Source organism: Salvelinus fontinalis, chromosome 7 (genome assembly GCF_029448725.1).
Source record: "Salvelinus fontinalis isolate EN_2023a chromosome 7, ASM2944872v1, whole genome shotgun sequence".
In the NCBI taxonomy this organism is placed as follows: Eukaryota; Metazoa; Chordata; class Actinopteri; order Salmoniformes; family Salmonidae; genus Salvelinus; species Salvelinus fontinalis.
In genome coordinates, this window is record NC_074671.1 from 14,545,234 (window position 1) to 14,616,830 (window position 71,597).

The 71,597-nt window shown below is 44.1% G+C and overlaps 3 protein-coding genes across 6 annotated transcripts; 2 read left to right on the forward strand and 1 right to left on the reverse strand.

Moving 5' to 3' along the window:
• Positions 1-14,676: 14,676 nt before the first annotated feature.
• On the forward strand, positions 14,677-21,451 carry LOC129859024 (protein disulfide-isomerase A4-like). The gene is made up of 10 exons (XM_055928334.1): positions 14,677-14,969; positions 15,277-15,448; positions 15,661-15,866; positions 16,082-16,220; positions 18,331-18,536; positions 18,672-18,830; positions 19,003-19,154; positions 19,796-19,952; positions 20,164-20,397; positions 20,639-21,451. Exons 1-10 carry the CDS (start codon positions 14,891-14,893, stop codon positions 21,052-21,054), a joined length of 1,920 nt encoding a protein of 639 aa, XP_055784309.1. The 5' UTR covers positions 14,677-14,890; the 3' UTR covers positions 21,055-21,451.
• A 2,359-nt stretch (positions 21,452-23,810) lies between these two features.
• Positions 23,811-41,250, forward strand: LOC129859023 (histone-lysine N-methyltransferase EZH2-like). Of its 4 annotated transcripts, none has more exons than XM_055928330.1 (20): positions 23,811-24,078; positions 32,739-32,850; positions 32,947-33,075; positions 33,253-33,372; positions 33,723-33,843; positions 33,920-34,099; positions 34,306-34,411; positions 34,497-34,666; positions 34,767-34,864; positions 34,946-35,150; positions 35,250-35,416; positions 35,573-35,670; positions 36,487-36,527; positions 36,692-36,817; positions 36,914-37,092; positions 37,196-37,291; positions 37,422-37,503; positions 37,598-37,678; positions 37,918-38,002; positions 40,881-41,250. In XM_055928330.1, the coding sequence occupies exons 1-20, from the start codon at positions 23,984-23,986 to the stop codon at positions 40,939-40,941; spliced, it is 2,352 nt and encodes a 783-aa protein (XP_055784305.1). In that variant the 5' UTR covers positions 23,811-23,983; the 3' UTR covers positions 40,942-41,250. The 4 variants fall into 4 exon arrangements, with proteins under 4 accessions (XP_055784305.1, XP_055784306.1, XP_055784308.1 ...); XM_055928331.1 differs by having other exon boundaries at positions 34,497-34,660; XM_055928333.1 differs by having other exon boundaries at positions 23,815-24,078; positions 32,739-32,806.
• Positions 41,251-54,435: 13,185 nt separating this feature from the next.
• LOC129859025 (zinc-binding protein A33-like) lies at positions 54,436-57,767 on the reverse strand. Its single transcript, XM_055928335.1, has 6 exons — positions 57,292-57,767; positions 56,952-57,047; positions 56,393-56,623; positions 56,262-56,286; positions 55,996-56,112; positions 54,436-55,781 (listed from the first exon to the last, which is right to left on the reverse strand). Exons 1-6 carry the CDS (start codon positions 57,697-57,699, stop codon positions 55,246-55,248), a joined length of 1,413 nt encoding a protein of 470 aa, XP_055784310.1. The 5' UTR covers positions 57,700-57,767; the 3' UTR covers positions 54,436-55,245.
• Between the last annotated feature and the right edge of the window lie 13,830 nt (positions 57,768-71,597).

The following is a 71,597-nucleotide window of genomic DNA, read 5'->3' on the forward strand; positions in this document are numbered from 1 at the left end:
CTCAGCTAACAGTTCTAACCCTCAGTTAACAGTTCTAACCCTCAGCTAACAGTTCTATCGCTCAGCTAACAGTTCCAACTCTCAGTTAACAGATCTAACCCTCAGCTAACAGTTCTATCCCTCACATAAGAGTTCTATCATTCAGCTAACAGTTCTATCATTCAGCTAACAGTTCTATCCCTCAGCTAACAGTTCTATCCCTCAGCTAACAGTTCTATCCCTCAGCTAACAGTTATAACCTTCAGCTAACAGTTATATCCCTCAGCTAACAGTTATAACCTTCAGCTAATAGCTCTAACCCTCAGCTAACAGTTCTATCCCTCAGCTAACAGTTCTATCCCTGAGCTAACAACCCTCAGCGAACAGTTCTATCCCTCAGCTGACAGTTCTATCCCTCAGCTAACAGTTATAACCCTCAGCTAACAGTTCTAACCCTCAGCTAACAGTTCTAACCCTCAGCTAACAGTTATAACCCTCAGCTAACAGTTATAACACTCAGCTAACAGTTCTAACCCTCAGTTAACAGTTCTATCCCTCAGCTAACAGTTCTATCCCTCAGCTAACAGTTCTAACACTCAGCGAACAGTTCTAACCCTCAGCTAACAGTTCTAACCCTCAGCTAACAGTTCTAACCCTCAGCTAACAGTTATATCCCTCAGCTAACAGTTATATCCCTCAGCTAACAGTTCTAACCCTCAGCGAACAGTTCTAACCCTCAGCTAACAGTTCTAACCCTCAGCGAACAGTTCTAACCCTCAGCTAACAGTTCTAACCCTCAGCTAACAGTTCTCTCCCTCAGCTAACAGTTCTATCCCTCAGCTAACAGTTCTATCCCTCAGCTAACAGTTCTATCCCTCAGCTAACAGTTCTAACCCTCAGCGAACAGTTCTAACCCTCAGCTAACAGTTCTAACCCTCAGCTAACAGTTCTAACCCTCAGCTAACAGTTATATCCCTCAGCTAACAGTTATATCCCTCAGCTAACAGTTCTAACCCTCAGCTAACAGTTCTAACCCTCAGCTAACAGTTCTAACCCTCAGCTAACAGTTGTATCCCTCAGCTAACAGTTATAACCTTCAGCTAATAGTTCTAAACCTCAGGGAACAGTTCTATCCCTCAGCTAACAACCCTCAGCGAACAGTTCTATCCCTCAGCTAACAGTTCTAACCCTCAGCTAACAGTTCTAACCCTCAGCTAACAGTTCTAACCCACAGCTAACAGTTCTAACCCCCAGCTAACAGGTCTAACCCCCAGCTAACAGTTCTAACCCCCAGCTAACAGTTCTATCCCTCAGCTAACAGTTCTATCCCTCAGCTAACAACCCTCAGCGAACAGTTCTATCCCTCAGCTGACAGTTCTATCCCTCAGCTAACTGTTATAACCCTCAGCTAACAGTTATAACCCTCAGCTAACAGTTATAACCCTCAGCTAACAGCTCTAACCCTCAGCTAACAGTTATAACCCTCAGTTAACAGATCTAAACTTCAGCTAACAGTTCTATCCCTCAGCTAACAGTTCTATCCCTCAGCTGACAGTTCTATCCCTCAGCTAACTGTTATAACCCTCAGCTAACAGTTCTAACCCTCAGCTAACAGTTCTAACTCTCAGCTAACAGTTCTAACCCTCAGCTAACAGTTCTAAACTTCAGCTAACAGTTCTAACCCTCAGTTAACAGTTCTAACCCTCAGCTAACAGTTCTAACCCTCAGCTAACAGTTCTAACCCTCAGCTAACAGTTCTAACCCTCAGTTAACAGTTCTAACCCTCAGCTAACAGTTCTATCGCTCAGCTAACAGTTCCAACTCTCAGTTAACAGATCTAACCCTCAGCTAACAGTTCTATCCCTCACATAAGAGTTCTATCATTCAGCTAACAGTTCTATCATTCAGCTAACAGTTCTATCCCTCAGCTAACAGTTCTATCCCTCAGCTAACAGTTCTATCCCTCAGCTAACAGTTATAACCTTCAGCTAACAGTTATATCCCTCAGCTAACAGTTATAACCTTCAGCTAATAGCTCTAACCCTCAGCTAACAGTTCTATCCCTCAGCTAACAGTTCTATCCCTGAGCTAACAACCCTCAGCGAACAGTTCTATCCCTCAGCTGACAGTTCTATCCCTCAGCTAACAGTTATAACCCTCAGCTAACAGTTCTAACCCTCAGCTAACAGTTCTAACCCTCAGCTAACAGTTATAACCCTCAGCTAACAGTTATAACACTCAGCTAACAGTTCTAACCCTCAGTTAACAGTTCTATCCCTCAGCTAACAGTTCTATCCCTCAGCTAACAGTTCTAACACTCAGCGAACAGTTCTAACCCTCAGCTAACAGTTCTAACCCTCAGCTAACAGTTCTAACCCTCAGCTAACAGTTATATCCCTCAGCTAACAGTTATATCCCTCAGCTAACAGTTCTAACCCTCAGCTAACAGTTCTAACCCTCAGCTAACAGTTCTAACCCTCAGCTAACAGTTATATCCCTCAGCTAACAGTTCTAAACCTCAGGGAACAGTTCTATCCCTCAGCTAACAACCCTCAGCGAACAGTTCTATCCCTCAGCTAACAGTTCTAACCCTCAGCTAACAGTTCTAACCCTCAGCTAACAGTTCTAACCCACAGCTAACAGTTCTAACCCCCAGCTAACAGTTCTAACCCCCAGCTAACAGTTCTAACCCCCAGCTAACAGTTATATCCCTCAGGGGATAGAACTGTTAGCTGAGGGATAGAACTGTTAGCTGAGGGTTAGAACAACAGTTCTATCCCTCAGCTAACAGTTCTATCCCTCAGCTAACAGTTCTATCCCTCAGCTAACAGTTCTAACCCTCAGCTAACAGTTCTAACCCTCAGCTAACAGTTCTAACCCTCAGCTAACAGTTCTAACCCTCAGCTAACAGTTCTAACCCTCAGCTAACAGTTCTAACCCTCAGCTAACAGTTATAACCCTCAGCTAACAGTTATAACACTCAGCTAACAGTTCTAACCCTCAGTTAACAGTTCTATCCCTCAGCTAACAGTTCTAAACTACAGCTAACAGTTCTATCCCTCAGCTGACAGTTCTATCCCTCAGCTAACAGTTCTATCCCTCAGGGAACAGTTCTATCCCTCAGCTAACAACCCTCAGCGAACAGTTCTATCCCTCAGCTAACAGTTCTAACCCTCAGCTAACAGTTCTAACCCTCAGCTAACAGTTCTAACCCACAGCTAACAGTTATAACCCCCAGCTAACAGTTCTAACCCCCAGCTAACAGTTCTAACCCCCAGCTAACAGTTATATCCCTCAGCTAACAGTTCTATCCCTCAGCTAACAACCCTCAGCGAACAGTTCTATCCCTCAGCTGACAGTTCTATCCCTAAGCTAACAGTTCTAACCCTCAGCTAACAGTTCTAACCCTCAGCTAACAGTTCTAACCCTCAGCTAACAGCTCGAACCCTCAGCTAACAGTTATAACCCTCAGCTAACAGTGCTAACCCTCAGCTAACATTTCCAACCTTCAGATAACATTTCCAGCCCTCAGCTAACAGTTCTATCCCTCAGCTAACAGTTCTAAACTTCAGCTAACAGTTCTAAACTTCAGCTAACAGTTCTATCCCTCAGCTAACAGTTCTAACCATCACCTAACAGTTCTAACCCTCAGCTAACAGTTCTAACCCTCAGCTAACAGTTCTAACCCTCAGTTAACAGTTCTAACCCTCAGCTAACAGTTCTATCGCTCAGCTAACAGTTCCAACTCTCAGTTAACAGATCTAACCCTCAGCTAACAGTTCTATCCCTCAGATAAGAGTTCTATCATTCAGCTAACAGTTCTATCATTCAGCTAACAGTTCTATCCCTCAGCTAACAGTTCTATCCCTCAGCTAACAGTTCTATCCCTCAGCTAACAGTTATAACCTTCAGCTAACAGTTATATCCCTCAGCTAACAGTTATAACCTTCAGCTAATAGCTCTAACCCTCAGCTAACAGTTCTATCCCTCAGCTAACAGTTCTATCCCTGAGCTAACAACCCTCAGCGAACAGTTCTATCCCTCAGCTGACAGTTCTATCCCTCAGCTAACAGTTATAACCCTCAGCTAACAGTTCTAACCCTCAGCTAACAGTTCTAACCCTCAGCTAACAGTTCTAACCCTCAGCTAACAGTTATAACACTCAGCTAACAGTTCTAACCCTCAGTTAACAGTTCTATCCCTCAGCTAACAGTTCTAAACTTCAGCTAACAGTTCTCTCCCTCAGCTAACAGTTCTATCCCTCAGCTAACAGTTCTATCCCTCAGCTAACAGTTCTATCCCTCAGCTAACAGTTCTAACCCTCAGCGAACAGTTCTAACCCTCAGCTAACAGTTCTAACCCTCAGCTAACAGTTCTAACCCTCAGCTAACAGTTATATCCCTCAGCTAACAGTTATATCCCTCAGCTAACAGTTCTAACCCTCAGCTAACAGTTCTAACCCTCAGCTAACAGTTCTAACCCTCAGCTAACAGTTTTATCCCTCAGCTAACAGTTATAACCTTCAGCTAATAGTTCTAAACCTCAGGGAACAGTTCTATCCCTCAGCTAACAACCCTCAGCGAACAGTTCTATCCCTCAGCTAACAGTTCTAACCCTCAGCTAACAGTTCTAACCCTCAGCTAACAGTTCTAACCCACAGCTAACAGTTCTAACCCCCAGCTAACAGGTCTAACCCCCAGCTAACAGTTCTAACCCCCAGCTAACAGTTATATCCCTCAGCTAACAGTTCTATCCCTCAGCTAACAACCCTCAGCGAACAGTTCTATCCCTCAGCTGACAGTTCTATCCCTCAGCTAACTGTTATAACCCTCAGCTAACAGTTATAACCCTCAGCTAACAGTTATAACCCTCAGCTAACAGCTCTAACCCTCAGCTAACAGTTCTATCCCTCAGTTAACAGATCTAAACTTCAGCTAACAGTTCTATCCCTCAGCTAACAGTTCTATCCCTCAGCTGACAGTTCTATCCCTCAGCTAATTGTTATAACCCTCAGCTAACAGTTCTAACCCTCAGCTAACAGTTCTAACTCTCAGCTAACAGTTCTAACCCTCAGCTAACAGTTCTAAACTTCAGCTAACAGGTATATCCCTCAGCTAACAGTTATATCCCTCAGCTAACAGTTCTAACCCTCAGCTAACAGTTCTAACCCTAAGCTAACAGTTATAACCCTCAGCTAACAGTTATAACACTCAGCTAACAGTTCTAACCGCCAGTTAACAGTTCTATCCCTCAGCTAACAGTTCTAAACTTCAGCTAACAGTTCTATCCCTCAGCTAACAGTTCCAACTCTCAGTTAACAGATCTAACCCTCAGCTAACGGTTCTATCCCACAGCTAAGAGTTCTATCATTCAGGTAACAGTTCTATCATTCAGCTAACAGTTCTATCATTCAGCTAACAGTTCTATCCCTCAGCTAACAGTTCTATCCCTCAGCTAACAGTTCTATCCATCAGCTAACAGTTCTATCCCTCAGCTAACAGTTCTATCCCTCAGCAGACAGTTCTATCCCTCAGCTAACAGTTCTATCCCTCAGCTAACAGTTATAACCTTCAGGTAACAGTTATATCCCTCAGCTAACAGTTATAACCTTCAGCTAATAGTTCTAACCCTCAGCTAACAGTTCTATCCCTCAGCTAACAACCCTCAGCGAACAGTTCTATCCATCAGCTAACAACCGTCAGCGAACAGTTCTATCCCTCAGCTGACAGTTCTATCCCTCAGCTGACAGTTTTATCCCTCAGCTGACAGTTCTATCCCTCAGCGAACAGTTCTATCCATCAGCTAACAACCGTCAGCGAACAGTTCTATCCCTCAGCTGACAGTTCTATCCCTCAGCTGACAGTTCTATCCCTCAGCTGACAGTTCTATCCCTCAGCTGACAGTTCTATCCCTCAGCTGACAGTTCTATCCCTCAGCTAACAGTTCTATCCCTCAGCTGACAGTTGTATCCCTCAGCTGACAGTTCTATCCCTCAGCTAACAGTTCTATCCCTCAGGGAACAGTTCTATCCCTCAGCTAACAACCCTCAGCGAACAGTTCTATCCCTCAGCTAACAGTTCTAACCCTCAGCTAACAGTTCTAACCCTCAGCTAACAGTTCTAACCCACAGCTAACAGTTATAACCCCCAGCTAACAGTTATAACCCCCAGCTAACAGTTCTAACCCCCAGCTAACAGTTCTAACCCCCAGCTAACAGTTATATCCCTCAGCTAACAGTTCTATCCCTCAGCTAACAACCCTCAGCGAACAGTTCTATCCCTCAGCTGACAGTTCTATCCCTCAGCTAACTGTTATAACCCTCAGCTAACAGTTCTAACCCTCAGCTAACAGTTCTAACCCTCAGCTAACAGCTCTAACCCTCAGCTAACAGTTATAACCCTCAGCTAACAGTGCTAACCCTCAGCTAACATTTCCAACCTTCAGATAACATTTCCAGCCCTCAGCTAACAGTTCTATCCCTCAGCTAACAGTTCTAAACTTCAGCTAACAGTTCTAAACTTCAGCTAACAGTTCTATCCCTCAGCTAACAGTTCTAACCATCACCTAACAGTTCTAACCCTCAGCTAACAGTTCTAACCCTCAGCTAACAGTTCTAACCCTCAGTTAACAGTTCTAACCCTCAGCTAACAGTTCTATCGCTCAGCTAACAGTTCCAACTCTCAGTTAACAGATCTAACCCTCAGCTAACAGTTCTATCCCTCAGCTAACAGTTCCAACCTTCAGATAACATTTCCAGCCCTCAGCTAACAGTTCTATCCCTCAGCTAACAGTTCTAAACTTCAGCTAACAGTTCTATCCCTCAGCTAACAGTTCTATCCCTCAGCTAACAGTTCTATCCCTCAGCTAACAGTTCTATCCCTCAACTAACAGTTCTATCCCTCAGCTAACAGTTATAACCTTCAGCTAACAGTTATATCCCTCAGCTAACAGTTATAACCTTCAGCTAATAGCTCTAACCCTCAGCTAACAGTTCTATCCCTCAGCTAACAGTTCTATCCCTGAGCTAACAACCCTCAGCGAACAGTTCTATCCCTCAGCTGACAGTTCTATCCCTCAGCTAACAGTTATAACCCTCAGCTAACAGTTCTAACCCTCAGCTAACAGTTCTAACCCTCAGCTAACAGTTCTAACCCTCAGCTAACAGTTATAACACTCAGCTAACAGTTCTAACCCTCAGTTAACAGTTCTATCCCTCAGCTAACAGTTCTAAACTTCAGCTAACAGTTCTCTCCCTCAGCTAACAGTTCTATCCCTCAGCTAACAGTTCTATCCCTCAGCTAACAGTTCTATCCCTCAGCTAACAGTTCTAACCCTCAGCGAACAGTTCTAACCCTCAGCTAACAGTTCTAACCCTCAGCTAACAGTTATAACCCTCAGCTAACAGTTATATCCCTCAGCTAACAGTTATATCCCTCAGCTAACAGTTCTAACCCTCAGCTAACAGTTCTAACCCTCAGCTAACAGTTCTAACCCTCAGCTAACAGTTATATCCCTCAGCTAACAGTTATAACCTTCAGCTAATAGTTCTAAACCTCAGGGAACAGTTCTATCCCTCAGCTAACAACCCTCAGCGAACAGTTCTATCCCTCAGCTAACAGTTCTAACCCTCAGCTAACAGTTCTAACCCTCAGCTAACAGTTCTAACCCACAGCTAACAGTTCTAACCCCCAGCTAACAGTTCTAACCCCCAGCTAACAGTTCTAACACCCAGCTAACAGTTATATCCCTCAGCTAACAGTTCTATCCCTCAGCTAACAACCCTCAGCGAACAGTTCTATCCCTCAGCTGACAGTTCTATCCCTCAGCTAACTGTTATAACCCTCAGCTAACAGTTATAACCCTCAGCTAACAGTTATAACCCTCAGCTAACAGCTCTAACCCTCAGCTAACAGTTCTAACCCTCAGCTAACAGTTCCAACCTTCAGATAACATTTCCAGCCCTCAGCTAACAGTTCTAACCCTCAGCTAACAGTTCTATCCCTCAGCTAACAGTTCTAAACTTCAGCTAACAGTTCTATCCCTCAGCTAACAGTTCTATCCCTCAGCTAACAGTTCTAACCATCACCTAACAGTTCTAACCCTCAGCTAACAGTTCTAACCCCCAGCTAACAGTTCTAACCCTCAGTTAACAGTTCTAACCCTCAGCTAACAGTTCTATCGCTCAGCTAACAGTTCCAACTCTCAGTTAACAGATCTAACCCTCAGCTAACAGTTCTATCCCTCAGATAAGAGTTCTATCATTCAGCTAACAGTTCTATCATTCAGCTAACAGTTCTATCCCTCAGCTAACAGTTCTATCCCTCAGCTAACAGTTCTATCCCTCAGCTAACAGTTATAACCTTCAGCTAACAGTTCTATCCCTCAGCTAACAGTTATAACCTTCAGCTAATAGTTCTAACCCTCAGCTAACAGTTATATCCCTCAGCTAACAGTTCTATCCCTGAGCTAACAACCCTCAGCGAACAGTTCTATCCCTCAGCTGACAGTTCTATCCCTCAGCTAACAGTTATAACCGTCAGCTAACAGTTCTAACCCTCAGCTAACAGTTCAAACTCTCAGCTAACAGTTCTAACCCTCAGCTAACAGTTCTAAACTTCAGCGAACAGTTCTATCCCTCAGCTAACAACCCTCAGCGAACAGATCTATCCCTCAGCTAACAGTTCTAACCCTCAGCTAACAGTTCTAACCCTCAGCTAACAGTTCTAACCCCCAGCTAACAGTTCTAACCCCCAGCTAACAGTTCTAACCCCCAGCTAACAGTTCTAACCCCCAGCTAACAGTTATATCCCTCAGCTAACAGTTCTATCCCTCAGCTAACAACCCTCAGCGAACAGTTCTATCCCTCAGCTGACAGTTCTATCCCTCAGCTAACTGTTATAACCCTCAGCTAACAGTTATAACCCTCAGCTAACAGTTATAACCCTCAGCTAACAGCTCTAACCCTCAGCTAACAGTTATAACCCTCAGTTAACAGATCTAAACTTCAGCTAACAGTTCTATCCCTCAGCTAACAGTTCTATCCCTCAGCTGACAGTTCTATCCCTCAGCTAACTGTTATAACCCTCAGCTAACAGTTATAACCCTCAGCTAACAGTTCTAACCCTCAGCTAACAGCTCTAACCCTCAGCTAACAGTTCTAACCCTCAGCTAACAGTTCCAACCTTCAGATAACATTTCCAGCCCTCAGCTAACAGTTCTAACCCTCAGCTAACAGTTCTATCCCTCAGCTAACAGTTCTATCCCTCAGCTAACAGTTCTAACCATCACCTAACAGTTCTAACCCTCAGCTAACAGTTCTAACCCCCAGCTAACAGTTCTAACCCTCAGTTAACAGTTCTAACCCTCAGCTAACAGTTCTATCGCTCAGCTAACAGTTCCAACTCTCAGTTAACAGATCTAACCCTCAGCTAACAGTTCTATCCCTCAGATAAGAGTTCAGTCATTCAGCTAACAGTTCTATCATTCAGCTAACAGTTCTATCCCTCAGCTAACAGTTCTATCCCTCAGCTAACAGTTCTATCCCTCAGCTAACAGTTATAACCTTCAGCTAACAGTTATATCCCTCAGCTAACAGTTATAACCTTCAGCTAATAGTTCTAACCCTCAGCTAACAGTTATATCCCTCAGCTAACAGTTCTATCCCTGAGCTAACAACCCTCAGCGAACAGTTCTAACCCTCAGCTAACAGTTCTAACTCTCAGCTAACAGTTCTAACCCTCAGCTAACAGTTCTAAACTTCAGCGAACAGTTCTATCCCTCAGCTAACAGTTATATCCCTCAGCTAACAGTTCTAACCCTCAGCTAACAGTTCTAACCCTCAGCTAACAGTTATAACCCTCAGCTAACAGTTATAACACTCAGCAAACAGTTCTAACCGTCAGTTAACAGTTCTATCCCTCAGCTAACATTTCTAAACTTCAGCTAACAGTTCTATCCCTCAGCTAACAGTTTTATCCCTCAGCTAACAGTTCTATCCCTCAGCTAACAGTTCTATCCCTCAGCTAACAGTTCTAACCCTCAGCTAACAGTTCTAACCCTCAGCTAACAGTTCTAACCCTCAGCTAACAGTTCTAACCCTCAGCTAACAGTTCTAACCCTCAGCTAACAGTTCTATCCCTCAGATAAGAGTTCTATCATTCAGCTAACAGTTCTATCATTCAGCTAACAGTTCTATCCCTCAGCTAACAGTTCTATCCCTCAGCTAACAGTTCTATCCCTCAGCTAACAGTTATAACCTTCAGCTAACAGTTATATCCCTCAGCTAACAGTTATAACCTTCAGCTAATAGTTCTAACCCTCAGCTAACAGTTATATCCCTCAGCTAACAGTTCTATCCCTGAGCTAACAACCCTCAGCGAACAGTTCTAACCCTCAGCTAACAGTTCTAACTCTCAGCTAACAGTTCTAACCCTCAGCTAACAGTTCTAAACTTCAGCGAACAGTTCTATCCCTCAGCTAACAGTTATATCCCTCAGCTAACAGTTCTAACCCTCAGCTAACAGTTCTAACCCTCAGCTAACAGTTATAACCCTCAGCTAACAGTTATAACACTCAGCAAACAGTTCTAACCGTCAGTTAACAGTTCTATCCCTCAGCTAACATTTCTAAACTTCAGCTAACAGTTCTATCCCTCAGCTAACAGTTTTATCCCTCAGCTAACAGTTCTATCCCTCAGCTAACAGTTCTATCCCTCAGCTAACAGTTCTAACCCTCAGCTAACAGTTCTAACCCTCAGCTAACAGTTCTAACCCTCAGCTAAAAGTTCTAACCCTCAGCTAACAGTTCTAACCCTCAGCTAACAGTTCTATCCCTCAGCTAACAGTTATATCCCTCAGCTAACAGTTCTAACCCTCAGCTAACAGTTCTAACCCTCAGCTAACAGTTCTAACCCTCAGCTAACAGTTCTAACCCTCAGCAAACAGTTCTAACCCTCAGTTAACAGCTCTAACCCTCAGCAAACAGTTCTATCCCTCAGCTAACATTTCCAACTCTCAGTTTACAGATCTAACCCTCAGCTAACGGTTCTATCCCACAGCTAAGAGTTCTATCATTCAGCTAACAGTTCTATCATTCAGCTAACAGTTCTATCATTCAGCTAACAGTTCTATCCCTCAGCTAACAGTTCTATCCCTCAGCTAACAGTTCTATCCATCAGCTAACAGTTCTATCCCTCAGCTAACAGTTCTATCCCTCAGCAGACAGTTCTATCCCTCAGCTAACAGTTCTATCCCTCAGCTAACAGTTCTATCCCTCAGCTAACAGTTATAACCTTCAGGTAACAGTTATATCCCTCAGCTAACAGTTATAACCTTCAGCTAATAGTTCTATCCCTCAGCTAACAGTTCTATCCCTCAGCTAACAGTTATAACCTTCAGGTAACAGTTATATCCCTCAGCTAACAGTTATAACCTTCAGCTAATAGTTCTAACCCTCAGCTAACAGTTCTATCCCTCAGCTAACAACCCTCAGCGAACAGTTCTATCCATCAGTTAACAACCGTCAGCGAACAGTTCTATCCCTCAGCTGACAGTTCTATCCCTCAGCTGACAGTGTATCCCTCAGCTGACAGTTCTATCCCTCAGCTGACAGTTCTATCCCTCAGCTGACAGTTCTATCCCTCAGCTGACAGTTCTATCCCTCAGCTGACAGTTCTATCCCTCAGCTGACAGTTCTATCCCTCAGCTAACAGTTCTATCCCTCAGCTGACAGTTCTATCCCTCAGCTGACAGTTCTATCCCTCAGCTGACAGTTCTATCCCTCAGCTAACAGTTCTATCCCTCAGCGAACAGTTCTATCCCTCAGCTGACAGTTCTATCCCTCAGCTGACAGTTCTATCCCTCAGCTGACAGTTCTATCCCTCAGCTGACAGTTCTATCCCTCAGCTAACAGTTCTATCCCTCAGCTGACAGTTCTATCCCTCAGCTGACAGTTCTATCCCTCAGCTAACAGTTCTATCCCTCAGCTAACAGTTCTATCCCTCAGCTAACAGTTCTATCCCTCAGCTAACAGTTCTATCCCTCAGCTAACAGTTCTATCCCTCAGCTAACAGGTATATCCCTCAGCTAACAGTTATATCCCTCAGCTAACAGTTCTATCCCTCAGCTAACAGTTCTAACCTTCAGCTAACAGTTCTATCCCTCAGCTAACAGTTCTATCCCTCAGCTAACAGATCTAACCCTCAGCTAACAGATCTAACCTTCAGCTAACAGTTCTAACCCTCAGCTAACGTTTACAACCTTCAGCTAACAGTTCTATCCCTCAGCTAACAGGTATATCCCTCAGCTAACAGTTATATCCCTCAGCTAACAGTTCTATCCCTCAGCTAACAGATATATCCCTCAGCTAACAGTTCTATCCCTCAGCTAACAGTTCTATCCCTCAGCTAACAGTTCTAACCCTCAGCTAACAGTGCTAACCCTCAGCTAACAGTTCCAAACCTCAGCTAACAGTTTCAAACCTCAGCTAACAGTTCTAACCCTCAGCTAACAGTTCTAACCCTCAGCTAACAGTTCTAAACTTCAGCTAACAGTTCTATCCCTCAGCTAACAGTTATATCCCTCAGCTAACAGTTCTAACCCTCAGCTAACAGTTCTAACCCTCAGCTAACAGTTCTAACCCTCAGCTAACAGTTATAACACTCAGCTAACAGTTCTAACCCTCAGTTAACAGTCCTACCCCTCAGCTAACAGTTCTAAACTTCAGCTAACAGTTCTATCCCTCAGCTAACAGATCTATCCCTCAGCTAACAGTTCTATCCCTCAGCTAACAGTTCAATCCCTCAGCTAACAGTTCTAAACCTCAGCTAACAGTTCTAACCCTCAGCTAACAGTTCTAACCCTCAGCTAACAGTTCTAACCCTCAGCTAACAGTTCTAACCCTCAGCTAACAGTTCTAACCGTCAGCTAACAGTTCTAACCCTCAGCTAACAGCTCTAACCCTCAGCTAACAGTTCTATCCCTCAGCTAACAGTTCTATCCCTCAGCGAACAGTTCCAACTCTCAGTTAACAGATCTAACCCTCAGCTAACGGTTCTATCCCACAGCTAAGAGTTCTATCATTCAGCTAACAGTTCTATCATTCAGCTAACAGTTCTATCATTCAGCTAACAGTTCTATCCCTCAGCTAACAGTTCTATCCCTCAGCGAACAGTTCTATCCCTCAGCTAACAACCGTCAGCGAACAGTTCTATCCCTCAGCTGACAGTTCTATCCCTCAGCTGACAGTTCTATCCCTCAGCTAACAGTTCTATCACTCAGCTAACAGTTCTATCCCTCAGCTGACAGTTCTATCCCTCAGCTGACAGTTCTATCCCTCAGCTGACAGTTCTATCCCTCAGCTGACAGTTCTATCCCTCAGCTGACAGTTCTATCCCTCAGCTAACAGTTCTATCACTCAGCTAACAGTTCTAACCCTCAGCTAACAGTTCTATCCCTCAGCTAACAGTTCTATCCCTCAGCTAACAGTTCTATCCCTCAGCTGACAGTTCTATCCCTCAGCTAACAGTTCTATCCCTCAGCTAACATTTCTACCCCTCAGCTAACAGTTCTATCCCTCAGCTAACAGTTCTATCCCTCAGCTAACAGTTCTAACCTTCAGCTAACAGTTCTATCCCTCAGCTAACAGTTCTATCCCTCAGCTAACAGATCTAACCCTCAGCTAACAGATCTAACGTTCAGCTAACATTTCTAACCCTCAGCTAACATTTATAACCTTCAGCTAACAGTTCTATCCCTCAGCTAACAGTTCTAACCCTCAGCTAACAGTTCTAACCTTCAGCTAACAGTTATATCCCTCAGCTAACAGTTATAACCTTCAGCTAATAGTTCTAAACCTCAGCGAACAGTTCTATCCCTCAGCTAACAACCCTCAGCTAACAGTTCTAACCCTCAGCTAACAGTTACAACCCTCAGCTAACAGTTTCAACCCTCAGCTAACAGTTTCAACCCTCAGCTAACAGTTCTAACCCTCAGCTAACAGTTCTAAAAAACTATGTAAACAGCTATGTAAACTTTAACATTGATTTATCCTGGAATAGATGTTGTTCAATTTGTAACATGCATTTTTCTCTTCTAAGGGGAAAATAATCTAAAAGTAACTTAATGTAATCAGATTACATTACTGAGTTTGGGTAATCCAAAAGTTACGTTACTGATTACAATTTTGGACAGGTAACTAGTAACTGTAACGGATTACATTCATAAAGTAACCTACCCAAGCATGCTATTCAAGAGGGACATTTTTTAAGTTGTATGTTTAAATACTCTGCGTTGAGTGAATCAAGCTTAATTATGAGTATTCTGTAGGTTACTGTATATTTACACAAAAATTCAATAAACAAACGTTCCCTGGTTCTAAAAGATGTTCAAACTGCTCAAATAAATGGTGTGCTGTGCAGGTTAAGGTGAGTGGGGCACCCTGAAAGAATGAAAACAGGGCTCGCTAATGTTTACACGACAGTTACATTGTTGAAATGTAGAGACAGACGTCCTTGACATCAAAAGTGCGCGTTAAACTTTTGCTTGTTCTATGTTTACTGTTGAAAATACAGTAGACCATTCAGTCCAATGACATTGCAACAACTGGTCGACTATCCAATGGCACCCTCGAACGTCCTGGATCCAGGAATTAAGTGGCGGTACGCAATTGGAGGAAAGCCGATGATGACAGCCAATTAGAATGTGGCAAGTCAGTGAAGGAGCCTGATTTCCGAAGTCTTTAGCTAGAAACCACAAGCCAAAGATCAGTTTGTAACCACACTTCAGGATTCGAAAATATCTACAGAGATTTCTATTAATACACCATTTTGGTGCCTTTCATGAGCTAACGTTACTAGTTAAAAAGGAGAAGTCTCACTCGTTGCACGGATAGCATTCCATTGGAAAAGCTGACAATGAGAAAGATAGCGCTGCTACTGATTGTGGTACTTGGCGTTGCCCACTTTGCCACTGTCATCCGATGTGAAGCTAATGGTAAGTAGCTAGCTGGCTACTTTGGGATGAATTAAGTTAGCGAGGAAAGTTTACTAAGTTAGTTCGGTAGTTGGCGTCTCCTGTAATTATAACAGCCATGCAGCTCTTATTAACTAGCTAGCTAGTTGCTAACTTGACTGCTGGCTAGTTTCTTTTTTATTTATTATGCGTACATGCGTGTGATTCTGTTATGTTGTAGCGTGGTTTTGTTATGTTACAATGCAATCCCGACTTTGTTGTCCAGTCAGACTATCGTTGCTAGACGTTATGTTTATTTCACACTGTTTTGTTATCCATGGTGTTGCAGATGTAGCGGAAGAAGTCGACGAGGAGGAGGAGGAGGGTGGTGATGATGAAGAGGATAAAGATGACGTAACAGAGGTGAAGGATGAGAACGGAGTGTTGGTCTTGAACGACGACAACTTCGACATGTTCATGGAGGGGAAGGACACCGTGCTGGTTGAGTTCTATGCACCATGGTAAGTTTGCATAAAGGGATGGTTAAGAAAGTCAATATTTGGCAGTCATTGGAGACGTGTCCATCCGCTTCGCCTATTGTGCAATACCTGGTAGCCGATATGTAGTAGGAAAAACAGGCAGGCTTTAATCTCAAATATACATGGGATATTTGCACCATTTTTGTTAATTTTCCCTCGATTGACACATTTAATCAGTTTCCCTCCCCTCCCAGGTGTGGCCACTGTAAGCAGTTTGCTTCAGAGTATGAGAAGATTGCCCTGACTCTGAAGGAGAATGACCCCCCTATCCCTGTGGCCAAGGTGGACGCGACCAAGTCCAGTTCCTTAGGGAGCAGGTTCGAGGTGTCCGGATATCCCACCTTCAAGATCATGAAGAAGGGGGAGCCTGTGGAGTATGATGGCGCCAGGAATGAGCAGGGTAAGATGTCTACTAAGAAGACTGATCCAGTCAGTACCTCAGTCTCTTTTTCAGCCTTTGACAACTACATTGTCAGCTTGGTTAGCTAAAGCAGAAACAGACTATTAAACAGGCTACTATAATGTTGTAACTGTGGTTTGTCTTGTGGCTCGAGTGGCTTGTAACCCACTTTCAGTTTCACCACAGTAACATTAGTAACTGTGGTTGTGTTTAAGACATTGTGGCTCGAGTGATGGAAGTGGCCCAGCCGGACTGGAAGCCCCCTCCAGAGGCCACCCTGGTGCTGACCAAGGACAACTTTGACGAGGTGGTCAACAGCGCTGACATCATCCTGGTGGAGTTCTATGCCCCATGGTCAGTCCCCCACAACGTTTTGGATGCATCGCAATAGTCGAGAGTCACATCCTCGTCTCCTCTGCAGCATCTGCACTGATTTATGAAATGATATCTATTATGGCCTTTGTTTTCTATCTGGTGAAGAAGCGGAGGAGATGAAGTCGAAACCATTTTACTGTGAAGCTTCATGAATGTTTTTATTGCCTTCTGAAGCTTCATAGTGCTTATTTAACTTATAACTTTCCCTCCCATATTTCACTATTCTAATAATATGGAATTTTTGCAGTTATTTGGATAGTTGATACCCCACCCCCCCAAAAAAAAAGTTGCTCTTGGGTCAAATGTCGGTACCACAACAGCTGACAGTGTGCGGTTGTTTTTGTGACTGCTATTCTTCGGTAGATGTCGGCAACAGTGAAAGAAAAGTCTGATGTTCCCTATGATGGAACTGATTGTTTCAAGAACTTTTTTCAAGAGTGTTTTGCATTGACCTGTGTCATGTCTTCTGGAATCTCCTGAAGGTGCTTGCCTGTTACCACTAGGCTATTGAAAGTGGGGAAATAAATAAAATAAAAATACAGAAAGTTACAATTGTCAGGGCTGACTGCCCTTTCATGTAAAATGCAACATGAGTTATTCATGTACTTGAAAATAAAATAATTACTTTGTACATCCTCAGTACTGTAGGCTAGTACTAAGGATGTACACGGTTAATCGGTTAGCTGCTGCATTTGACTGGTCATGCTTATCGGTCTATAGGTTCATTTGCATAATTTTGTGGAATTAAATTGGCACGTGTGTATTTTCGCTAGTCGGCATGCATTTTTTTATTACATGCACACAGGTTACAAAGCCTAGTTAGAGGAGAGGAATAGTCTACCACCTGTCAGACAGCATACAGAGCCTAGTTAAAGGAGAGGAATAGTCTACCACCTGTCAGACAGTGTGAGAGTAGCTCCTTAAAAAGTCTGTAGTCTACTGGAGTGAAACCTGCTTTTGTAAGCCCAGTCATTACGCAACAAATAACAACGATTCTAAATACAATCGTGTTCACTTTGGTGGCCACTATTTAAAAAGAAGCTAATTTTATTTCTCAACTCGTAAAGCGCGCCTCCCATTCGTCTGCAAAGACTATAGCCTGCCTACCGTTGACTATCAACGCGTCACCCACCACTTTGCAATGTCAGCTTCAGGCAGTATACTTGTTTGAAACCTGAACGTTTTACTCTACTTGAAATAATGAGACGTCCTACCTTGCTTCAAATAAGACTTCCGAAAATCCATCCGTAGAAACGTGAAGACAATTTTATAAAGACCTCCTGATGCCATGAACCAGCATTTCTCTCCGGTTCTATTGGTTTTCATATCCACTTTCTTTCGTTGTCCAGAAGCCAAAGGCACAATCCTAGTCATATTAGCAAACCATCATAGTTGTTGCTATTAGATTCCCCCTCTAAGAGATTTTCATCTCTGTTACATATGGACCTGCTTGCCTTAGGTTCTCTGTTTTAGAACGATGTGTTCCCGCGAATTGTATTTGGGCAGATGTTTGAAAATGCCTTATTAGCTGTTTCATTACAGGAGTTGCATGTTCTGTAATAGACTCGAAGAGGCAAAGCGTGAGGTTTTCAATTGTGCGTCGCCCCACGGACCTCCCGGTCGCGGCTGGCTGCGACAGAGCCTGGGCGCGAACCCAGAGTCTCTGGTGGAACAGCTAGCGCTGCGATGCAGTGCCCTAGACCACTGCGCCACCCGGGAGGCCCCTGATCTCTGATAGTATTTTCTGTTGGTCACATCATTTGACTGTTTGGGAAAAAATGTAACCGGTTAATAAGGGTCAGTTAGTCGGCAGCAAGACTGACATAAATTGACTTTCCTGGCTAGTACATTTAGTGCACAACAAAAATCTTTAAAAAGGAATACTAACGTCCGTTTGGATATCATTTTGTATATATTTAACCGTTAAATAGGCAAGTCACTTAAGAACAAATTCTTATTTACAATGATGGCCTACCCGAGCCAAACCTGGACGACACTGGGCCAATAGTGCGCCGCCCTATGGGACTCCCAATCACGGCCGGATGTGATACAGCCTATTTGAATAACCACGCCTGATTCCCTACTCCAGGTGTGGCCACTGTAAGCAGCTGGCTCCAGAGTATGAGAAGGCAGCCAAGTCCCTGAGCCAGCGCTCTCCTCCCATCTCCCTGGCCAAGGTAGACGCCACCCAGGAGAATGACATCGCCAACCGCTTCGGGGTGTCTGGGTACCCCACCCTCAAGATCTTCAGGAAGGGGAAGGCCTTCGACTACAACGGACCCAGAGAGAAGATTGGTACGTTCACACTTTAGACTGTTTCAGTCACTACCCCGTGACTAAATATATCTGCTAACATTATGGATTTTAGGACATGTCCCTTGTTAATGATATAGCCGAGGGTACTAACTATTGTGTGTGTGTTCTCTGTAGGTATCGTTGACTATATGAGCGAGCAGGCGGGGCCACCCTCCAAGCAGGTGCAGACGGTGAAACAGGTGCAGGAGTTCATCAAAGATGGCGATGACGCTGTCATAGTGGGCGTGTTCTCCTCAGAGCAGGATATGACCTATGACCTCTATCTAGAGGCCTGTGAGTACACAATCAATCAATTACATTGACTTTGAATGTATTTGTCAGTGTTCATGATACATAGAATATTGCATATGATGTGTAGTATACAGAGGATATATGTAATCCATGCTCCTGTCCTCCCAGTGTGGCCTAATGGGTATAGTCGTTGTGTTCCCCTCTCTCCTCCCAGGTAACATTCTTAGAGAGGACTTCAAGTTCCTCCACACCTTCAGTTCAGACGTGGCCAAGCTCCTCAAGGCCTCCCCAAGCCAGGTCGTCATGGTGCATCCTGAGAAGTTCAGGTCCAAGTACGAGAAAGCCTCATATACATTCACCATCAAAGTAAGTCTGCCAACTGGTGTGTGTTTGCTAGCGTTACACTAGTCAGCTTCTTACACTCTCTGTGAAAGTAAGCCTTGTGATGGGGGGGGGGGGGGTCTATACAGTTACATATCACAATATTATTTAGGACAATATTAAATCGATACTTTGACTTCCAAGTATCGATTTGTAAAAAAAAAAAAAAGAAAAAAAAAAAAAGACATTGTTATTATAAATGTTTTGCTAGTTAGAGTTAGCTAGCGCTAGACAGCTGTTAATAGTGAGCCAACATGTTTAGCACTTATTTCCATGACTGATCACAACTCTTTCTCATGCTCTGTTGTCTCTCTGCAGCCGACATGGTGCGCAATATATGTGTAACATCAAATCGCAATAAAATTGCATTATCGAATCACAATACGTATAGTGAATCGAGGGAATTGTAAAACATTTCGAATCGGCACCTAAGTATCTTGATGATATAGTATCGTGAGGCACATGGCAATTCCCAGCCTGATTCACTGGATGGGTGCTATTTATCCACCTCACTGGAATATGGAGGGATATCTGAAACTAGCAGAATTCAATGAAGCATGCTTTCCTAACCTAAATAGAATTCTGCAATTACTCATGTATAATGTCCTGTGTCCTCTACCCCCCAGGACTCCACAGAGGTGTCGGAGGTGCAGGACTTCTTTAAGGAACACATCCTGCCACTGGTGGGTCACAGGAAACAAAGCAATGACGCTAAACGTTACACCAAGAGACCACTGGTTGTCGTTTACTACGGAGTGGACTTCAGCTTTGACTACAGGAAAGGTGTCCTCAACCCCTTATTTCCGATATATTGTGGATCTTCTCAAAGTCTTAAGCTGCGTAGCATCCATAATACCTTTTTTGTTAGGCAGAAGGGCTAGAACAAAATATTGCACTTCCAGTAGATCTCCTCCTGGACTGGGGTTTGGACAACCTTGGCTTAGTTCATTGGAGCCTTTAACTCAGGTCTGATTACCCCCTCTCTCTGTTCCAGCGACCCAGTTCTGGAGGAGCAAGGTTTTGGAGGTGGCCAAGGATTTCCCAGAATACACCTTTGCCATCGCTGACGAGGAGGACTACTCAGACGAGTTGAAGAGCTTGGGGCTCAGTGACAGCGGGGAGGAAGTCAACGTGGGTATCCTGGGAGATGGCGGCAAGAAGTTTGCCATGGAGCCTGATGAGTTTGACTCTGAGGTGCTGAGGGACTTCATCATGGCCTTCAAGAAAGGTGAGCTTGACAGCAATTGTCAATTGAAAGTATGTCAGAGGACTTTACACCACATGTTGTATTGAGTTACAGATTAACCTGAGTTGAGTGCCTTGTCTGCTGCCAGCCAAACATCAATATGTGACAGGTCTTCATGGTCCTATTGAGTTAACAGGGTTGACCATTGAAACTGTCAGAATTGCCAAGATCGTGTAATAGACTATACATTAGTGTGTCTGATCTTGTCTGTCCCTCTCTACAGGCAAACTGAAGCCCGTCATCAAATCTCAGCCAGTGCCCAAGAACAACCAAGGCCCTGTGACAGTAGTGGTTGGGAAAACCTTCGACGACATCGTGATGGATACCAAGAAAGACGTTCTGATCGAGTTCTACGCCCCGTGGTGTGGCCACTGTAAGAAGCTGGAACCTGACTACACAGCCCTGGGGAAGAAATACAAGGATGAGAAGAACCTGGTCATCGCCAAAATGGACGCCACAGCTAACGATGTGCCTTACGACAGCTACAAAACGGAGGGCTTCCCCACCATCTACTTTGCGCCTAGCAACAGCAAGCAGAGCCCAATCAAATTTGAGGGCGGGGACAGAACCATAGATGGATTTAGTAAGTTCTTGGAACAGCACGCCACAAAGTTATCACAGAGCAGAGATGAACTTTGAGAATCTCTCTCTTGAGTACCTAAACTCCCAACTGTGCGGAGTCTGCAGTCCCAGGTGCCCTGGGGGAGCCGAGGGCAGAGGCTGTCAAACTCAAATCAACCCCTCCTACACCCTAGCCACTTATGCATAGACCTTAGAGGGTTGGATCAGAGAGCAAGATGGAGCTACCACTATTGTTTAGATGTATTCAACCCTCTCAGATCTCCACTAGGGCCTAGTGTTTAGGACCTAGGGGAAGCGCCTGGTGGTTAGGGCCTAGGAGTTAGTGTCCCCAAAGAGGGCTATTAGTGAGTTGCTGTGATCCACAGATTCAGCTTTTGTTTTTCATGTCTAAAAGCATGTAAGCATTGTGTTCCAGATTTCTAAGTATTTTTAAATAAAATGTTTTGAAAACTGATGTGGTTTTGTGGTGTTGTGTATACAGTTATGTACTGATTGGTAGCTGCATAATTCCTCTGAGCTGTCCCCTTACGAAAAAAGATTGCAGTCAGAGTGCAATTTAACTGCAGTACAATAGTCTAACTGCGGTATGCTGCATCCAAAATAACACGTTTTTACTACAGTAATATTGCAGTCTAACTCAGAGGCTCCTCGGGAGGACTGTCGTCCTCAGTGAAATTCATAAATATTTTTAGATAACTATACCAAAATTATTGATTTAAATGCACTATTTTTGCAAAGGTCTACAGTAGCCTCAACAGCACTATGGGTAGCACCATGGTGTACCCGGAGGGCAGTTAGCTTCCATCCTCTGAGTACATGGACTTCAAGACAAAACTTAGGAGGTGCATGCTTCTCACCCCCTTCCATAGACTGACACAGTAATTATGACAACTTCGGGAGGACGTCCTCCAACCTATCAGAGCTCTTGCAGCGTGAACTGACATGTTGTCTACCCAATCAAAGAATTAGTCTAGTACTGAAAGCATAAGCTACAACTAGCTAGCACTGCAGTGCATAAAATGTGAGTAGTTGACTCCAAGAGAAAAAAAATGGTGTAACAGTTATGAACAAAATTTCTTAAATGAGAAATGGTGTCTTTTTTTCAGCTTCACTCACTTAGCAAATGCAGCTAGCTAGTTTAGCTTACTGAAACAACCTGCTCAGAGGGATGCTATGTTAGCTAGCTGGCTATGACTATCCAACACAACACTGTAACTCTTCCAAGGTAAGCTTTTGGTTTTACTAATGCATTGCCAATGGGGCCCGCCGGTGGAACTGCTTAATGACTGTACACTGTAAAGTTACTGCATGATTGTAGCGGGTTTACTAACGCGTTAGTTCTATTAGCTATGCTGACTATGACGTTACTTTAGCTAATATGGTGACAACGATGTAGGCTGTTTAGCTTGTTAAGTTTTTTTTTTGCAAGGTCAAATACAGCTGATGTGTTGTGCATTGAAGTCCACAAGTGAAGGGAAGAGGTGAAATGAGAGCGCATAACGTAGATGCAAGAAGGAATACAAAGTGGCTGCTATGAAACTGGACTGTGTTTACGTGTGATCAGGGGTGTATTCATTCCGCTGATTGTTATATTTGGTTAAACAGAAGCAAACGGAACAAAACGGGGATAAACCTACCTGAATTTGTCCAATAGAAACTTGCTTGCAACTGTTGGACTAATGATACACCCACTATCAGCTAGATGCAGGCAAGAGTGCTAGGCGGTATTGAATGTCACTGTCCATGTTTCACTGTCAAATCGATTTGTCTTTCGACCTGTGTTGTAAACTTTAATTCATAGGCTAGGTTGTAGCAACATCATGATGGGTATAGGGAAAATTTGAGTATCATGTAGCAGCCTAAACCTATTGCTGTTACTTTTAACTGGGTGAATGGAATATGAATGACAGTCATCCAATATGCTGAAATAGAAATAAGGCCATATTCATAAAGAAAAAAAAACGTCCTCATCTGAAACGGCATTGACCGCCACTGACTTATGCAATTACTGCGTCCAAAATAACAGTCAACTACAGTTATGGCAGTTTCAAAACTGCAATATATTTTTTGAAAGGGTCATTAAAACTCTGCCCTTCGTGAAATAGTTACAATATTTCTGATTGTGTTGTAGTTGTACCGTCATTTTGTAAATTTTCTCAGAGTGAAAATGTTCCCAGTTCAATAACTCCATGTGCGTCTCTTTATGTGGATGGCTGTCTGATGTCGTCTGATGTATTACACCTTCACCCTTGATTTAGCTAGCTAGCATAACTGACTGTCAGCTGGTCGAGATGGCTTGTTCTCAGAGGTGTGTAGTTTTAGCTTGTTTGTATAGCTAAATAAACGAATATAAAAGCTAGGTTTTAGCCAAAGTATAAACAACTGTCACATTTCCAATAGTTACTTTGATATTATTTAAATGTTATTTCGATAACCTGCGCTAGCTACCTGCCATTCTGTACATCACGTGATACGCTAGCAACACAACTAACTTATTTCCACAACTAGCTACGATAGCTTATAACTTTACCCTCTGTCTCTCACATTACCCAAAGCCAACAGTACCGTAGTAACCTCTTTAGGAGTAATCCTTGAATAGAAATGCAATGCTAATTTGTGGTAAAGCCAAATCAACTATCAACACTTCTACCAAAGATTTTTTTTATAACTAACCCATGGTAACGTTACTGCAATAAGAACAAAATCATCAGTTTTTGCTGTTAGTTGAGGGACCTACTGTCGTAATGTGGCACTGAAGACTATTGTAGTGCTAGGGTCTTCTATAATATATTGCAATGACCTGGCTAGATCGTAAAGGAACAATTGACAGTTGACTGAGTTTACGAATTCACGGTTTATTAACCCAACACCACACAACCTACAGTTTGACCGTAGCCCACGCCAAATAAATGAAAGATACCCGTACAAAGCAACCGTGACCTTTTCTTGTGAAGACCAGACGTAAGGGAAAGAACAATTGTTAAACATGAATTTAACTTGCAATGCTCCATCCCCCCGGCATCAGAACATTCCAGGCATTCCCGTGATTGGCATGTCGGACCCCGCGAACACTGGGTACTGGTAAGTACAACACAACCAACTAACAGCATAACACAACACATAGCTGTCTGTGTGGGATCGCTACAATATATACATATTTGTCGCCACAACATTGCCAAGGAGCAAGCAAGTCCTTTATGTAATTTATAGCCATATGCTTAATTTGTAGGTTGATAACAGAAATTGACGGTTAAATATGAAAGTAAATAGTTTTTATTTCAGGGTATGAGGGGAAGAGACATTACAGGCTAGCTATCCAAAATAAAAATATCAGATATCAGACCAAATGCATTAGATCTTAAACCTGCATAAACAAGTCACATCTCAACGATCTGCTGTCTTATAGCAGGTGTTTATGACACTAAATAGCCCCACACACACACAATTAGGATGCTGATCAGTGGAGGGTGCAGAGGGGAGGAAGGCTCATAATGGCTGCAAAGGAGCAAATGGAAAGGCATTAAACACATGGAAACCATGTTTGATGTATTTGATACCATTTCAACTATTCCACTCCAGCCATTACCACGAGCCTGTCCTCCCCAATTAAGGTGTCGTCAACCTCCTGTGATGCTGACCAACATAAAGCAATATATTCTGTATATTTCCAACCACTTAGGGCACACGTGTCAAACTCATTCCACAGAGGACCGAGTGTCTGCAGGTTTTTGCTTCACCCTTGTACTTGATTGATGAATTAAGGTCAGTAATTAGTAAGGAACTCCCCTCAACTGGTTGTCTAGGTCATAACTGAAAGGGGGGAAAAAACAAAAAACAGACACTAGGCCATAGCCACGGGAAAAATCTGAACATCTGAAATTAATAAAATATATATTTTTAAATCCCTAAAAGTAGTGCACTGGGCGTTTACTAGTATTAGCGGCCTGGTATAGACGTCTGTAGCTCAGGGGGAGAAAATCAGCATCTCTGCTTTGGCATAAAAGGTAGTTGTATAAAGTTGAGCTGACAGCCGTTTTGCACTGTTTCGCTATGGTTTTAGTCATCAATCTAGCATGAGTGCAATATTTTATTCATGTTGTAGAGTGTGTGCCCCCCCCCCCCCCCCCAGAAAGCTGTAACATTTGGCTTTCATCTGGAATTGTTAATTTATGTCTGAGAAAAAACACTTCTCAACCTATATGATCTAGTACACTAGTATAATAAAACATAGAAATATGATGGTATGATTTTTATTTTTATTGTGAATGATTAAGCCTTTTCATACTTTATTTGTCCATATATAATTTAGAATCTGTTTTAGGAACATCTACCCAAAATATTTCACCTTCTTTATTATTTTACCAAACATATCATGACATTAGTGATAGTCAAAATCTGTTAAATTTGTCAATGTCTCAATCAACATTTGGGCCATTTCAACAGTGTGTGTGTCCCTTCTATAGACAAGGGGAGAAGGGCTATGCAAAGGGCTCGTGTTTGTCGTCCTGAGCATATGCAATGTCTGCCTCAGACGTAAGGACATCTTTACTTATTTTAGGTTTAATGAAGTGTGTAGGTAGCATTCTTTATTGTAGAGCTATGAAAGTTGTATATTTAGAACCACCTGCTCGTGCCAAATTCAGTGTTTGCTTTGCCATGTCTGTGCTGTGAAGCAGTCAAGCTGGATAAATGTTTTTCTAAGGACCGCCCCTTTTACGCAATGTTGCAGTGAAGTGATATAAATGGATTTAATGATGCAGCCGACCACCAGAGGGAGGCAAATACATGTTTATTCGACAGAGGACGTTGACATAGTCCTAGGAAGGTCTGGATGGCCGTCTTATAAAATGGTGGGAAGTCAATAAAATAAGTAATGTAGAAAAACATATATTTTTAAGTAATTATAGTGCCTGATTTCAGAGACTGTCACCTTAATAAGAGGTTTTAATAATTAAAAACAGTATCTTGCAGGATTCAATTGTTGGAATTGTAAGAGTTGTTGCTCTTTCCCTTTCTCTGCGTTTTGTTATTCTAATGAAATCCAGAAAGAACAACCTTGTCCTCAAACATTTACATCAAAAGGTGCAAAGTTATGGTCAAAGACACAAAACATCCACATCAAATTAAATATTTTTCTTAATCAAATAACATGGAAAACAACCACTTTTTGTGCAGTATTAATTTACTATCCTTACAAACGACTTAATGTAAATGTACATTACTGTATTGTACATAGGCTGGTCATCTAGGTTAGTACCTGTCGACTTTCCATCACCATGAAGAAAAACAGTACAGTAATTTAGACATCAAATGGTTTGTGATAATGTGATGTTGCTCAGTTAGTAAAGCTTGGCGCTTGCAATGCTAGGGTTGTGGGTTCGATTCCCACGGGGACCCACCCACCCCTGCGGACCCCCCCAAAATGGTCTTACGGCTATTTACTTACTGTTGTAGCTCTTCCTCTCTTTTTGTAAGTAGTTAACTGTCCGCCAAATTTAGCTGGAATTTAGACCGAAAGGATTTGACAATGTGATTGGTTGACGATATTACATTGGCCGACGTCTCGCCTTGCGCTGCGTTGAATATCAGATCTAAACAGAAGTGTTTAACAGCACCAGTGCCACATCCTTATTATATATATCTTGTCAAACTTGAATGCAAACAGAGATCTGTTTGTCTGTATATATATATATATATATATATATAGATGCTTATGTATCCGCCCTGACTAGCATTGGGTTTATTTTGGACAGATTTTTGCGAGAGTGAAACGTCTCGCTTCGTCTCTTCCTTTCTGCTGCAAAACATACAGATTGGGATGTCTGACTGAAATACGGGACAAATTGAACTTTTTTTGTAAATTAGTGGTGTGAATTTGTTGATAAAGTGAGGGACATGATTGTTTGGTTGTAGAATGCGGGACAAAATGCGGGGTTGTCCCGCACAATCAGGGACATGCGGTCACCTATAAGGACAGGGAAGCTAATGAATGTATGTATATCATCATGGCAAAATATTTCATTCACAAGTGTTTTTTTTACAAACTACTCCCCGCTGTTTATTGTCTTAAATGAGGAAAAGTGATTATATAAATCTTTGAAATTGGTTAAATCCAAACAAGCCCTTGATCTTATATCAAGAGCTAGGAACTCAAGCATCCCGCTACACCTGCAATAACATCTGCTAAATATGTGTGTGTATGTGACGAATACAATTTGATTCCTGAATAGACCACCCTGTGTTTTTGTTTTATTACATTTGTTTATTTTATTTTTTACATGTTTTCTGTCTATTGAAATACATGTTATTTATATATGTGAATTATGCCTGTTTGATTTTTGAAAAAAATAAAAATACATAATAAAAAAAACATCCGCTTATTCCGGACTCGGCAGAGGCTACTCCTTAGTATACCTTAGTGGGCTACTCTCCTTGTAAACTTCCCAGTCTAGCGGGAAATGATGGACAGGAGGATGTTTTTACCAGTCTAGCTCTCAGACGTCAGTGCAGATCGAGGAAAGGGGATGAGGAAGTGAATTTAGACTGTTGCGACTACACTCTAACATTGCAAGGTTTAGAGGTCGTGGCCATAATAGAAATACAGCGTATATGTACTATATAAACGGTTGTCTACAATATAAAACACATCCACCGTTTAGTAAATTGCTTTGATTTGTGTATAACGGTTTAGCTACCAATATGTAGGCTACTCATATCTACTGAAATTGTACATGGCTAATTGTCTCATTGATTATTAAATATGGTATTATTACCATAATGTAATGGGGAGTAACTGTAACTGTAAATAGTTGCACGTTAACGTGGTACCAGGGGAGACTGTAAACACCTCGCATATACATATTTGTATCATTAAAAACATAATGCTATACATTATATCGATTAATACCTATTGTAGGTTAGTCGAACAGGAAGCCATGTCAGTATATACGAGACAAACAAACCATATTCAGAAGAAACTCACTAGAACAGAAGAACTGGCACTCAATGAATTAATGAAAGATTCAGCTTTGGTTATAAAACCTGCAGACAAGGGAGGTGCTGTGGTTGTTTTAGACTATGAAAAATATAAAGAAGAAATTCAGAGACAACTCAGCAATGAACGTTTCTATAGAAAACTGAGTGTTGATCCCACACAGGTGCTCCAAAGGGATATATCCTCTAATCTGGAGCCCTATTAAACCACCTTATCTCAAAACCTGAATATGAATATCTTTGCTGCAAATGTGCCATACATCCATGCTTATACATTTTACCGAAATTACACAAACCTAAAACACAACAAGGCAACTATCCAGACAGACCAGTGGTTGCAGGAATAGGCTCAATGCTAGAGCCATTGTCGAACTTTGTAGACTCTTTTATTAAATCTCATGTGCAATCATTGCCATCATATGTAAAAGACTCTATAGACTTCATAAACAAGATCTCACCAATAACGGGTTTAAAAGAAGACTGTATTTTGGTCACATTAGATGTCGAGAGTCTATATACCAGCATTCCCCATGTGGGGGGGCTGGCAGCACTAATGAATATCCACCAACAAACTTCATTCTAGAGTTGGCTGAATATGATTTGACGTATAACTATTTCAGGTTGGATGATGAATACTATCTCCAAACTAATGGAACATCGATGGGCTCTACATTTGCTCCGAGCTATGCTAACCTCTATATGGGTATTTTTAAAGAACGTTTTGTTAATAATGAAAACGAGAATCCATTTTTGAATAAAGTCCTGAAGTGGTATCGATATATTGACTACATTTTTTGTAAATGGGAAGGAACTGAAGAAGAACTGTCAGATTTTATGGCACTACTCAATGACATTGACCCTAATCTCAAATTCACTATTGAACGTGACACTCAACGTGTTCATTATCTCGATATGTGGATTGAGAAATCAAATGGAACCCTGTTTACAACTCTGTATAGAAAAGAAACGGACAGAAATACTCTATTACAGGGTGACAGCTTCCACCCTGAGCCATTAAAAAGAGGACTTCCAAGAAGCCATTTTTTAGACTGCGCCGTATATGCCACTCCACAGAGGATTATCTAGAAAAAGCAGCGGAGGTGCGCATGAGGTTTCTAAGAAGAGGCTATTCGTCACAATGTGTGAATGAAGCTCATCATTTTATATTGGAAAAAACACAAGATGAACTGCTACAAAAAAGACCCGCTAAAGCTACAGAACACTCCGTAATGTTCACAACTACATATACTTTGAATTCGCGAAAAGTGGGAGGTGTGGTCAAGAAACACTGGCATATTTTATCATCGGACACAGGCTTGCCGGCTGAATTAAAATATCCACCACGTATTGTGTATAGGAGAGGTCGCAATTTACGCTATAAATTGGTTCATGCCAACTGCCAGCCACAAAAGAAAATCAGCCAAGCTCTTTTACGCCCTCTACCAAATGGTAGCTATAAATGCAGAGGATGCGCACAGTGCAACAATATGATGAAGTGTGAATATTTCTGCCACCCACACACAGGAAAACGGTTCCAAATAAATGACATTATTACGTGTTCCACCACCCATGTTATTTACATTATTAAATGTCCATGTGGGTTCTGTTATGTCGGTAAAACCACCCGCTCTCTCAAACAGAGAATTAGTGAACATTATAAAATAAATCAGGAGAAACGACAGGGATTATCCAGTCGCTGTACATTTCAATGACCTGAAGCATGACATTTCCACCTTTAGATTTTGTGTCATAGAGAAAGTTAAGATATCAGACAGGGGAGGGGATATTAATAATACTCTGAGTAAAAGAGAATGTTTTGGGATTTTCACCCTCCAGACATTATTTTCTAAAGGACTTAATGATGAAATGCCTATGTATGTTATGTTGCGAATTTGAACATGAAATATGTGTCTCTTGTAGATTATTCTGACGTTTTTCGTACGATGTACCCAATGACTAATGAAAACTTGCTATGTCCTCATTGAGATTTTACTGTCGTGTTCAATACGCCTTATTTATACACTTTTGTAATATTTATGAAAAGCATATTGTTATATTTGGTAGCACTTATTTGTTTTTCCTTTGCCTCCAACCCCCTTCGATGTGTAGAACGGATGTGGGTGGGGCCAGGTCTACATAAGGGTACACATTTAAAAAAATCACAAAAGCTCTGACGAAGGCCGTGTGGCCGATACGTAAGCTTATTTATTATCGGTGATACTATCAAGAGCAGTGTGCGGTTTCCTTTTCCCTTCAAAACATAATGCTATAAAAGAAAATCCGAGAGAACAAAAGGAACTTGTCCACATGTCCCCCAATCCGGGCCCCCCGATGTAGCGCTGCCTATTATTGGCCAGCTCCCCGATTCAATCAGACCTATCGTGATGCATCGCAGTGAGAAGCTTGAATATCCGCTGCGGTGATTGGCCCATATGTTTGGCGCGCGTTGAAGCTACTGTGCTTGGAGTGGGCGGCGAATGTTGAGTGATAGACGGAGAGATGTTTGAATAGTGAGCCAGGTCCTTAGGTGGAAAACATTGCAATTGAGAAAAACTTAAATATAATAGTATATTTACAATAAATCCGTTAACTGCCTCAAACAATCCGTGTTATTTCCACTGGGAAGTGAAGACCAAAGAGAAGCGCCTGGTTTTGTGCAGCGAGCCGGTGTTGTTCTTTCGCTAGCTAGAGTTGGTAGTCGACTCCGCGGATGCGCGATTTCAATTTATCACCACCACCCCCTACTCTCTTGCTAACGAGCTTGCCAACAAAACAGTAGTAATTCCGATCAACGAAAGATTATTTCTCGGTGTGTGTCCAGTTGATCCCGAGTCACTACATTGAATGAGGACCGACCCCTCTCTGCAGGTAGGATACGCTGTCAAAATATAAAATTGTTCTTTCCTCAGTGAAAAACAAATAATACTAATAGCAAGTCACAACGTTATTTTCCTCTGTCTTGGTCGCTAGGTAGGGAAGGATACTACTGTTCGTTGACCCCGCTCTGGACTTGCCTGATCTGGCAGTTATCAGACATAAAGCTAAACAGTTAGCCAGCCAATGTGGAAATATGATAGTTGTACCAATTAACTCGGGTGTTTTTGCCTGCTGTGGACGGGTTTTCCTTCAATGTTTCCGCACTGACTCATGCCTGGCAACGTTTAACTTTATTGAACTTTGTAGCGTTGTCATTCAAGCCTTAACGTTACTCAGTTTCCGTTATGTCAAGGCATACATTCACAATAATCAGAATTATTTGGTAGGATGGGTTGAAATACACTTAGCTAGCTTCATATGAATTGGCAAGTTTGCTTGATACTAGCTACGTTGAAAACCACTGTTAACTACAATTCTGTCAAATTGTCACATTTGACATGACAGCGATTGATTTGGCGATGGCAATGACATCAAAGCGGTTTGATGAACAAAGAAAAATCCAATGTGTGTCACTAGAGACAGTTGAGAGGGTTTTGACTAGGTGTTATACAACTACGACCGGAAGTTACTTTTTCGTAGCAGGTTAGAATAATTCACTCAGCAGGTTACTAGTAGGAGATTTAGTGGTCTTGCGCTAGTGTAGTACAGCATTACCTTATACGATTGTTAATTGTACTCTTCGTCTTAATATTGAGACCCTCATCGAACATCTGAACGTGTTTGTATCGAACTGTTAAACAAAGAAAGATTCGAGTAGCGCCGTAGCCCAGCGGCTTAAAACGTTTGACCTATAGCCTAAAGGTCGCCTGTTCCAATTCGGACCGGGTGTTGGGGAAATTGATCTGGCAACTGTAGAACTGCTGGGTTCACTTCCTCCTCACAACAACCCCCAACCGTTGCTCTCCATCCAGGGGTGCTGCACTGCAGCTTGACCCTGTGTTCCTCTCAACTTCATGTCTGTATGAGGTGTGCTGTCTGGGTTGAGAAATGACAGCAGAATACGTTGTTTGTTTCCTGTAACTATGGTCAAAGTAAAGTTATATTGTGTAAACCTACTGCGAGTCATTCTCTGCTTAGAAACCCTAGACATCAGTATCCAGTGTGGTGCCTGGTGGTGTGTGATGACAGGTTTCCATGGCAGCCCGTAGAGTGTATGTGTCCTCAAGGAAGGAGATCTGATTGGATTAGACCAGGCCCACCCAGGCTGGTCAGATATGACAATGTCAGGGCAGATGAACAAAAGGAGACTCTAGTTCCTCTACCCAGAGCTATAGGCAGTATTCTTTCTAGTAGTGTGTCATCAGTATGTGGTTTTGACCAATCAGACAGCAGTCTTGAAGCAGACACATGATTTCTGCAGCTTGTGAACTCAGGCCATCTCCAACATCCATTTCTCCAGGACTTCTCTACTAAAGCAGATGCTATTATGGAGGATGCAGGACTGTGTTTGGGACTGAGCCTGTGATGGAAGCCAAAGACTGATTTTGTGAATTCTGTTTTACCCCAAGTAAATGTACAATAAAGACTTTGAATGTGAATTAGAGACATGAAACAAGAAGTTAGTTGGCCTGGCGTTGAATTTCTCAGTGCGTCTGTAGAACGGGTGTTGAGAGATGGGAATCGAAACTAGAACGACCGTTCATGACTCTGGAAATAGACTCTGCCCCTTATCAACATGTACAATGATGAACAATGGTGTCCAAAGTTCCGTTGGGTTTTTGTAAAATGTCAAATCTCAGCCCTTAGTGCGGAAGCATAGCTCTTAGCCTTTTCTCCTGTACTGTGCATGATTGTAAAAGCCTGTGTTCCAGGTTGACCATGGTGCTGACAGGGAAGCGGTCTGTGAAGGGACCAGTGGGTTGGAGGAGGAGGGTGAAGTGTGAGTACATGAGGCTACGCTTCAGACGGGCCGACGAGGTCAAGGTACACACGCACACACACGCACGCACACACACGCACGCACACACGCACACACGCACACAGAGAGAGGTTTCTGACGGTGCGTTTTCTCCTCCCTAGAGTATGTTTAACTCTAACCGTCAGAGGATCTTGGAGCGGACAGACATCCTGAATGCTGAGTGGAAGTCCAGGAGGATCCAGCCCCTTCACATCATGACATCTGTTAGCTCCTTACGAGGGACCAGAGAGGTCAGCGTGCACTTCACTCACGCACCTAGCAAAGATATTGTAAATCCATGTTTTACATGCTAACAGATGTCCGTTTTTTAAACATCAGTTTATTGTCTTTCACCATGTTTCACCTTTTACAGTTCTTCACCAGTGTGACTTGTCTGAGTTCTATAATGTGTATATTGTCTCCTACAGTGTATGGTGGACAGTGGTTTCTCCGAGTTCTCCAAACAGGTGATCCCTCTGAAGACGCTCAACGCTGTGGCCTCTGTACCTGTCATGTACTCCTGGTCCCCGCTACAGCAGAACTTCATGGTAAACATAAAAACACACAAACTGTGCGATACTAAGCATGTTCTGACACGTGCGCTGGAACTGTAGTTATCCAATCTGATGTAGTAGTCTAGTCCCGGCTTGATGATAGTGATTTCTTAAACTTTAATGGAGTTGTTCGGACACATCTGGCCTACTGACTCGCTACTTCTACCTACAAGGCAGGCCAGGTGTGTGTCAGTAGGCCAGGTGTGTGTCAGTAGGCCAGGTGTGTGTCAGTAGGCCAGGTGTGTGTGTGTGTGTGTCAGTAGACCAGGTGTGTCACCTTGCCTATTGACCCACCTGGCCTATTGACCCACCTGGCCTATTGACACACCTGACCTGCCTTGTAGGTAGAAGATGAGACGGTTCTCCACAACATCCCCTACATGGGAGACGAGATTCTGGACCAAGACGGAACCTTCATAGAGGAACTCATCAAGAACTACGATGGCAAAGTTCACGGAGACAGGGGTAAGACACTGTTTTATATTAGCACGTTTTGATTTGATGTGGTGTCATGTTTAATGACTGGTGTGTCTGATTCCAGAGTGCGGCTTCATTAACGATGAGATCTTTGTGGAGCTGGTGGGGGCCCTGACCCAGTACAGTGACAACGAGGAGGATTTTGATTTTGATGAAGAAGAGCAGGAGTTGAAGATGGAGCTGTGTGAGGGGAAGGACCACATGGTTGAGGATCCCCACCAGGAACCCCTGATCAACACTGAAAGTAAGGCAGACTGCTTCTAACCAAGAATAGAAATTAGCCTTATCCCAAAATGATTCCCTCTCCCCTTTATCTCACCTAGTTCCCTTCCCTAGGTTATCTCAGGTCTTGATCTCTCCTTACCCTCCTGTGTCCTGTGTGGGCTGACGCAGTGACTGTTTTTTAAAGAAGTTGTGTGTGTGTATCCCCTATGTGTTCTCTGCTTGCAGGCCAAGGCAGCAGTGACAGTTCCAAGAAGTTTCCGTCTGATAAGATCTTTGAGGCCATTTCCTCCATGTTCCCTGATAAGGGCTCCACAGAGGCACTCAAAGAGAAGTAAGTACTCCTCTGTGTGTGTGTGTGTCAGTAGTGCATATTTCTGTTTTGTCTGTACTATAATGAGGTGTGTGTGTGTTATCAGGTACAAGGAGCTGACAGAGCCCCAGTTGCCCGGTGCATTGCCTCCAGAGTGTACTCCTAACATGGACGGTCCTAACGCTCGCTCCGTTCAGAGAGAACAGAGTCTACACTCCTTCCACACACTGTTCTGCCGACGCTGCTTCAAATACGACTGCTTCCTGCACCGTGAGTGTACGGACACGCTTTGTCTCTCCCCATTTAGACTGTTCTGCACTACCCCTCTTTGACTTCACTGTGACCACTCATCTCTCTCCTCTGTCTCTCTCTCCAGCCTTCCATGCGACGCCTAACACCTATAAGCGTAAAAACATGGAGAATTTGTTGGACAGTAAACCCTGTGGTGACGAGTGCTACATGTACCTGGTGCAGGCAAGTACACACACACACACACACACACACACACAGAGAGACACCTCCAGTTCTGATTGTTATTCTGTGGTGGTTGTCTAGGATGGTTTGGTGAGGGAGTACCCTGACGGTATGGAAACCGAGAGGTCCAAGACTCTTTCCAAAAGCCCCGTGATCTGTCGCCAGGGACGACCCAGCGGCAACAGCCGGCCCAGCACACCAACAGTCTCCACGGATACCAAAGACACGGACAGCGAGCAGGAGGGGAAAGATGATGATGATAAGAAGGACACCACCAGCAGCTCAGGTACACATACACACACACACACCCACCACCACACGCCCACCAACACACACACCACCACACCACCGACACACACTAACCATTACCGTGTGTGTATTCTAGAGGGTAACTCACGGTGCCAGCCTTCAGAGAAGTTGAAGCTGACGTGTGACCCTCAGGTTGTTGATTGGAGCGCTGCCGAGGCTTCACTCTTTAGGGTTCTCATCGGAACCTACTATGATAACTACTGCCCTATAGCACGACTCATAGGAACCAAGACCTGCAGACAGGTGTGTGTATCTATCATCACAGCACCTATGCTGAAAGTCATTTTCTCTCTTTCACATTTCTTACATTTACCCCCCCCCCCCCCCCCCCCCTTTGAACTCATAACGTTGTGTGCTAACTTGGCAGGTTGTATATTGTCTAGTAATGTGTGTCTCTAGGTCTACGAATTCAGAGTAAAGGAGTCTAGTATCATCGCTCGTGCTCCGACTGAGGACGAAGACACGCCCCCTCGCAAGAAGAAGCGCAAACACCACAGGTAACACGGAACCCAAACCGGCTGCTCGCGTGCTCCATCGTGCTCTATCGTGCATACATTTATTTAGCCCCCCCACACCAAACGCGATCACGACACGCATGTTAAAATACTTTCAAAACAATGACATTAATTTGGGGACAGGTCTAAAAGCATTAAACATGTATGGTAATTTAGCTAGTTAGCTTGCACTTGCTAGCTATAGTTAATTTGTCGTATTTAGCTAGCTTGCTGTTGCTAGCTAATTTGTTTTGGGATATAAACATTGAGTTGTTATTTTACCTGAAATGCACAAGGACATCTACTTTGACAATTAATCCACACACAAAACGGCCAACCAAATCGTTTCTAGTCATCTCTCCTCCTTCCAGGCTTTTTCATCGTTTAACTTATATGGTGATCGCATCTAAACTGTCATTGTATTACCACGACTACTGGCAAAACAGTTCGTCTTTCAATACCCACCCACGTGGGTATAACCAATGAGGAGATGGCACGTGGGTACCTGCTTCTATAAACCAATGAGGAGATGGGAGAGGCAGGACTTGCAGCGCGATCTGCGTCAGAAATAGGAATGACTTCTATTTTAGCCCTTGGCGTCACGCGCGCAATAATTGGTCAACATGGATTTCTAAATTTATTTTGCGACGCTCGCGCACGCGATGTGTCCGGTCTGGTCAGCATGTAAGCCTTGCCCAAAATATAGACTGACTGCTTGAGGGTGCACTAATGGGGCGACTGAGAAGGGTACAGTCGGAGGATCTGGTTGTCAACTTTCATGGAAAATACATACTAACTTACTGGTGGTGGTGTTTTCAGGTTATGGGCCACTTACTGCAGGAAGATCCAGCTGAAGAAAGGTGACGATTGTCTCCATCTCTCCTAGCATTGGAACCTTCACAATACTCTGTTAGCTTGCGGCGCCACACAATCTTTGAATGTGTTGTGGTCAATGTGACGAGTTTATGACTAATTAATTTTTTGTTGCAAGTTGCTGACCTGTGCTTGAACCCTTCCCCTGTAGATGGCTCGTCCAACCACGTGTATAACTACCAGCCATGTGACCACCCCCGCCAGCCCTGTGACTCCTCCTGCCCCTGCGTCACCGCTCAGAACTTCTGTGAGAAATTCTGCCAGTGCAGCTCAGAGTGTGAGGACATTTTAAATACTTTATTTCCATACAATATTACATTGCAGATGACCAGTTTCTGTGACACGCTCACTCTAACTGTCTGTCTGTGTGTAGGTCAGAACCGTTTCCCAGGATGCAGGTGTAAGGCCCAGTGCAACACCAAGCAGTGTCCGTGTTACCTGGCGGTCAGGGAGTGTGACCCTGACCTGTGTCTGACCTGCGGAGCCGCTGAACACTGGGACAGCAAGAACGTCTCCTGTAAAAACTGCTCCATACAGAGGGGAGCCAAGAAGGTAACACACACACTCCCAGTATGGATCGCATTGTCCAGCTGTACAGGACTTTTCCTTTGTTGGTTTGGAATCTGTTGCTCACTATTTGGCCCCCACCTCTCAGCACCTGCTCCTAGCGCCGTCTGATGTCGCAGGCTGGGGCATCTTCATCAAAGAGCCAGTTCAGAAGAATGAGTTCATCTCTGAGTACTGTGGAGAGGTGAGGCTCAACTCTGTCTGGGTGATGGCTTTTGCCTGCTTGTGATGTACAAACCTGTGGAAAATAATTGTTCTGTTTGTTGATCCTGTGTGTGTGTGTTTCTCTCTCTCTCTCTCTCCCTTCCTTGTAGATAATCTCCCAAGATGAGGGTGATCGCAGAGGGAAGGTCTATGACAAATACATGTGTAGCTTCCTGTTCAACCTCAACAATGGTAACACACACACAAAAGTATTGAAATACTGTTTTTGTTAAGTGGGAGGGCAAGCTAACCCCCCCCCCCCCCCCCCCCCCCCCCCCTTCCCCAGACTTTGTAGTGGATGCTACTAGGAAGGGAAACAAGATTCGTTTCGCCAACCATTCCGTCCATCCCAACTGCTATGCAAAAGGTCAGACAGCCCCTAAAACACTTTCATTAGTTGATTTTGTGTGAATGTTTCCCAAAGGGTCAAGATGAGAAAGTATCCTACAGCATTGTTTAAACCACCAGATGTATATCAGCTGATCCAGCCAGTCTGGTGTATATAACTTAATACACCGGCAGATGGGACCAACAGACGTAACACTCTGATGCAGCGTTTGACTGATAAGACCTCTGTATTGTGCTGACTGTCTCCTCTCTCTGCAGTGATGATGGTGAATGGGGACCACAGGATAGGGATCTTCGCTAAGAGAACCATCCAGACTGGAGAGGAGCTCTTCTTTGACTACAGGTCAGTCTATCAGGGTTACTGACCAGCCAGTCTGCAGCCTGGCGGCCGGGTCAACAGGGTTACCGACCAGCCAGTCTGCAGCCTGGCGGCCGCGTCAACAGGGTTACCGACCAGCCAGTCTGCAGCCTGGCGGCCGGGTCAACAGGGTTACCGACCAGCCAGGCTGCAGCCTGGCTGCCGGGTCAACAGGGTTACCGACCAGCCAGTCTGCAGCCTGGCTGCCGGGTCAACAGGGTTACCGACCAGCCAGTCTGCAGCCTGGCGGCCGGGTCAACAGGGTTACCGACCAGCCAGTCTGCAGCCTGGCGGCCGGGTCAACAGGGTTACCGACAGGCCAGTTTGCAGCCTGGCGGCCGGGTCAACAGGGTTACCGACCAGCCGGTCTGCAGCCTGGCGGCCGGGTCAACAGGGTTACCGACCAGCCGGTCTGCAGCCTGGCGGCCGGGTCAACAGGGTTACTAACCAGCCAGGCTGCGGCCGGGTCAACAGGGTTACTAACCAGCCAGTCTGCAGCCTGGCGGCCGGGTCAACAGGGTTACTAACTAGCCAGTCTGCAGCCTGGCGGCCGGGTCAACTAGGATCGTATTAATCAGCACGTGTCCATGTGAATACTCTGAGGAGGGTGTCGATTTCCTTCCCCGTTTGGTCTCAATGACTAACTCTTAAGGTACAGGGCCTCATTGACCTCTTGACTTTTTCCACATTTTGTTATGTTACAGCCTTATTTTAAATGTGATTAAATGTTTTTTTTCCACTGCCTCATAAATCTACACACAATACTAAATAATGACAAATCAAAAACAGGTTTTTAGAAAAGTTTGCAAATGTATTAAAAGCAAAAAACTGATATCTAATTTACATATGTATTCAGATCTTTTACTCAGTATTTTGTTGAAGCACCTCTTGGGTCTGATGCTACAAACTTGGCACACCTGTATTTGGGGAGTTTCTCCCATTCTTCTCTGCAGATCCTCTCAAACTCTCAGCTTAGATGGGGAGCGTCTCTGCAGCTATTTTCAGGTCTCTCCAGAGATGTTCGATCAGGTTCAAGTCTGGGCTCTGGCTGGGCCACCCAAGGACATTCAAAAACTTGTCCTGAAGTCACCCCTGCGTTGTCTTGGCTGTGTGCTTAGGGTTGTTGTCCTGTAGAAGGTGAACCTTCACCCCAGTCTGAGGTCCTGAGTGCTCTGGAGCAGGTTTTCATCAAGGATCTCTCTGTACTTTAGTCAGGATCGAGGGAGAGATGAACAGAGCAGTCTCCCAGTCCCTGCTGCGAAAAATATCCCCACTGCATGATGCTGCCACCACCATGCTTCACTGTAGAGATGATGCCAGGTTTCCTCCAGATGTGACGCTTGGCATTCAGGCCAAGGAGTTCAATCTTTGTTTCATCAGACCAGAGAATCTTGTTTCACATGGGCTGAGTCTAGGTGCTTTTTGACATACTCCAAGTGAGCTGTCATGTGACTTTTACTGAGGAGTGGCTTCCTTCGGGCCATTCTACCATAAATGCCTGTTTGGTGAAGTGCTGCAGAGATGGTTTCCTTTCTGGAAGGTTCTGTCAAAGTGAACATCGGGTTCTTAGTCATCTCCCTGACCAAGGCCTTTCTTCACCAATTTGCTCAGTTTGGCAGGGAGGCCAGCTCTAGGAAGAGTCTTGGTTGTTCCAGACTCATTTCATTTAAGATTTTTTGTCTAATCAATTGAATTTACCACAGGTGGACTCCCATCAAGAGAAACATCTCAATGATGATAAATGGGAGCAGGATGCACCTGAGCTCAATTTTGAGTCTCATAGCAAAGGGTCTGAATACTTTTTTTATTTTTTACATTTGCAGAAGTTTCTGGACCTGTTTTTGCTGTGGCATTATATATGTGTGTGTGTGTGTGTATTGATGAGGGGGAAAAAGTAATTTTAATAAATTTTAGAATGAGGCTGTGGAAAAAGTCAAGGGGTCTGAATACTTTCAACTGGAAACCTAGAGTGCATTCGGGTCTATGGACATGACTGTAGACCTCTGTCGCAGCGACCTCAGGAACGTTCTGTCGTCCGACATCAAACGTGTCATCGTTATGAAGAAGTATAAACCCAAAACGACAGTCTCTGCATGACCTCAGCAGCCTGGTGTTCCAAATAGCATACTTGCTCTATTTCAGGGGTATTTATCTCTTACCCTACAAGGTCCGGAGCCTTCTGGGTTTCTGTTCTACCTGATAATTAATTGCACATACCTGGTCTCCTAGGTGGAAACCAGTCCCTTTTATTAGTGGTCCAGAGTTGAGTTTGAACTGCAATAAACCCCTCGGTTTAAAATGAAATGACGTAAATGTCAATTTAGCAAGACAGGCGACTAAAAGCAACTTTTTAAACAATGTTTTGGTTTGTTGTTAGCTCGTTAATGACCCAAGTATAGCTGACAGGGTCTTAACTGCAGCCACTTTTTATTCATTGAGGAACATAAACCCACAACATTATTTACAAGGTAATGGCGAGCTTACAGAAAACGGCTTACAGTTGTGAGTGACTAAAGTAAAAGCAGGTAATGCTACTGCACTATTTCAGACCTCCAGCACATTCTCTGCACAGATGGATTTGGTCTTGTTGCTGTAGCAGCCCAGTAACCACGACAATGAATGTTGCAACAGTCGCAGAGACATTCACTTTCTTCATGCCTGTGACACAAGGAAACTGACAGTCTTCAGACATTCCTCCGGATTATAAATGAAGTCTTTTAACCATCAACACTTGTCGCATTCTAATTGTCTACTGACATGACGTTAGAGTAACTGTAAACCCGGCTTTTATACGTGCGCTTACACTCACACGCTTTGTGGTTGGTTTGACATCTCTAGCTAACTGGTCATGTTTCTCTCTCAGGTACAGTCAGGCTGATGCTCTGAAGTACGTCGGCATCGAGCGGGAGTCAGAGATACCATGATCCCCTCTTCTACCTCCTCTGGATCAACACAAAGCCCTTACACAAACACACACACACACACACACACACACACACACACACACACACTCTCTTCAGGAAACCCAAACGACTCTTTGTCGGAATCCTGGGGTGCTTCAAGAATTTTGGAAAGTCTCTTTTTCTCACTTTGAATAATTTTTCTACCAACAAATCTACCCGTTCTCTGGGATTTGTGAGCCTCTTGGTAACTATGGTCACTAGAACGTCCTTCCTGTTTACAGCTAACAAACATTAACCGTTCTTAATAAATCCACTGACTGGTTCTCTTTAGCTCTGTGATACTTTTTTTATACTTGAGGTCAATCCGAATGAATGCACACATTATTGACTCTGAAATCACAACTGGTTTTAAATCTTTTACTGGGACCAAAACTCTTTTTCTTTAGGGCCTGGCATTAGCCCCTGACCACCAGCTAGACTAAATGTGGATTAAAAAGATCTCAGTGACTGGTGATTCCCCACTCCCTTATCTAGTGTCCAACCCTTGGTCTCAGACCCCACAGACACACACTGGAGTGCCAGAACACTGTTTTGGGACTATAGCCTGATAACGGAGGTCAAATCAAATTGTATTGGTCACATATGCACATGGTTAGCAGATGTTAATGCGAGTGTAGCGAAATGCTTGTGTTTTCTAGTTCCGACCATGCAGTAATATCTAACAAGTAATCTAACAATTCCACAACACCTACCTTAAACACACATCTAAAGGGATGGAATAAGAATATGTACATATAAATATTTGGATGAGAAATCAAAAGGTAAAATACTGCATAGTTTTCTAAGGACTCGAGACGACCATCTCTGTCGCGCCATCTGAGCTTGGTGACAGTGAAAGGATGAGTGATGACCAGCTGAACTACCTGTGTTTTCTGTGACTACATCTGAGCTTGGTGACAGTGAAAGGATGAGTGATGACCAGCTGAACTACCTGTGTTTTCTGTGACTACATCTGAGCTTGGTGACAGTGAAAGGATGAGTGATGACCAGCTGAACTACCTGTGTTTTCTGTGACTACATCTGAGCTTGGTGACAGTGAAAGGATGAGTGATGACCAGCTGAACTACCTGTGTTTTCTGTGACTACATCTGAGCTTGGTGACAGTGAAAGGATGAGTGATGACCAGCTGAACTACCTGTGTTTTCTGTGACTACATCTGAGCTTGGTGACAGTGAAAGGATGAGTGATGACCAGCTGAACTACCTGTGTTTTCTGTGACTACATCTGAGCTTGGTGACAGTGAAAGGATGAGTGATGACCAGCTGAACTACCTGTGTTTTCTGTGACTACATCTGAGCTTGGTGACAGTGAAAGGATGAGTGATGACCAGCTGAACTACCTGTGTTTTCTGTGACTACATCTGAGCTTGGTGACAGTGAAAGGATGAGTGATGACCAGCTGAACTACCTGTGTTTTCTGTGACTACATCTGAGCTTGGTGACAGTGAAAGGATGAGTGATGATCAGCTGAACTACCTGTGTTTTCTGTGACTACATCTGAGCTTGGTGACAGTGAAAGGATGAGTGATGACCAGCTGAACTACCTGTGTTTTCTGTGACTACATCTGAGCTTGGTGACAGTGAAAGGATGAGTGATGACCAGCTGAACTACCTGTGTTTTCTGTGACTACATCTGGTTTATTCCAAAAATCATCTTCTGTCTGTTTCACTTGTTTCAATGTTTTGATGATGATGATGATGATGATGATGATGACCACCTGATGGATGCTTGGATGCACTCTGTTCTAGATGATGATGATGATGATGATGACCACCTGAGAGATGCTTTGATGCGGTCTCTGTTCTAGATGATGATGATGACCACCTGAGGGATGCTTTGATGTGGTCTCTGTTCTAGATGATGATGATGATGATGACCACCTGAGGGATGCTTTGATGTGGTCTCTGTTCTAGATGATGATGATGATGACCACCTGAGAGATGCTTGGATGCGGTCTCTGTTCTAGATGATGATGATGATGATGACCACCTGAGGGATGCTTTGATGTGGTCTCTGTTCTAGATGATGATGATGATGACCACCTGAGAGATGCTTGGATGTGGTCTCTGTTCTAGATGATGATGATGATGATGACCACCTGAGGGATGCTTTGATGTGGTCTCTGTTCTAGATGATGATGATGATGACCACCTGAGAGATGCTTTGATGCGGTCTCTGTTCTAGATGGTACTACTGCAAGGACAATGGCATGTTTTGTCACATTGAATCTTCATTGACGTTTTGTAAATGCCCCCAGGTATCTACTCATGCCGTACCTTGCATCTTCTTTGAACACTGAATAGTCACTTGATTAGAGCCCTTAAGTGCTTATTATTGATTGATGTAGCCTCAATCTGTTCATGCATGATGAAGGTTCCATGTTTAGTCTGGGGAGACCTCCCAGCTACTGTAATATAGTGACGCCTGCTGCTAGTGAATACTGCAGATTTGAAGCAAAACGACCAGCCTTGAATCACGGACTGCTCCTGTCTCCTGTTTTTACAACTAACTTATTGTGTCAACTTTACCGGCAGCTGGGAGGGCTCTGTAAAGGCCTACGAACAGATATCGATGACTGACGGTTGTGTTTAGTGGATGGGTGAAGTCAGGAGACTCTTGTTTTAAGTATGTTGCTCATGTTAGGACAGGGCTGGGGAACTCTGGGTGATGCATTGATCCAATGATTCACAGATTGCTCAGACACAAACCTGGTTGCCCAGGTCTAAATCAGTCTCACTGGAAAACCAGCAGACACAGCAGCTCCTGAAGATTAGTGTCAGACGGAAGAGGAAGAGAGACATCCCACTCCCTCGTTGTTTCTGGTTCATATACCGTCAGTGAACTAAGTAGACCAGACCCAGTCGCTATCCCTTTGGTGTCTATGGGGGAGACATCCCTTAAATAGACCGCAACTGTGACCATTTTCTTCAATGGTAAACAGCCTGATTAAGACATTTATCCACCATCTTGGCTAGTATCCCACCGATCTGTTAGATGTATACTCCCTGAACTATACATGGCTGGCGTCCAGTGGGATTAAACATTCTAGAATGTTCAGATAGAAATACAGGCCTACTATATAGAAGAGCCATGCTTCTCTGTCATATAGAATAGTGAAACTGCTCTACACAAGACATTTCTAATGTTCCCTCCTGAACGTAGCCCTGGTTTGCTCCAGTTGTCTCTCCAGGACCATTCTTCTGTCTGACTACCAAGGTGCTGATTTTTACTGTTTACAGGGAGTATTGTTCAAAGTTATGCTTAATAAAATAAGAGCAAATAAAAGGTGTCAATTGTTCTTTGAGCTGCCAATGTCTTGTTCTCACAGGCTGCGTTTTATACAGGCAGCTCAATTCAGATTTATTGGTCTTTTGACTAATCAGATCTGATGTGATTGTTCAAAAGACCAAATAGTGAGACAAAAGAGATCAGAATTGGGCTGCCTATGTAAACGCATCAAACTATGCAGCAGTGGCATCAGTCCAGTTGGTCCGGTCTCAGACAAACTACAGGGGCTTCTCCATTTCTCTCCTCCCAGTGTCTCATCTGACTGGGGCTTCTCCATTCCTCTCCTCCCAGTGTCTCCTCTGACTGGGGTTTCTCCATTTCTCTCCTCCCAGTGTCTCCTCTGACTGGGGCTTCTCCATTTCTCTCCTCCCAGTGTCTCCTCTGACTGGGGCTTCTCCATTCCTCTCCTCCCAGTGTCTCCTCTGACTGGGGTTTCTCCATTCCTCTCCTCCCAGTGTCTCCTCTCTGACTGGGGTTTCTCCAAGTTGCCAGACAGCTGAGCATTATCACTTTTAAATGGATTACCAACATATGCAAATAATGATTGACATTTTAAATTAATGTTATTTTGATTAATTTGTTCATACTACTTCATCCTTCCATAAGATATAGTCCCGTAACAAATCTAGGGTTTCTACCCAAGCCGGCTGTTTGTTCGTTCTATTGGTTCGGTTGCCAGAGACGCGACCCAGTCATTTTGTTCTGTATCTGGACGCGACCCAGTCGATCCTTCTAAATGTTCCATTGCCATACTGGCTGGCAACGTTCTTCTCCCTTTCTCGCAAGCTAGCCAACTACGTCTAACTTAGTCAGGTTAAACTTCAAAAAGAATATATACGACTGGGTCGCTTCCGTAGATACAGAACAAAAAAAACTGATGGACTGGTGTCGCGTCTCTGGCAACCCTAGATTTGTGTCGGGACTATATCTTGTGGAAGGATGAAATATTATGAATAAAATAATCAAAATAAACGTTTTTAATGAGAATATGTCAATCATTCAAATATGTTATTAACCCATTGTATAAAAATAATAATGCCCTAGAAGCCGGTGTTGGGAGGATATATTGGCACGGTTTGTCAGCCATGAACTTCCTCTCGGGCCTAACAACACCCGTGCCAATATATCCTCCAAACACCAGTTTATCCGGCATTATCGCTTAAGTGTGTTACCTTGATGACAGGGACTCTGGGTTTGAAGTGAGAGGTTGAGGACTTCAGCCAGTAGCTGCTGGTGTTTCAGAACCTTCCTCATCTTTATTATTCTCCCTATGGCATGGGTAGCCTAGTGGTTAGAGCGTTGGGCCAGTAACCGAAAGGTTGCTAGATCGAATCCCCGAACTGGTAAGGTAAAAATCTGTTGTTCTACCCCTGAACAAGGCAGTTAACCCACTGTTCCCCAGTAGGCAGTCATTGTAAATAAGAATTTGTTCTTAACTGACTTGCCTAGTTAAATAAATAAATGTACAGACACATTCAGTACACAAAGAAATGTGATTTCTCAGTATGCAACACATCTTTATGGGGAGTTTGTGGTCCTCCTCGATGTTCTTGTGTGTGGTCTCCTGTTCAGACTTCATAGGAACGTTAATATTCACACGCCGCTTCTTACTGGAGATAAGAACACAGGATTACATCTTACATCCATGCTTTGACAGACAGCGAGAGAAAGATAGATGAAGGGAGAGAGAGAGGAGATAAAGAGAGCAGTTGACAGGCACACAGAGAGGAAGATAAATGGAGGGAGGAAAAGAAGGAGATAAAGGTGGGTTTTTCACACAACAGTTTCCCGTGTGTATCAAGCATTGGAGTCAACATGGGTCAGTATCCCTGTAGAACGCTTTCGACGCCTTGAAGAGTCCATGCCCTGACAATTTGAGGCTGTTGTGAGGGCAAAAGGGCGTGCAATTCAATATTAGGAAAGTGTCCTCAGAGTATTTATTTAGTTTCAGAGCACAAATGTTTGTTAGCATGTTTCTCACTCTGGTTTTAGCCATGGAGGGAGCAGGCCTACCAAGGCAACTGTTGCCTAGCAACAACTGTATTGGATAACTGCCACCATTCACTGTATTATTGACTGTATGTTTGTTTTACTCCATGTGTAACTATGTGTTGTTGTATGTGTCGAACTGCTTTGCTTTATCTTGGCCAGGTCGCAATTGTAAATGAGAACGTGTTCTCAATTTGCCTACCTGGTTAAATAAAGGTGAAATAAATAAATAAAAATAAATAAAATTCACTCTCTTCGTATTTCACTCGATCACTTCTCATTGCACTTCTTTCAGTTTTCAAATGCAACAACTGTAGTTTAGACACTGACCACAACCACACAACTTCTGACCACAACCACACAACAACTGACACCAACTGATGACCACAATTATTGACCACAACGACACAACTACAAACCATACCTACTGACCACAACTACTGCCTTAACTACTGAACACAACTACTGACCACACAACTATTGACCACAACTACTGACCAAACCACTGACCACAACCACAAAACGACTGACCACAAGTACTGACCACAACTACCGACCACACCTACTGACCACAACCAGAAAACTACTGACCACAATCACAAAACTACTGAACAAAATTACAGACCATAACCACACAAACCACTAACTACTGAAATACAACCACACAACTATTAACCAAAACTACTGACCACCACTACTGACCACACAACCAATGACCACAACCACACAACTAGTGACCACAACCACACACGTACTGACCAAAACTACTGAATACAAACATACAACTACTGACCACACAACTACTAACCACAACCACAAAACTACTGACCACAACTACTGACCACAACCACAAAACTACTGACCACAACTACTGACCACACAACTAATGACCACAACCACAAAACTACTGACCACAACTACTGACCACAACCACAAAACTACTGACCACAACCACAAAACTACTGACCACAACTACTGACCACAACCACAAAACTACTGACCACAACTACTGACCACACAACTACTGACCACACAACTAATGACCACAACCACACAACTACTGACCACAACCACACAACTACTGACCACAACCACACAACTACTTACCAAAACCACTGAGCACAACTATTGACCACAACTAATGAATCACACAACTAATGACCACAATAACACAACTGCTGACCACAACTACTGACCACAACCACACAACTAATGACCACAACAACACAACTGCTGACCAAAACTAATGACCACAACAACACAACTACTGACCACACCCATAAGAGCCCAAATAACCTGCAACACAACTACTGCTCTGGTCTGTACTAGCTCTGGTCCTGGGCACAGATAGCTAGCACTGCTTTGCACTAGCTCTGGTCTAGCTCTGGTCTGCACTATAAATTATAACTTAAATTAGGATAAATTAGCACATAATAACCACCAACGATATTTGTAACTTGTGAACCGTTCAAGCTAGTGACACCAAACCAACATTCACGTTCAGGCTATCATACCAACCAACCAACCAATTAATTCATCTTTTCATCTACCTACTTTTTCTACTGTAACTAGTCACCACCATTACTACTGCAGACACTACCACCACTAATCATATTTCAAAACTATACATACTTTAAAACAAGCTAGCGAACACACCACATTTTCTCCAGGAAATGTACTGTTAGCCTAAAGAGTTTATTAATTAGATAGAACTACAGCTAGCTATCAGCAGGTCTACACCCACAAACCTATTCTACATAGTTCTTCAACTACCACAAACATCCTTTTAAAGAGCTGTCATCACTCAATGCACCATCCTGTTTCTCTCCCCAAATAACAGCCTACAACTTTCTAATCATTAAATCATCATTCAACTAAAACCAAACTTCATTCACACGGAACATTTCACAAATGTGAACCGTGGATCTATTTATCTGAAACCCACAGCATGATTGATTCAGAGTTGCTTCCCTAAGAGTGTGATCCACATGTTCCTGTTTTTACTCCCTGTTTTTACTCCCATCTTCTGACAGAAGAGCAATTTGTCCTAACTTTCTTCTTTTAGTTTCCACATGCAACAACTGTAGTTTAGACATCTTTGTGATATAACTGCCCCACAATCCAAAGTAATATGGTTGATATAGTAGTCTATCAAAGTTATCAGACCAATACATTTTACTACATTTAACTCTGACTATATGTAACTGCTTTGCTTTAAATAGCAAATTATAACTTTTCAAACTTTTACCACAAAAATACTTTTAAAGAGTTAAATCAAGTCTCACCAAATGTACTTCATGTTAATTACTATCTAGCTAATTGTAATTGCATTTTGCATTGATTAGAAATCTCCCACTTCACTTCCTACACATGAAACCCCTGACTGTAGCGCAGCTATGATTGGACCGACAATAACAACAAGTTACATGTGTGAAACGTGTGTAAATTACCAGTATCTCATTTTTATGGGGCACACTCATATAAACACTCAAACAACTGTTTTTATAAATAATGTGAATGTTATGGTCCATCTATCCTTGTAGGCTATGTATCAATGCCAGATAGATAATTTTATTTAATTTTAGACAAAGCCTTTTCATTGTTAAAATAGACCAATATTTTGTTTTCTTCTAAAAATGAATACTCTAACAAGTAGGCCCTAATCGAACACTAACGTCCATTCGGATATTCGAATAACCGTGACCATCCCTAACTGGCAAATAAAGGCCTTATTCCAAACTTAACCCTTCCACTTAGAGTGTGGGATACGTGTAGAGCTCCGTGTAGCCATACCAGACATGCTCTGCCGGCCAACTGCTCCAGCCCATGAGGGTTTTGGTTCCTGTTGGACGACATTGTTAAGTTCATCCTATCCTGTTCTCTCCTCCCTCTGAGCTACTCTTTCTCCTGTCCTGCCCTTTCTCTCCTCGCTCTGAGCTACTCTTTCTCCTGTCCTATTCTGTTCTCTCCTCGCTCTGAGCTGCTCTCTCTCCTGTCCTATCCTTTCTATCCTCTCAGGTGTGTCGTCCATGGGAGGCTGGTGAGTGTGTGAGTAAGTTTGGCTCAGTCTGCAGTCCCTCTCCACAGCCTCTATGTGGCGCTGTCTGCTGTTATTCCTCCTTACACCCTCTATGTGGTGCTGTCTGCTGTTATTCCTCCTTATAGCCTCTAGGTGGCGCTGTCTGCTGTTATTCCTCCTTACAGCTTCTAGGTGGCGCTGTCTGCTGTTATTCCTCCTTATAGCCTCTAGGTGGCGCTGTCTGCTGTGATTCCTCCTTACAGCCTCTAGGTGGCGCTGTCTGCTGTTATTCCTCCTTACAGCCTCTAGGTGGCGCTGTCTGCTGTTATTCCTTCTCACAGCCTGTAGCAGCACCTCATCTCGAGACCTTGATGAATAAACGAGAAGAAAACAGTGGTTACCCTCAATAAAGAACAAAAAGCTGAACTGAACATAAAAGTCATGTACTGTTGGTGGTCATGAGTTGTGTTCTTCTCTAGCATAGTTGCCTAGTGACCACCATATCACCACCACTGTGGGGTTTTATAAGGTTTTTTGACATGCTTAACTAACTATAAGCTAGTAGGGCTTCTTATGCATTAAAGTTTGAATTACTGACTCATGTGAACCTGTATTTTCCATTAGTCTCTACTCTTACCAGTGCTCTGTCTAACCATGAGGCCACAGCCTGAAATGTGTGTGTGTATGAAATATGTGTGTGTATGCAACAAATGTATCAGTCTGAAATGTGTGTGTGTTAAAAAGGGCGCTGTGGGCGCTGTACTGTGTGACCGAGACTGTGCTAATCTTAGAGAGACACAGGAGGGGGTGAATCATGAGACTGCTGACTGTGGTGTACAATGGACTATAACCCAATACTATAACAAACATGATTAGCAACTATATCATATGTGATTGAATACTATAACAAACGTGATTAGCAACTGTATTAAATGTGATTGGATATTGACAAACTGTTAATCTGGGTGCCTGGATGTCTGTGTGTGTGTGCTGGAAGTAACAGTTAGCTCAGAGAAGAGTGCTGGGAAGCTGTAGTTAGCCTTGAGCGAGAACAGTGGACATTGTATACAGGTGCAGATATCTCAGACAATGTTATAAAACTGTCTGACCCCAGTCTCTGGGGTGAGGGAGCGTAATCTACACAGCAAACAGCGACAAGACACCAGAGAGCGCAAAGGGGCTGGGACCAGCTTATGTGCCAACACCAACGATAGGCTGGGTGAGTCTAAACCACGCCCAGTCTCTACTCTGACAGGCCGGCTCGGAAGTGGGAACTAATCTCTGCCACGAGTATAATATACTATCTTTGTCAGAAACAAATCAGTTCTCTGTCTTATCCTGCGTGATGAAACAATGAACCCGTATATACGGAAATTGTATTTGCCATTTATTAACTTTTGAATTAAACAATTATTTTAACCAAGTTCAGGTGTACTATTGTTCCTATCTCAGTTGAACTTTCGCAACCCTAACACCACCACCACGTCACCACCATGTCACCACCACCATGTCACCACCACGTCACCACCATGTCACCACCACGTCACCACCATGTCACCACCACGTCACCACCATGTCAACACCACCACGTCACCACCACGTCACCACCACCATGTCACCACCACGTCACCACCATGTCAACACCACCACGTCACCACCACGTCACCACCACCATGTCACCACCACGTCACCACCATGTCACCACCACCATGTCACCACCACGTCACCACCATGTCACCACCACGTCACCACCATGTCACCACCACCATGTCACCACCACATCACCACCACCATCTCACCACCACGTCACCACCATGTCACCACCACCACGTCACCACCATGTCACCACCACCATGTCACCACCACCATGTCACCACCACTGCAACTAGGGATGGGTATTTGTCTTATTTTTTTACTGTTCCAGTACTCGCATGATTTTTTTTTGAGTACTCAACAACAACAACAAATTGGGAGGTATATATTTTTAGTTTATTTTATATGTGCACATTTATCTATATACCAACAGTGCGTAACAATGCCTAATTTATCATAACCATTACAGATGACAAATCCTAATTGCCCCATATACAGTGCCTTCAGAAAGTATTCACAGCCTTTGACTTTTTCAACATTTTGTTGTGTTAGACTGAATTTAAAACAAAGACCAGGGAGGTTTTCCAATTTCTCGCAAAGGATACCTATTTGTAGGGTAATAGATATTGGATATCCCTTTGAGCATGGTGAAGTTATTAATTACACTTTGGATGGTGTATCAATACACCCAGTCACTATAAAGATACAGGCGCCCTTCCTAACTCAGTTGCCGGAGAGGAAGGAAACCACTCAGGGATTTCACCATGAGGCCAATGGTGACTTTAAAACATCTAGAAAGTTTAATGGCTGTGGTAGGAGAAAACTGAGGATGGATCAACAACATTGTAGTTACTCCACAATACTAACCTAAATGATAGAGTGAAAAGTCGAAAGCCTGCACAGAATAAAAATATTCCAAAACACACGTCCTGTTTGCAACAAGTCACAAACGTAACACTGCAAAAAATTGTGGCAAAGAAATTAACTTTTTGTCCTGAATACAAAGCGTTCGAGTTGGGGCAAATCTAACACAACACATAACTTCATACTTTCAAGTATTGTGGTGGCTGCATCATGTTATGGGTATGCTTGTAATCGTTAACCTGTTAGGCGGGCTGCCCCGATGTCGGTACACTTATGACAACATCCAGCTCTATTGCAGGGCGCGAAATTCAAAATCTATTTTTTTTAAATATTTAACTTTCACACATTAACAAGTCCAATACAGCATTTGAAAGATAAACATCTTGTCAATCCAGCCAACATGTCCGATTTTTTAAATGTTTTACAGAGAAAACACCACATATATTTATGTTAGCTCACCACCAAATAAAAAAGTGGACAGACATGTAGCAGCAGCACAAGTATGATTCAAGTAGCATGCACAAGCCAACCTAACAAACCTAGAACCAACCGAAACAACCTAGAAAAAACTACCTCAGATGACAGTCCTATAACATGTTACACAATAAATCTATGTTTTGTTCATAAAATGTGCATATTTTAGCTATAAATCAGTTTTACATTACTGCTCCCATCATAGCTACATCATAGCTAGTCTGAAATCGCACGGGAGTAGCCAGAGAAAATACAGACACCAACGTCAACTACTAATTACACCTCATAAAACATTTCAGAAAAACATATGGTGGATAGCTAATGAAAGACAAAGCTCGTGTGAATAGAGCCAATATTTCCGATTTTTGAAGTGTTTTACAGCAAAAACACAATATATCGTTATATTAGCTTACAACATTAGCTAGCATACGGCAGCATTGATTCTAGTCAAGCGCTAGCATAGCACAGTTCGACAGATATATGAAAAAGCATCCCAAATTGGGTCCTTTGTTGATATTCCATCAGAATGTTGTAACGGGGTCCATTGTCCAGTACAGTCTTTAGTTGGGTTCCAGAACGAACTATTTCCCTCTTGGGTTAGCAAGCACAATGGCCGTGCGGCGCTAATCTCTCTTTCTTCAAAAAATGCTTCCGTCGCATCACGTCTAAAGTCCAGAATAAATTGCAATAATAAAATTAAAGTATATTGAAAAAACATACTTTAGGATGATTTTGTGACATGTATCAAATAATATCGTAGCCAGAGGTCATATTCACCTTTAACGAGCGTATTCCAGGAGCCGAGTCCAGGTTCTACCTCGCGCCCAGAAAAAAAATTAAACTGCGCAGGTCTCACTAGAAGATGTTGTGTTCAGTCCCTGGAAGAGATATTCGACTGCTTTTTGCTCTCACTTCCGCATTACACCCAGATGAAGGCGTGTGACGTGTTTCTACGGTCCTAAGTGACATGACCTTTTATAGACAAGGTCTTAAAGAGAGACATAGCATTTTGGAAATCTCAATTCTGGATGGGAAATGGGCTGTAAAAATAGTTCTGTTCAACTTAGAGAAATAATTCAAACGTTTTTAGAAACTATAGACTGTTTTCTATCCAATAGTAGTAAATATATGCATATTGTAAGATCAAAAATTTCTTAAGAGGCCGTTTGAAAATGTGCGCATATTTTCCAGTTTTTTCAATATTCACCCTGCAGCCAGAAGAGGTTTTAAGGACTGGGGAATTTTTGGGGATAAAAAATAAACGGAATGGAGCTAAGCACAGGCAAAATCCAAGAGGAAAACCTGGTTCAGTCTGCTTTCCACCAGATACTGGGAAAGGAATTCACCTTTCAGCAGGACAATAACCTATTGGAGTTGCTGGAGTTGCTTACCAAGAATACAGTGAATGTTTCTGAGTAGCCTAGTTACAGTTTTGACTTATCAGCTTGAAAATCTATGGCTGCCTACCAATGAACAGATGCTGTGGCTACATAACAGGATGACAGGATCCCTGAAGATGTCATAGCACACAGGACCGCAGAGATCTTCTCTCCTTTGGGAGACACGATCTGGAAGCCATTTTCTCTCACGCTCACACTCCCTCCTCCAGAATTGCTTCTGAAGGCAACAGGTCACTTCCACGACTCACTCTTGTTTGGTTAGCAGGATCTGAAGGTCACAGTTTAGGAGGAATATTATTTTGTTCTGTTTTAATTCTGAATCTGGCTGTTTATAATGAGATGAAGTCCTGCTTTAAATACTTTTTAGACAGAACAGGTAAATAATCACCTGTACCCGAGAGAGCTGAGTTTTACAGTGTTGTGCAGTATATTACCCTGGGCAGGTGAATGTCCGGATGACAATGTGAATGAGGAGTTGAATTTTCAGTCAACTAGAACCCTGTGCATTGTGGTACTGTTCTCCTCAGTGTTCTAAACCAGGGCTGCTCAATTCTGGTCCTGGAGGGCCCAAACACTTCTGTTTTGGGTTTCCACCAGGTAGAATAGCGCTCACCTGGTGTTCCAGGTCTAAGTTAGTCCCTTAATAGAAGGAGAGGATGAAAACCAGAAGTGTTCTGGCCCTCCAGGACCGACATCGAACAGCTCTGTTCTGAACCTAGCCAGGTCCCACATCTGTGTGTTCTTGTCAGCTCCGTTGTCAAGTCATTGGTATGACAGCACACACACAGCCTGGCACTCTGGCTGTTCCTAAACCTCACACTGAGAAAATTCCCGTTTTTGTCCAATTTTATTATAGAGAATAACTGGTAATAACAAGACATACATCAGGTCTTACAAATCATTTACAATACACAGGGAGGATAGAATACCTCACGTTTAGTTTGATAGCTCCTCTCAGACGGAGTCGGCCTGCTCTGCTGAGGTTCAAAGCCTACAGGGCTGGTCAGGCTGTCTCCTAACAGGTCAAACCACCTAGAGCTGTGCAACTGCCAGGACACTTCATACATACCTAGTCCTCACTGACCAGGCATCGGTCAGCTCACCTGCCTACAGTATGAACACTCTGTACCCGTCCCACTGACCAATGGGCAGGTAGCAGCACCAAGTACCTGGGTTGGTTGTTCTAAAGGAATCAACACCTCTCTCTGAGACAACCCACCACTAGATTGCTTTCTTTTTCATGGTTCTTTGAGCCAGATAGGAATCATTATCATTATTATTCCGCTCTGTCTGGCATCCTCCAGAACAGAAGCCTCTAATGGCTAAGCTTCCCAAATAATGTTACAATGAATATAAAGTGAAGTGTGACTGACTGTCAAGTAGATTTTTAAGATGAGCAGAAACATCACATGAAGGGGAAGGGCAGTGGTAGTGCACTGTGACAAGGTTGATCAAGAACAAGGGGTTTACACTCATAGAGCTCAATTACCTTTAACATTCTATACATTTCACTGTCAAACACAATTTATGTTCATTGTAAAATAAAATGGAGTTGATTTGTAAGATGATTTTTGACCTATCAACATGTATTGACACACGTATCATCATCAATAAATGCTGTTGCACTAGACAGAGATTCTAACTATGCTGTACTTTTACAGAGGCCTTCGCTGGTACGATTCTCAGAGGGGAGAGCTTGCAGTAACTACCCAAGTACGGAAAGACTCTCTCAGTGAAAGTGTGTTTAATAGTGTGTAAACATGTGTTCTCATCAGGGTCAAAGAATGACAGTGCTCCTCTGTCCCAGTCCAGCTGTACTCTGATCCTCTTGGGTTTCTTTGCCACAGGGAGGACACTGGTTGATTCTGGTGGGCAAAATGCACCGTATTTACCTTTGAAGTGCCAGAATCGCCAGTGTCCAGTATTAACTGCTCCCTTCCTCTGGACAGACTTTTTCATCACACCCAGTGACCAGAATGCATTGTTCCCAACCTCAACGTCCCAGCTGTGTGTCCCTGAGTTAAAGCCCTCAGAACCCAAGACCCATGCATAGTAATCAAACCTCTCTGGGTTATCAGGGAGCTGCTGTTTCTCATTTGTGCATTTCACAATGGTCAGATTCTCAGATAGGACGAGACCTGGGTGGGCAGTGTTAGGGTCCAGAGTGACAGGACCTGAGTGCAAAGAGCAGATTTACTAGATTAGAACTGTGGGTGATTTCTAGTTGATGCTGTTTAAAAATATATATATTTTTGGATGCCTGGAAGAACAAGTCAAATGTATAATAGTTGTGTACCACTGTCAATGATACTGGTTACTTGCACTGCACAGTTGACGCTCAGGCAGATAAATGCATTTTAGTATAATCATAAATGGATATTTATTTACTGTATTTCACAATGCCCTGCATCGCCTCCCAGACTCTGAACTGCAGGTTTCCCAGGTGTTTGGCCACGTCTATCAGCGCTCCTGAGACCAGCTGTGGATCCGGCAGTGTACACTGGGCTCTGAAAGAACATTCAGGAGTCAGTGCAGCTGTTGCTGTAGGGTTGGTTTCAGAACCACAGAGAAGAACATTCAGGAGTCAGTGCAGCTGTTGCTGTAGGGTTGGGTTCAGAACCACAGAGAAGAGAGAGATAGGAGGCAGATCACTTTTCTTACCACTGTGGCCTTATAGTTCTGAAAAAATAGAAGACAAGACTAAATTAAACAATCAATCAATATTTATCAATCAACCAATACACATACCAACACATCATGTCAACTTAGAGAGCGCAGTGCTGACCTGTAGGAATGAGATGTCTTCAGCTCTCAGCTCCTCCTCGAAGGCTCTGATTGTGTCTGAAAGTGATGATATCTCTCTGCTCATCTCCTCAATCTTCTCCTTCATCACCTGACTCTTCTGCTCCTCTTCCTCCCTCAGAACAGCTATCCTCACCTCCTCTTCCTCTGGTAGAAACTGATGGAGCTTCTCAAATCCCTTTCTAATCCGTATCTCTGTGCTCTGGGCCTTGCTCTGGAGACAGTGAGAGGAAAGGCATTACATTATTTAAATGTTCCTTTCTAATCCGTATCTCTGTGCTCTGGGCCTTGTTCTGGAGACAGTGAGAGGAAAGGCATTACATTATTTAAATGTTCCTTTCTAATCCGTATCTCTGTGCTCTGGGCCTTGTTCTGGAGACAGTGAGAGGAAAGGCATTACATTATTTAAATGTTCCTTTCTAATCCGTATCTCTGTGCTCTGGGCCTTGTTCTGGAGACAGTGAGAGGAAAGGCAGTAAACTATCCGCATGAACACTGGATCATACATATTCTGCACAACGCTATTGAGTCATTGTCCTTACTTTAATATGCTTTGCTGTTTCATCACAGATATCTTTAACTTCATTAAAGAACTTCAGCTTCTTCTGTAAGGGCTTCAGGACAGTCTGGAGTTCCTCCTGGCATAAGCAGATGTTGAGTGAATATGAGAGAGAAATAGATGGAGGAGTCAAAGTGTATAAACAAAGGGGAATTTTTAGGAACATCCCATTCCATGTTAAAATGTGACGTGAATACAGGTTAGAATGCTGTGCTAATATAGTTCTTCATTATCACTTAACATGCAGACAATGGCCGCTGTTTAATAATGCTGTCTTTTTAGTTTTTCTGTGTGTTCCTATTACTATTTGTATTCTACTGTACCCTGTGCTCCTGTGCAGCTTCGTCTATGGGGCAGCAGTCATGTTTTTTGTGGGTTTTTGAGGTCTGACACACCACACAGATGGGCTGTTTATCGTCCAGACAGAAGAGCTTGAGTTTCTCGTTGTGCAGATTGCAGCGCTCCTCAGACTCCCCTGAATCTCTCCGCCTCCTCTCCTGTAAGAATGCCTCACACAGGTTCTTTAAGACCAGGTTACAGGGAGGATTGCCTTTTGATCTGCTTCTCTTCCTGCACACTGGACATTCCTGAGATCGCCTCTGTTTCCAGTATTTCTGCAGACAGGCTTTACAGACACTGTGACTACACGACAGGACCACAGGATCCTTGAAGATCTCATGGCAAAAAGGACAGGAGAGATCCTCCTCAGGAGAAGCTGATCTGGAAGCCATTCTGTTTTTGAGACACTCCCTCCTCTGGAATGACTTAGAGAGAATCTTAATGTCATACTCCTCGCATCTTCTCTCCCTCCTTCTCAAACCCCATTGGAGGAGAAAGTCAGAGGGGCGGGACCTCTGGCTTTCTCATCCAATGGGTTTTGAGAAGGAGGCAAGGAGGGAGGACACGAGGAGTATGACATTGAGATTCACCCTCTGCCTAGTACCAAAGTTAACTTTCAAGGCTTTAGAAACGAAACTGTGATTCAGCCAGCTGCAGCTTGAGGTCAGTGTTTGGCTAGTAATCCTTGCTGTGTAAAGGCAGTCTAGTCACTGGGAGTAACTGAGCTTGTTCCCTTTATTCCAAAGGGGTGGAGCTTTCTGAGACCAGGAAACTTATTTGGCATGGCAGTGCACACGTTCTTATAATACCTCAGTGAGCTCACGTAGAGAAATCAGGAAGCACAGGGGCTAGGGGGAGTGGCTAAGAGGTAGGGCTAGACTGTCTGAGAGATACAGCTACCCTCACCCAGGGACAAGCCCCACCACACTGTCCCTTCTCTGCAGTCCAGGAGCCATACATATCTATTAAACCTCTCTGTTTTGACAGTAAGCTGCTGTTGCTCTTCACTGCGTCTCACACTCATCAGATCCTCAGACACAATGAGACGCGGGTGGGCGGTGTTTGGCTCAAGAATCACAGGAGCTGAACAGAGAAAACTAGACACAATACAAATATCTGTGATTTTAGACTATACTGGTTCCCTGTATACTGTATTGCAATATTTATATTTAATCCAAATAAAATGTGATTGATTGATTGAATTAATACTCATTGTATTTCACAACCCTCTGCATCTTCTCCCAGACTGTGAACTGCTGGTTGCCCAGGTGTTTGCAGTGGTGGAAAAAGCACTCAATTGTCATACTTAAGTAAAAGTGAAATACTACTTGAGTAAAAGTAAAATACTACTTGAGTAAAAGTACAAATACTACTTAAGTTAAAGTAAAATTTGAGTAAAAGTCTGAAAGTATTTTCTGAAGCAAACCAGACTGCACCATTTTCTTGTTTTATGTTATTTACAGATAGCTAGGGGGACACAAACACTCAGGCATCATTTACAAACGAAGCATTTGTGTTTAGTGAGTCCACCCGATCAGAGTCAGTAGGTATGACCAGGGATGTTCTCTGTGTGAATTTGACTTTTTTCTTGTCCTGCTAAGCCTTTGAAATGTAACAAGTACTTTTGGGTGCCAGGGCAAATGCATGGAGTAAAAAGTACATTCTTTTGGTTAGGAATGTAGTCAGACCCCCTGCAGGGTCGCAAAACAATCAGATGCATCCGGTTTTCAGGGGAAATGGAAAGAGAGCCTGTGACACCACTTCCTCTTTTGGATGTTGACAAGGTGACACTCCATCTTAACTCCTCCTCCACATTTACTGGATTGGTTCTCCAGTGCAGAAGAGAACCTCCCCCAACAGTTTTTTTTGTATCTTCTACGCCTGCTACATTTGGTTAGGTTCAGAGTGAAAGAGAAGAGAGAGAGAGGAGGCAGGTCACTTAACTTTCCCTCAAGGCCTTAAAGTAATTACCAGACTGATTACAGCTGCAGTGAACCGTTCATGTAAGCTCGGGGGATCAGGCGGCTCAGAGGCTATTAAAGTTCTGCAGAGGAACAAAAGGCCATATTAAATGTACTTAACGATCAAACAATCAATAACAATCTGTCAATCAATAAAAACCGACAAATCACGTGAATTTAGGTTAACACTTCCTTTCAAGGGTCCTTAATACTGTGTAATCACACGTGTAAATACACTGTAACAAGTATTGTAGTTAAAGTAACTCTAACAATTCATATTTTACAATGTACTAACAACATGTACCTGGTAGTAATTGTGGTCTGTAACTACATAAGTGTAGCAATGAATGCTTGTTACCATGCTTGCTACAAATGGGCAGGTTTCCACTAAATTCACCAACTTTGTGTTTTGCTTCTTCTCAGCTGCATCCGATTAATTAACAACTGTGACAAAGTTTGGGATCCCTTGTGGCTGCGCTGGGTTTCTGAGAGATTATACTCTATGTTCATAGGCTCTAATTACTTAACCATGAATGTGCACCTTTCAAAATATATCTCCAGTCAACATTGTTGCAAGCACATTCCCCCAAAATAAAGCATGCCATCTGGGTTAACTTGGTTGAGCTTACGAAAGCAGATGTAATACGAGTGTCATCCCAGAGGAGGAATAAGACACTATTTCAAAGCACATGTGTTGTTTGTCTAAGTACAATGTAATTCCTATTTCTTATACAGGATTTAGCTAGTGAAAATGAAGTCTATCTTGAGAGGTACTTATTTGTAATGAATGGGTACTTTTACAGTACATTACCCATCCTGACAAGCTGGTCCTCATTTTAAAGCTTTTGAAAGTGCGATCCAAGTGAGAGAATAAACACACTAGTACAATGTAGAGTACATTTAATATTTGCAATGTAATTACTAGGTGTTACATAGGATTTGGCTAGTTAGAATTTAAGTTTATCTTGAGGGGTACTTACTTGTAATTATAGTGTACTGATAGCCAGTGGTGGAAAAAGTACCCAATTGTCATACTTGAAAGTAAACATACCTTAATAGAAAATGATTGAAGTAAAAGTGAAATACCCAGTAAAATACTACTTAAGTGAAAGTCACCCAGTAAACTACTACTTAAGTGAAAGTCAAAGTATTTGGTTTTAAATATACGTAAGTATCAAAAGTACAAGTGTATATATATATTTTAAACTTTATTTAACTAGGCAAGTCAGTTAAGAACAAATTCTTAATACAATGACAGCCTACCCAAACAGAAAAATAAAAACAGTACTTTTCACTGTGTGAGATGTAAGGTGCGCCGTGAGAGAGTGTGAACAGGGTCAAATGCGTGTCTCACGGTCAATGCTTGAGAGTTGGCAGTACTAGTATTAGCTAGCACGCTAGCTAGCAAGTTTCCTAACCTTGGCTGGCTAGCTAGCTAGCTAAGTTACCTAACATAAAACTGACAAATAGCAAATACAAATCTTTGGCTATACTATGGTCACAGATTGAACAATGAGACAGATATTTCACCGGATGTACACTACCAATATAAAGTTTGGGGCCACTTAGAAATGTCCTTGTTTTTGAAAGAAAAGCTATTTTTTTGTCGTGCTTTTCTTCAAAAACAAGGACATTTCCAAGTGACCCCAAACTTTTGAAAGGATAGAATGTATATTGATAGAATGGATATTGATACATATGGATAGATATTGATAGAATGGATATTGATAGATATTGATAGAATGGATATTGATAGATATTGATAGAATGGATATTGATAGAATGGATATTGATAGATATTGATAGAATGGATATTGATAGATATTGATAGAATGTATATTGATAGATATTGATAGAATGGATATTGATAGATATTGATAGAATGGATATTGATAGATATTGATAGAATGGATATTGATAGATATTGACAGAATGGATATTGATAGAATGGATATTGATAGATATTGATAGAATGGATATTGATAGAATGGATATTGATAGATACTGATAGAATGTATATTGATAGATATTGAAAGAATGGATATTGATAGAATGGATATTGATATTGATAGATATTGATAGAATGGATATTGATATATATTGATAGATATTGATAGAATGGATATGGATATATATTGATAGATATTGACAGAATGGATATTGATAGATATTGACAGAATGGATATTGATAGATATTGACAGAATGGATATTGATAGATATTGATAGAATGGATATTGATAGATATTGATAGAATGGATATTGATATATATTGATAGATATTGACAGAATGGATATTGATAGAATGTATATTGATAGATATTGATAGAATGGATATTGATGAATATTGATAGATATTGATAGAATGGATATTGATAGAATGGATATTGATATATATTGATAGATATTGATAGAATGGATATTGCTAGATATTTCTTTCAAAAACAAAGACATTTCTATGTGACCCCAAACTTTTGAACGGTAGTGTATGTGAAGCATCCGGTTGGTGTTACCACTCACTACTAAATATGGTGGTGAGAGGAAGCGCAGTGGCCGGCAGTGGGAGAAGATTGAGCGAGATGGATTTTGGCTGACATTCTGCTAATTTTCTCATCGATGAAAAATTGGATCTCAATACAGTTTTATTTTTCCAAAACTAGAATCTGTTACGAACAGAGTGGACTAAGTTTTGTAGACTTTACCTATGAAGACAGAGACAGAGTTGTTGATTTCCATTGTTACTTGTAACATTAAAAAGGGGAGAAATAGATAATCCATTTTTTCTTAATGACCTATCTTGGCTACTCACCATTCTATAGTCACCACTAGAATAGTTATTTTTATGTTATATGTTTGTTTAATCTAATGAATCAAATTATTCATCTAACAATACAAATCCTTATTATTTTGTAGGAAATGTTAGGTCTTTATTACATGTTGCAATAAAGTTGACTAAAGCAGAAGCTTGTCTATTGTTTGTAGGTATTTTCACTTGGTAATGAGTAGTAGGCCTAAGTAATTACATAGAAGTTGCAAAAACCTGTGTAACACCTAGTAACTATATTGTATATATGCAGATGTTACTGTAGTGTACCAGTGTGATTATTTTTCACTTGGATGGTGCTTTCAGAAGCTGGCGATTAGATTCTCAGGATGGGTAACGCACTTTGCTGGTACACTATAATTACAAGTCCGTACCCCTCAAGATACACTTAATTTAAACTAGATAAATCCTGTGTAATTTGATTAGCTGTTCAGGAGTCTTATGGCTTGGAGGGAGAAGCTGTTAAGAAGCCTTTTGGACCTAGACTTGGAACTAGACATAGAAGAGAGAACAGTCTATGACGTGGATGGCTGGAGTCTTTGACAATTTTTAGGGCCTTCCTCTGACATCTCTTGCTCCTGGATGGCAGGAAGCTTGGCCCCAGTGATGTACTGGGCCGTACGCACTACCCTCTGTAGTGCCTTGTGGACAGAGGCCGAGCAGTTGCCATACCAGGCAGTGATGCAACCCGTCAGGGTGCCCTCAAGGGTGCAGCTGTAGAACCTTTTGAGGATCTGAGGACCCATGCCAAATCTTTTCAGTCCTGAAGGGGAATAGGCTTTGTCGTGCCCTCTTCATGACTTTCTTGGTGTGCTTGGACCATGTTAGTTTGTTGGTGATGTGGACACCAAGAAACTTGAAGCTCTCAACTTGCTTCACAACATCCCAGTCGATGAGAATGGGGGCGTGCTCGGTCCTCCTTTTCCTGTAGTCCACAATCATCTCCTTAGTTTTGATCACGTTGAGGGAGAGGTTGATATCTATCCCAGACCTGCTGTTTTCAACTCTCTAGAGACAGCAGGAGCGGTAGAGAGACTCTTAATGATCAGCTATGAAAAGTCAACTGACATTTACTCCTGAGGTGCTGACTTGCTGCACCCTCGACAACTACTGTGATTATTATTATTTGACCATGCTGGTCATTTATGAACATTTGAACATCTTGGCCATGTTCTGTTATAATCTCCACCCGGCACAGCCAGAAGATGACTGGCCACCCCTCATAGCCTGGTTCCTCTCTAGGTTTCTTCCTAGGTTTTGGCTTTCTAGGGAGTTTTTCCTAGCCACCGTGCTTCTGCACCTGCTTTGCTTGCTGTTTGGGGTTTTAGGCTGGGTTTCTGTATCGCACTTTGAGATATCAGCTGATGTAAGAAGGGCTATATAAATACATTTGATTTGATTTGATATCCTGTCACCACACGGCCAGGTCTCTGACCTCCTCCCTATAGGCTGTCTCCTCGTTCTCACTGATCAGGCCTACCACTGTTGTGTCATCGGCAAACTTAATAATGGTGTTGGAGTCGTGTCTGGCCATGCAGTCATGAGTGAACAGGGAGTACAGGAGGGTACTGAGCACGCACCCCTGAGGGGCTCCCGTGTTGAGGATCAGCGTGGCGGATGTGTTGTTACCTATCCTTACCACCTGGGGGCGGCCCATCAGGAAGTCCAGAATCCAGTTGCAGAGGGAGGTGTTTAGTCCCAGGGTCCTTAGCTTAGTGATGAGCTTTGAGGTCACTATGGTGTTGAACGCTGAGATGTAGTCAATGAATATCATTCTCACACAGTTGTCTGGAACAGCTGATGCTCTCATGCATGTTTCAGTGTTACTTGCCTCAAAGCGAGCATAGAAGTGATTTAGCTCGTCTGGTAGGCTCGTGTCACTGGGCAGCTTGCGGCTGTGCTTCCCTTTGTAGTCTGTAATAGTTCGCAAGCCCTGCCACATCCGACGAGCATCAGAGCAGGTGTGGTACGATTCGATCTTAGTCCTGTATTGATGCTTTGCCTGTTTGATGGTTCTTCGGAGGGCATAGCGAGATTTCTTATAAGCTTTCGGGTTAGAGTCCCGCTCCTTGAAAGCGGCAGCTCTACCATTTAGCCCAGTGCGGATGTTGCCTGTAATCCATGGCTTCTGGTTGGGGTATGTACGTACAGTCACTGTGGGGACGACGTCATCAATGCACTTATTGATGAAGCCAGTGACTGATGTGGTGTACTCCTCAATGCTATCGGAAGAATCCCAGAACATATTCCAGTCTGTGCTAGAATAACAGTCCTGTAACTTAGCATCTGCTTTATCTGACCATTTTTTTATTGACTGGTGCTTCCTGCTTTAGTTTTTGCTTGTAAGCAGGAATCAGGAGGATAGAATTATGGTTAGATTTGCCAAATGGAGGGCAAGGGAGAGCTTTGTATGCGTCTCTGTGTGTGGAGTAAAGGTGGTCTAGAGTTTTTTTCCCCTCTGGTTGCACATTTAACATGCTGGTAGAAATTAGGTAAAACCGATTTAAATTTCCCTGCATTAAATTCCCCGGCAACAATGAATGGTACTACTAAATGGTAGTAAGAGGCCACAACTAGGTCTATAGGTGGTGACAACACTGTATCTCTATTCTCTGTTCTCCGATCCAGGTGATTCTGAACCCCAACACTGCCTACACCAGTCTCATCCTGTCTGAGGACCTGGCCAGTGCCTTAAACAATAAAGAGAGACAGCGGCTTCCTGACAACCCAGAGAGGTTTAATTACTATAAAATGGTCTTGGGCTCTGAGGGCTTTAACTCAGGGACACACAGCTGGGACGTTGAGGTAGGGGACAGTAACAACTAGACCCTGGGTGTGATAGTCTGTCCAGAAGAAGGAAAGGAGAGACAGTGGAGACTGGTATGGATGGCACCTCCATGGTACATGCAAGGCATTTTCCCCACCAAGACCTCTCACTCTCCTCACAGTAGCACAGAGGATCAGAACGCAGCTGCTATACACTGCTACAAACTTCTCTCCTTGTGTATCTTAACAGACAAGACCTATGTAATAGTAGAACCAAACCGTTAGAGACACTCTAGTGAGGTACTTCCGTGAGGTGATTTATGAATATAGTTGAAGCAAAGCTTATCTTTGAAAACAAGTTGAGAAACAGTTATACCACTGGTTGGTATTTGATGTTTCAATATTTGCTTGAGTTTCTTGAATGTTAATAAAACATATTTGTTGATTAATGGGACATTATACTATTACTTACTATCCTAGTTTGTTGCTGTGATGATATCTCTCTGCTCATCTCCTCAATATTCTCCTTCATCATCTGACTCTTCTGCTCCTCCTCCCCCCTCAGAACAACTATCCTCACCTCCTCTTCCCCCCTCAGAACAACTATCCTCACCTCCTCCTCCCCCCTCAGAACAACTATCCTCACCTCTTCCTCTCTCAGAACAACTATCCCCACCTCTTCCTCCCTCAGAACAACTATCCTCACCTCCTCTTCCTCCCTCAGAACAACTATCCTCACCTCCTCCTCCCCCCTCAGAACAACTATCCTCACCTCCTCTTTTCCCCCCTCAGAACAACTAACCTCACCTCCTCTTCCTCCCTCAGAACAACTATCCTCACCTCTTCCTCCCTCAGAACAACTATCCTCACCTCCTCTTCCTCCCTTAGAACAGCTATCCTCACCTCCTCTTCCCCCCTCAGAGCAGCTAACCTCACCTCTTCCTCCCTCAGGGCAGCTATCCTCACCTCCTCTTCCTCTAACGGTGCAGCTATCCTCACCTCCTCTTCCTCTCTCAGTGCAGCTATCCTGGCCTCCTCTTCCTCCCTCAGAACAGCTATCCTGGCCTCCTCTTTGTCTCTCAGAACAACTATACTGGCCTCCTCTTCCTCCCCCAGTGCAGCTATCCTCACCTCCTCTTCCTCCCTCAGAGCAGCTATCCTGGCTTCCTCTTCCTCCCTCAGTGCAGCTATCCTCACCTCCTCCCTCAGTGCAGCTATCCTCACCTCCTCTTCCTCCCTGAGTGCAGCTATCCTGGCCTCCTCTTCCTCCCTCAGTGCAGCTATCCTGGCCTCCTCTTCCTCCCTCAGAGCAGCTATCCTCACCTCCTCTTCCTCCATCAGTACAGCTATCCTCACCTCCTCTTCCTCCATCAGAGCAGCTATCCTCACCTCCTCTTCCTCCCTCAGTGCAGCTATCCTCACCTCCTCTTCCTCTCTCAGTGCAGATATCATCACCTCCTCTTCCTCCCTCAGTGCAGCTATCCTCACCTCCTCTTCCTCCATCAGTGCAGCTATCCTCACCTCCTCTTCCTCCCTCAGAACAGCTATCCTGGCCTCCTCTTCGTCTCTCAGAACAACTATACTGGCCTCCTCTTCCTCCTTCAGTGCAGCTATCCTCACCTCCTCTTCCTCCATCAGTGCAGCTATCCTCACCTCCTCCTCCTCCCTCAGTGCAGCTATCCTGGCCTCCTCTTCGTCTCTCAGAACAACTATACTGGCCTCCTCTTCCTCCCCCAGTGCAGCTATCCTCACCTCCTCTTCCTCCCTCAGAACAGCTATCCTGGCCTCCTCTTCATCTCTCAGAACAACTATACTGGCCTCCTCTTCCTACAACAGTGCAGCTATCCTCACCTCCTCTTCCTCCGTCAGTGCAGCTATCCTCACCTTCTCTTCCTCCCTCAGTGCAGCTATCCTCACCTCCTCTTCCTCCCTCAGTGCAGCTATCCTCACCTCCTCTTCCTCCATCAGTGCAGCTATCCTCACCTCCTCTTCCTCCATCAGTGCAGCTATCCTCACCTCCTCTTCCTCCCTCAGTGCAGCTATCCTGGCCTCCTCTTCCTCCCTCAGTGCAGCTATCCTCACCTCCTCTTCCTCCATCAGTGCAGCTATCCTCACCTCCTCTTCCTCCCTCAGTGCAGCTATCCTCACCTCCTCTTCCTCCATCAGTGCAGCTATCCTCACCTCCTCTTCCTCCATCAGTGCAGCTATCCTCACCTCCTCTTCCTCCATCAGAGCAGCTATCCTCACCTCCTCTTCCTCCATCAGTGCAGCTATCCTCACCTCCTCTTCCCCCCTCAGTGCAGCTTTCCTCACCTCCTCCTCCTCCCTAAGTGCAGCTATCCTGGCCTCCTCTTCCTCCCTCAGTGCAGCTATCCTCACCTCCTCTTCCTCCCTCAGTGCAGCTATCCTCATCTCCTCTTCCTCATCAGTGCAGCTATCCTCACCTTCTCTTCCTCCATCAGTGCAGCTATCCTCACCTCCTCTTCCTCCATCAGTGCAGCTATCCTCACCTCCTCTTCCTCCATCAGTGCAGCTATCCTCACCTCCTCTTCCTCCCTCAGTGCAGCTATCCTCACCTCCTCTTCCTCCCTCAGTGCAGCTATCCTGGCCTCCTCTTCCTCCCTCAGTGCAGCTATCCTCACCTCCTCTTCCTCTATCAGAACAACTATCCTCACCTCCTCTTCCTCTATCAGAACAACTATCCTCACCTCCTCTTCCCCCCTCAGTGCAGCTATCCTCACCTCCTCTTCCTCTCTCAGTGCAGCTATCCTCACCTCCTCTTCCTCTATCAGAACAACTATCCTCACCTCCTCTTCCTCCATCAGTGCAGCTATCCTCACCTCCTCTTCCTCTATCAGAACAACTATCCTCACCTCCTCTTCCTCTATCAGAACAACTATCCTCACCTCCTCTTCCTCCATCAGGGCAGCTATCCTCACCTCCTCTTCCTCTATCAGAACAACTATCCTCACCTCCTCTTCCTCCCTCAGTGCAGCTATCCTGGCCTCCTCTTACTCCCTCAGTGCAGCTATCCTGGCCTCCTCTTCCTCCATCAGTGCAGCTATCCTGGCCTCCTCTTCGTCTCTCAGAACAACTATACTGGCCTCCTCTTCCTCCCTCAGTGCAGCTATCCACATCTCCTCTTCCTCCCTCAGTGCAGCTATCCTCACCTCCTCTTCCTCCATCAGTGCAGCTATCCTCACCTCCTCTTCCTCTATCAGAACAACTATCCTCACCTCCTCTTCCTCCCTCAGTGCAGCTATCCTGGCCTCCTCTTCCTCCCTCAGTGCAGCTATCCTCACCTCCTCTTCCTCCATCAGTGCAGCTATCCTCACCTCCTCTTCCTCCCTCTGTGTAGCTATCCTCACCTCCTCTTCCTCCCTCAGTGCAGCTATCCTCACCTCCTCTTCCTCCCTCAGTGCAGCTATCCTCACCTCCTCCTCCTCCCTCAGTGCAGCTATCCTGGCCTCCTCTTCCTCCATCAGTGCAGCTATCCTCACCTCCTCTTCTTCCCTCAGTGCAGCTATCCTCACCTCCTCCTCCTCCCTCAGTGCAGCTATCCTGGCCTCCTCTTCCTCCCTCAGTGCAGCTATCCTCACCTCCTCTTCCTCCCTCTGTGTAGCTATCCTCACCTCCTCTTCCTCCCTCAGTGCAGCTATCCTCACCTCCTCTTCCTCCCTCAGTGCAGCTATCCTCACCTCCTCCTCCTCCCTCAGTGTAGCTATCCTCACCTCCTCTTCCTCCCTCAGTGCAGCTATCCTCACCTCCTCTTCTTCCCTCAGTGCAGCTATCCTCACCTCCTCCTCCTCCCTCAGTGCAGCTATCCTGGCCTCCTCTTCCTCCCTCAGTGCAGCTATCCTCACCTCCTCTTCCTCCCTCAGTGCATCTATCCTCACCTCCTCTTCCTCCCTCAGTGCAGCTATCCTCACCTCCTCTTCCTCCCTCTGTGTAGCTATCCTCACCTCCTCTTCCTCCCTCAGTGCAGCTATCCTCACCTCCTCTTCCTCCCTCAGTGCAGCTATCCTCACCTCCTCCTCCTCCCTCAGTGCAGCTATCCTGGCCTCCTCTTCCTCCATCAGTGCAGCTATCCTCACCTCCTCTTCTTCCCTCAGTGCAGCTATCCTCACCTCCTCCTCCTCCCTCAGTGCAGCTATCCTGGCCTCCTCTTCCTCCCTCAGTGCAGCTATCCTCACCTCCTCTTCCTCCCTCAGTGCAGCTATCCTCACCTCCTCTTCCTCCCTCAGTGCAGCTATCCTCACCTCCTCTTCCTCCCTCAGTGCAGCTATCCTCACCACTTCCTCCCTCAGTGCAGCTATCCTCACCTCCTCTTCCTCCATCAGTGCAGCTATCCTCACCACTTCCTCCCTCAGTGCAGCTATCCTGGCCTCCTCTTCCTCCCTCAGTGCAGCTATCCTCACCTCCTCTTCCTCCCTCAGTGCAGCTATCCTCACCACTTCCTCCCTCAGTGCAGCTATCCTCACCTCCTCTTCCTCCATCAGTGCAGCTATCCTCACCACTTCCTCCCTCAGTGCAGCTATCCTGGCCTCCTCTTCCTCCCTCAGTGCAGCTATCCTCACCTCCTCTTCCTCCATCAGTGCAGCTATCCTCACATCCTCTTCCTCCCTCAGTGCAGCTATCCTCACCTCCTCTTCGTCCCTCAGTGCAGCTATCCTCACCGCCTCTTCCTCCCTCAGTGCAGCTATCCTCACCTCCTCTTCCTCCATCAGTGCAGCTATCCTCACCTCCTCTTCCTCCATCAGTGCAGCTATCCTCACCTCCTCTTCCTCCATCAGAGCAGCTATCCTCACCTCCTCTTCCTCCATCAGTGCAGCTATCCTCACCTCCTCTTCCCCCCTCAGTGCAGCTTTCCTCACCTCCTCCTCCTCCCTAAGTGCAGCTATCCTGGCCTCCTCTTCCTCCCTCAGTGCAGCTATCCTCACCTCCTCTTCCTCCCTCAGTGCAGCTATCCTCATCTCCTCTTCCTCATCAGTGCAGCTATCCTCACCTTCTCTTCCTCCATCAGTGCAGCTATCCTCACCTCCTCTTCCTCCATCAGTGCAGCTATCCTCACCTCCTCTTCCTCCATCAGTGCAGCTATCCTCACCTCCTCTTCCCCCCTCAGTGCAGCTATCCTCACCTCCTCTTCCTCTCTCAGTGCAGCTATCCTCACCTCCTCTTCCTCTATCAGAACAACTATCCTCACCTCCTCTTCCTCCCTCAGTGCAGCTATCCTGGCCTCCTCTTACTCCCTCAGTGCAGCTATCCTGGCCTCCTCTTCCTCCATCAGTGCAGCTATCCTGGCCTCCTCTTCGTCTCTCAGAACAACTATACTGGCCTCCTCTTCCTCCATCATTGCAGCTATCCTCACCTCCTCTTCCTCCCTCAGTGCAGCTATCCTCACCTCCTCTTCCTCCCTCAGTGCAGCTATCCTCATCTCCTCTTCCTCCCTCAGTGCAGCTATCCTGGCCTCCTCTTCCTCCCTCAGAGCAGCTATCCTCACCTCCTCTTCCTCCCTCAGTGCAGTTATCCTCACCTCCTCTTCCTCCCTCAGTGCAGCTATCCTCACCTCCTCTTCCTCCCTCTGTGTAGCTATCCTCACCTCCTCTTCCTCCCTCAGTGCAGCTATCCTCACCTCCTCTTCCTCCCTCAGTGCAGCTATCCTCACCTCCTCCTCCTCCCTCAGTGCAGCTATCCTGGCCTCCTCTTCCTCCATCAGTGCAGCTATCCTCACCTCCTCTTCTTCCCTCAGTGCAGCTATCCTCACCTCCTCCTCCTCCCTCAGTGCAGCTATCCTGGCCTCCTCTTCCTCCCTCAGTGCAGCTATCCTCACCTCCTCTTCCTCCCTCTGTGTAGCTATCCTCACCTCCTCTTCCTCCCTCAGTGCAGCTATCCTCACCTCCTCTTCCTCCCTCAGTGCAGCTATCCTCACCTCCTCCTCCTCCCTCAGTGCAGCTATCCTCACCTCCTCTTCTTCCCTCAGTGCAGCTATCCTCACCTCCTCCTCCTCCCTCAGTGCAGCTATCCTCACCTCCTCTTCCTCCCTCAGTGCAGCTATCCTCACCTCCTCCTCCTCCCTCAGTGCAGCTATCCTGGCCTCCTCTTCCTCCATCAGTGCAGCTATCCTCACCTCCTCCTCCTCCCTCAGTGCAGCTATCCTCACCTCCTCTTCCTCCCTCAGTGCAGCTATCCTCACCTCCTCTTCCTCCCTCAGTGCAGCTATCCTCACCTCCTCTTCCTCCCTCAGTGCAGCTATCCTCACCTCCTCTTCCTCCCTCAGTGCAGCTATCCTCACCTCCTCCTCATCCCTCAGTGCAGCTATCCTGGCCTCCTCTTCCTCCATCAGTGCAGCTATCCTCACCTCCTCTTCCTCCCTCAGTGCAGCTATCCTCACCTCCTCCTCCTCCCTCAGTGCAGCTATCCTGGCCTCCTCTTCCTCCCTCAGTGCAGCTATCCTCACCTCCTCTTCCTCCCTCAGTGCAGCTATCCTCACCTCCTCTTCCTCCCTCAGTGCAGCTATCCTCACCTCCTCCTCCTCCCTCAGTGCAGCTATCCTGGCCTCCTCTTCCTCCATCAGTGCAGCTATCCTCACCTCCTCTTCCTCCCTCAGTGCAGCTATCCTCACCTCCTCTTCCTCCCTCAGTGCAGCTATCCTCACCTCCTCTTCCTCCCTCATTGCAGCTATCCTCACCTCCTCTTCCTCCCTCAGTGCAGCTATCCTCACCTCCTCCTCCTCCCTCAGTC

Bases quoted from the DNA above. Each gene is read 5' to 3' on its own strand.
- LOC129859024 (XM_055928334.1), top strand. From the start codon at position 14,891: ATGAGAAAGATAGCGCTGCTACTGATTGTGGTACTTGGCGTTGCCCAC. The intron at 18,537-18,671 runs GTACGTTCACAC...TGTTCTCTGTAG, and splicing joins CGGACCCAGAGAGAAGATTG to GTATCGTTGACTATATGAGC. The intron at 19,155-19,795 runs GTAAGTCTGCCA...TCTACCCCCCAG, and splicing joins CATATACATTCACCATCAAA to GACTCCACAGAGGTGTCGGA.
- LOC129859023 (XM_055928330.1), top strand. From the start codon at position 23,984: ATGAATTTAACTTGCAATGCTCCATCCCCCCGGCATCAGAACATTCCA. The intron at 24,079-32,738 runs GTAAGTACAACA...CCTGTGTTCCAG, and splicing joins CCCGCGAACACTGGGTACTG to GTTGACCATGGTGCTGACAG. The intron at 33,373-33,722 runs GTAAACATAAAA...CCTGCCTTGTAG, and splicing joins CGCTACAGCAGAACTTCATG to GTAGAAGATGAGACGGTTCT.
- LOC129859025 (XM_055928335.1), bottom strand. From the start codon at position 57,699: ATGGCTTCCAGATCAGCTTCTCCTGAGGAGGATCTCTCCTGTCCTTTT. The intron at 56,287-56,392 runs GTCAGCACTGCG...CTATTTTTTCAG, and splicing joins AAGACATCTCATTCCTACAG to AACTATAAGGCCACAGTGGT. The intron at 56,113-56,261 runs AAGTGATCTGCC...GTTCTTTCAGAG, and splicing joins TAAGGCCACAGTGGTAAGAA to CCCAGTGTACACTGCCGGAT.